This window comes from Schistocerca gregaria, chromosome 10, assembly GCF_023897955.1.
Source record: "Schistocerca gregaria isolate iqSchGreg1 chromosome 10, iqSchGreg1.2, whole genome shotgun sequence".
Classification (NCBI taxonomy): domain Eukaryota; kingdom Metazoa; phylum Arthropoda; class Insecta; order Orthoptera; family Acrididae; genus Schistocerca; species Schistocerca gregaria.
In genome coordinates this window covers 9,341,658-9,413,746 of record NC_064929.1, presented here as the reverse complement: position 1 = coordinate 9,413,746, position 72,089 = coordinate 9,341,658, and positions in this window count along the sequence as shown.

Here is a 72,089-nt window from a genome sequence, read left to right as displayed (position 1 = left end):
CCATGGAGTAAAGTGCGCATGGTGACTGTTGTATTCAATCCCAATGCAATTTCTGTGTTTCATCAACACTTTGAAGTTCCACAGATTACAGAATGCCTCAAGATGTGCATCGGAAACTACTACTGGTCTTGCAGGGAACGATCAAAGAATAGACTGTTTGAGACATTACACCCATGGGGGAAAGTGTGCATGGTGACTGTTGTATTCAATCCCGATGCATTTTCTGTGTTTCATCAACACTCCGATAGTCCACACATTACAGAATGCCACAGATGTGCATCGGAAACTACTACTGGTCATCCAGGGATCGATCAAAGCGTAAACTGTTTGAGACATTACTCCCATGGAGGAAAGTGCGCATGGTGACTGTTGTATCCAATCCCGATGCTATTTCTGTGTTTCATCAACACTCTGATAGTCCACACATTACAGAATGAGTCCAGATGTGCATCGGAAACTACTACTGTTCTTCCAGGGAACGATCAAAGCGTAGAATGTTTTAAACATTACTCCCACGGAGGAAAGTGCACATGGTGACTGTTGTATTCAATCCCGATGCAATTTCGGTGTTTCATCAACACTTTGAAGGTCCACAGACTACAGAATGCCTCCAGATGTGCATCGGAAACTACTACTGGTCTTCCAGGGTACGATCAAAGCGTAGACTGTTTCAGACATTACTCCCATGGAGGAAAATGAACATGATGACTGCTGTATTCAATCTCGAGGCAATTTCTGTGTTTCATCAACACTCTGATGGTCCACAGATTAAAGAATGACACCAGATGTGCATCGGAAGCTACTACTTGTCTTCCAGGGAACGATCAAAGCGTAGACAGTTTGAGACATTACTCCCATTTAGGAAAGTGCGCATGATGACTGTTGTATTCAATCCCGAGGCAATTTCTGTGTTTCCTCAACACTTTGAGGGTCCACAGATTACAGAATGCCTCCACATGTGCATCGGAAACTAATACTGGTCTTCCAGGGAACGATCAAAGCGTAAACTGTTTGAGACATTACTCCCATGGAGGAAAGTGTGCATGTTGACTGTTGTATTCAATCCAGATGCAATTACTTAGTTTCATCAACACTCTGATAGTCCACACATTACAGAATACAACCAGATGTGCATCGGAAACTACTACAGGCCTTCCAGGGAACGATCAAAGCGTAGACTGTTTGAGACATTACTCCCATGGAGTTAAATTCGCATGGTGACTGTTGTATTCAATCCCAATGCAATTTCTTTGTTTCATCAACACTTTGAAGGTCCACAGGTTACAGAATGCCTCCAGATGTGCATCGGAAACTACTACTGGGCTTGCAGGGAACGATCAAAGCGTAGACTGTTTGAGACATTACACCCATGGGGGAAAGTGCGCATGGTCACTGTTGTTCTCAATCCCGATGCATTTTCTGTGTTTCATCAACACTCTGATAGTCCACACATTACAGAATTCCACAGATGTGCATCGGAAACTACTACTGGTCATCCAGGGATCGCTCAAAGCGTAAACTGTTTGAGACATTACTTCCATGGAGGAAAGTGCGCATGGTGACTGTTGTATCCAATCCTGATGCAATTTCTGTGTTTCATCAACACTCAGATAGTCCACACATTACAGAATGCCCCCAGATGTGCATCGGAAACCACTACTGGTCTTCCAGGGAACGATCAGAGCGTATACTGTTTGAGGTATTACTCCCATGGAGGAAAGTGCGCATGGTGACTGTTGTATCCAATCCCGATGCTATTTCTGTGTTTCATCAACACTCTGATAGTCCACAGAATACAGAATGCCACCAGATGTGCATTGGAAACTACTACTGTTCTTCCATAGAACGATCAAAGCGTAGACTGTTTTAAACATTACTCCCATGGAGGAAAGTGCGCATGGTGACTGTTGTATTCAATCCCGATGCAATTTCTGTGTTTCATCACCACTTTGAATGTCCACAGACTACAGAATGCCTCCAGATGTGCATCGGAAACTACTACTGGTCTTCCAGGGTACGATCAAAGCGTAGACTGTTTGAGACATTACTCCCATGGAGTAAAGTGCGCATGGTGACTGTTGTATTCAATCCCGATGCAATTTCTGTGTTTCATCAACACTTTGAAGGTCCACAGATTACAGAATGCCTCCAGATGTGCATCGGAAACTACTACTGGTCTTGCAGGGAACGATCAAATCGAAGACTCTTTGAGACATTACTACCATGGAGGAAAGTGCGCATGGTGACGGTTATATTCAATCCCGATGCAATTTCTGTGTTTCATCAACACTCTGATAGTCCACACATTACAGAATGCAACCAGATGTGCATCGGAAACTACTACAGGCCTTCCAGGGAACGATCAAAGCGTAGACTGTTTGAGACATTACTCCCATGGAGTAAAGTGCGCATGGTGACTGTTGTATTCAATCCCAATGCAATTTCTGTGTTTCATCAACACTTTGAAGGTCCACAGACTACAGAATGCCTCCAGATGTGCATCGCAAACTACTATTCCTGGTCTTGCAGGGAGCGATCAAAGCGTAGACTGTTTGAGACATTACACCTATGAGGGAAAGTGCGCATGGTGACTGTTGTATTCAATCCCGATCCATTTTCTGTGTTTCATCAACACTCTGCTAGTCCACACATTACAGAATGCCACAGATGTGCATCGGAAACTACTACTGGTCATCCAGGGATCGATCAAACCGTAAACTGTTTGAGACATTACTCCCATGGAGGAAAGTGCGCATGGTGACTGTTGTATCCAATCCCGATGCTATTTCTGTGTTTCATCAACACTCTGATGGTCCACACATTACAGAATGAGTCCAGATGTGCATCGGAAACTACTACTGTTCTTCCAGGGAGCGATCAAAGCGTAGACTGTTTCGAACATTACTCCCACGGAGGAAAGTGCGCATGGTGACTGTTGTATTCAATCCCGATGCAATTTCGGTGTTACATCAACACTTTGAAGGTCCACAGACTACAGAATGCCTCCAGATGTGCATCGGAAACTACTACTGGTCTTCGAGGGTACGATCAAACCGTAGACTGTTTCAGACATTACTCCCATGGAGGAAAATGATCATGATGACTGCTGTATTCAATCCCGAGGCAATTTCTGTGTTTCATCAACACTTTGAAGGTCCACAAATTACAGAATGCCTCCACATGCGCATCGGAAACTACTACTGGTCTTCCAGGGAACGATCAAAGCGTAAACTGTTTGAGACATTACTCCCGTGGAGGAAAGTGCGCATGTTGACTGTTGTATTCAATCCTGATGCAATTACTTTGTTTCATCAACACTCTGATAGTCCACATATTACAGAATGCCTACAGAAGTGCATCGGAAACTACTACTGGTCTTCCAGGGAACGATCAAAGCGTAAACTGTATGAGACATTACTCCCATGGAGGAAAGTGCACATGGTGACGGTAGTATTCAATCCCGATGCAATTTCTGTATTTCATCAACACTCTGATAGTCCACACATTACAGAATGCAACCAGATGTGCATCGGAAACTACTACAGGCCTTCCAGGGAACGATTAAAGCGTAGACTGTTTGAGACATTACTCCCATGGAGGAAAGTGCGCATGGTGACTGTTGTATTCGATCCCAATGCATTTTCTATGTTTCATCAACACTCTAATAGTCCACACATTACAGAATGCCACAGATGTGCATCGGAAACTACTAATGGTCATCCAGGGATCGATCAAAGCGTAAACTGTTTGAGACATTACTCGCATGGAGGAAAGTGCGCATGGTGACTATTGTATTCAATCCTGATGCAATTTCTGTGTTTCATCAACACTCAGATAGTCCACACATTACAGAATGCCCCCAGATGTGCATCGGAAACTACTACTGGTCTTCCAGGGAACGATCAAAGCGTAAACTGTTTGAGGTATTACTCCCATTGAGGAAAGAGCGCATGGTGACTGTTGTATTCAATCCCGATGCAGTTTGTGTGTTTCATCAACACTTTGATGGTCCACAGACCACAGAATGCCTCCAGATGTGCATCGGAAGCTACTACTGGTCTTCCAGGGTACGATCAAAACGTAGACTGTTTCAGACATTACACCCATGGAGGAAAGTGCGCATGATGACTGTTGTATTCAATCCCGAGGTAATTTCTGTGTTTCATCAACACTTTGAAGGTCCACAGATTGCAGAATGCCTCCAGATGTGCATCGGAAACTATTACTGGTCTTGCAGGGAACGATCAAATCGAAGACTCTTTGAGACATTACTACCATGGAGGAAAGTGTGCATGGTGACTGTTGTATTCAATCCCGATGCAATTTCTGTGTTTCATCAACACTCTGATAGTCCACACATTACAGAATGCAACCAGATGTGCATCGGAAACTAATACTGGTCTTGCAGGGATCGATCAAAGCGTAGACTGTTTGAGACGTTCCTCCCATGGAGGAAAGTGCGCATGGTGACTGTTGTATTCAATCCTGATGCAATTTCTGTGTTTCATCAACACTCCGATAGTCCACAGATTAATGAATGACACCAGATGTGCATCGGAAGCTACTACTTTTCTTCCAGGGAACGATCAAAGCGTAGACAGTTTGAGACATTACTCCCATGGAGTAAAGTGCGCATGGTGACTGTTGTATTCAACCCCAATGCAATTTCTGTGTTTCATCAACACTTTGAAGGTCCACAGATTACAGAATGCCTCAAGATGTGCATCGGAAACTACTACTGGTCTTGCAGGGAACGATCAAAGCGTAGACTGTTTCAGACATTATACCCATGGGGGAAAGTGCGCATGGTGACTGTTGTATTCAATCCCGATGCATTTTCTGTGTTTCATCAACACTCTGATAGTCCACACATTACAGAATGCCACAGATGTGCATCGGAAACTACTACTGGTCATCCAGGGATCGATCAAAGCGTAAACTGTTTGAGACATTACTCCCATGGAGGAAAGTGCGCATGGTGACTGTTGTATCCAATCCCGATGCTATTTCTGTGTTTCATCAACACTCTGATATTCCACACATTACAGAATGAGTCCAGATGTGCATCGGAAACTACTACTGTTCTTCCAGGGAACGATCAAAGCGTAGACTGTTTTAAACATTACTCCCACGGAGGAAAGTGCGCATGGTGACTGTTGTATTCAATCCTGATGCAATTTCTGTGTTTCATCAACACTCAGATAGTCCACAGATTAAAGAATGACACCAGATGTGCATCGGAAGCTTCTACTTGTCTTCCAGGGAACGATCAAAGCGTAGACAGTTTGAGACATTACTCCCATGGAGGAAAGTGCGCATGCTGACTGTTGTATTCAATCCCGATGCATTTTCTGTGTTTCATCAACACTCTGATAGTCCACACATTACAGAACGCCACAGATGTGCATCGGAAGCTACTACTGGTCAACCAGGGATCGATCAAAGCGTAAACTGCTTGAGACATTACTCCCATGGAGGAAAGTGCGCATGGTGACTGTTGTATTCAATCCCGATGCAATTTCTGTGTTTCATCAACACTTTGAATGTCCACAGACTACAGAATGCCTCCAGATGTGCATCGGAAACTACTACTGGTCTTCCAGGGTACGATCAAAGCGTAGACTGTTTCAGACATTGCTCCCATGGAGGAAAATGGGCATGATGACTGTTGTATTTAATCCCGAGGCAATTTCTGTGTTTCATCAACACTTTGAAGGTCCACAGATTACAGAATGCCTCCAGATGTGCATCGCAAACTACTACTGGTCTTGCAGGGAGGGATCAAAGCGTAGACTGTTTAAGACATTACACCCATGGGGGAAAGTGCGCATGGTGACTGTTGTATTCAATCCCGATCCATTTTCTGTGTTTCATCAACACTCTGATAGTCCACACAATACAGAATGCCACAGATGTGCATCGGAAACTACTACTGGTCATCCAGGGATCGATCAAAGCGTAAACTGTTTGAGACATTACTCCCATGGAGGAAAATGCGCATGGTGACTGTTGTATCCAATCCCGATGCTATTTCTGTATTTCATCAACACTCTTATGGTCCACACATTACAGAATGAGTCCAGATGTGCATCGGAAACTACTACTGTTCTTCCAGGGAACGATCAAGGCGTAGACTGTTTCAAACATTACTCCCACAGAGGAAAATGCGCATGGTGACTGTTGTATTCAATCCCGATGCAATTTCGGTGTTTCATCAACACTTTGAAGGTCCACAGACTACAGAATGCCTCCAGATGTGCATCGGAAACTACTACTGGTCTTCGAGGGTACGATCAAACCGTAGACTGTTTCAGACATTACTCCCATTGGGGAAAATGATCATGATGACTGCTGTATTCAATCCCGAGGCAATTTCTGTGTTTCATCAACACTTTGAAGGTCTACAAATTACAGAATGCCTCCACATGCGCATCGGAAACGACTACTGGTCTTCCAGGGAACGATCAAAGCGTAAACTGTTTGAGACATTACTCCCGTGGAGGAAAGTGCGCATGTTGACTGTTGTATTCAATCCTGATGCAATTACTTTGTTTCATCAACACTCTGATAGTCCACACATTACAGAATGCCTACAGAAGTGCATCGGAAACTACTACTGGTCTTCCAGGGAACGATCAAAGCGTAAACTGTATGAGACATTACTCCCATGGAGGAAAGTGCACATGGTGACGGTAGTATTCAATCCCGATGCAATTTCTGTGTTTCATCAACACTCTGATAGTCCACACATTACAGAATGCAACCAGATGTGCATCGGAAACTACTACAGGCCTTCCAGGGAACGATTAAAGCGTAGACTGTTTGAGACATTACTCCCATGGAGGAAAGTGCGCATGGTGACTGTTGTATTCAATCCCAATGCATTTTCTATGTTTCATCAACACTCTAATAGTCCACACATTACAGAATGCCACAGATGTGCATCGGAAACTACTACTGGTCATCCAGGGATCGATCAAAGCGTAAACTGTTTGAGACATTACTCGCATGGAGGAAAGTGCGCATGGTGACTATTGTATTCAATCCTGATGCAATTTCTGTGTTTCATCAACACTCAGATAGTCCACACATTACAGAATGCCCCCAGATGTGCTTCGGAAACTACTACTGGTCTTCCAGGGAACGAACAAAGCGTAAACTGTTTGAGGTATTACTCCCATGGAGGAAAGAGCGCATGGTGACTGTTGTATTCAATCCCGATGCAATTTGTGTGTTTCATCAACACTTTGATGGTCCACAGACCACAGAATGCCTCCAGATGTGCATCGGAAGCTACTACTGGTCTTCCAGGGTACGATCAAAGCGTAGAATGTTTCAGACATTACTCCCATGGAGGAAAATGCGCATGATGACTGTTGTATTCAATCCCGAGGTAATTTCTGTGTTTCATCAACACTTTGAAGGTCCACAGATTGCAGAATGCCTCCAGATGTGCATCGGAAACTATTACTGGTCTTGCAGGGAACGATCAAATCGAAGACTCTTTGAGACATTACTACCATGGAGGAAAGTGCGCATGGTGACTGTTGTAATCAATCCCGATGCAATTTCTGTGTTTCATCAACACTCTGATAGTCCACACATTACAGAATGCAACCAGATGTGCATCGGAAACTACTACAGGCCTTCCAGGGAATGATCAAAGCGTAGACTGTTTGAGACATTACTCCCATGGAGTAAAGTGCGCATGGTGACTGTTGTATTCAATCCCAATGCAATTTCTGTGTTTCATCAACACTTTGAAGGTCCACAGATTACAGAATGCCTTGAGATGTGCATCGGAAACTACTACTGGTCTTGCAGGGAACGATCAAAGCGTAGACTGTTTGAGACATTACACCCATGGGGGAAAGTGCGCATGGTGACTGTTGTATTCAATCCCGATCCATTTTCTGTGTTTCATCAACACTCTGATAGTCCACACATTACAGAATGCCACAGATGTGCATCGGAAACTACTACTGGTCATCCAGGGATCGATCAAAGCGTAAACTGTTTGAGACATTACTCCCATGGAGGAAAGTGCGCATGGTGACTGTTGTATCCAATCCCGATGCTATTTCTGTGTTTCATCAACACTCTGATGGTCCACACATTACAGAATGAGTCCAGATGTGCATCGGAAACTACTACTGCTCTTCCAGGGAACGATCAAAGCGTAGACTGTTTTAAACATTACTCCCACGGAGGAAAGTGCACATGGTGACTGTTGTATTCAATCCCGATGCAATTTCAGTGTTTCATCAACACTTTGAAGGTCCACAGACTACAGAATGCCTCCAGATGTGCATCGGAAACTACTACTGGTCTTCCAGGGTACGACCAAAGCGTAGACTGTTTCAGACATTACTCCCATGGAGGAAAATGAACATGATGACTGCTGTATTCAATCTCGAGGCAATTTCTGTGTTTCATCAACACTCTGATATTCCACAGATTAAAGAATGACACCAGATGTGCATCGGAAGCTACTACTTGTCTTCCAGGGAACGATCAAAGCGTAGACAGTTTGAGACATTACTCCCATTTAGGAAAGTGCGCATGATGACTGTTGTATTCAATCCCGAGGCAATTTCTGTGTTTCCTCAACACTTTGAGGGTCCACAGATTACAGAATGCCTCCACATGTGCATCGGAAACTAATACTGGTCTTCCAGGGAACGATCAAAGCGTAAACTGTTTGAGACATTACTCCCATGGAGGAAAGTGTGCATGTTGACTGTTGTATTCAATCCAGATGCAATTACTTAGTTTCATCAACACTCTGATAGTCCACACATTACAGAATGCAACCAGATGTGCATCGGAAACTACTACAGGCCTTCCAGGGAACGATCAAGGCGTAGACTGTTTGAGACATTACTCCCATGGAGTTAAATTCGCATGGTGACTGTTGTATTCAATCCCAATGCAATTTCTTTGTTTCATCAACACTTTGAAGGTCCACAGATTACAGAATGCCTCCAGATGTGCATCGGAAACTACTACTGGTCTTGCAGGGAACGATCAAAGCGTAGACTGTTTGAGACATTACACCCATGGGGGAAAGTGCGCATGGTCACTGTTGTTCTCAATCCCGATGCATTTTCTGTGTTTCATCAACACTCTGATAGTCCACACATTACAGAATTCCACAGATGTGCATCGGAAACTACTACTGGTCATCCAGGGATCGCTCAAAGCGTAAACTGTTTGAGACATTACTTCCATGGAGGAAAGTGCGCATGGTGACTGTTGTATCCAATCCTGATGCAATTTCTGTGTTTCATCAACACTCAGATAGTCCACACATTACAGAATGCCCCCAGATGTGCATCGGAAACCACTACTGGTCTTCCAGGGAACGATCAGAGCGTATACTGTTTGAGGTATTACTCCCATGGAGGAAAGTGCGCATGGTGACTGTTGTATCCAATCTTGATGCTATTTCTGTGTTTCATCAACACTCTGATAGTCCACAGAATACAGAATGCCACCAGATGTGCATTGGAAACTACTACAGTTCTTCCATAGAACGATCAAATCGTAGACTGTTTTAAACATTACTCCCATGGAAGAAAGTGCGCATGGTGACTGTTGTATTCAATCCCGATGCAATTTCTGTGTTTCATCAACACTTTGAATGTCCACAGACTACAGAATGCCTCCAGATGTGCATCGGAAACTACTACTGGTCTTCCAGGGTACGATCAAAGCGTAGACTGTTTGAGACATTACTCCCATGGAGTAAAGTGCGCAAGGTGACTGTTGTATTCAATCCCAATGCAATTTCTGTGTTTCATCAACACTTTGAAGGTCCACAGATTACAGAATGCCTCCAGATGTGCATCGGAAACTACTACTGGTCTTGCAGGGAACGATCAAATCGAAGACTCTTTGAGACATTACTACCATGGAGGAAAGTGCGCATGGTGACGGTCATATTCAATCCCGATGCAATTTCTGTGTTTCATCAACACTCTGATAGTCCACACATTACAGAATGCAACCAGATGTGCATCGGAAACTACTACAGGCCTTCCAGGTAACGATCAAAGCGTAGACTGTTTGAGACATTACTTCCATGGAGTAAAGTGCGCATGGTGACTGTTGTATTCAATCCCAATGCAATTTCTGTGTTTCATCAACACTTTGAAGGTCCACAGATTACAGAATGCCTCCAGATGTGCATCGCAAACTACTACTGGTCTTGCAGGGAGGCATCAAAGCGTAGACTGTTTGAGACATTACACCTATGAGGGAAAGTGCGCATGGTGACTGTTGTATTCAATCCCGATCCATTTTCTGTGTTTCATCAACACTCTGCTAGTCCACACATTATAGAATGCCACAGATGTGCATCGGAAACTACTACTGGTCATCCAGGGATCGATCAAACCGTAAACTGTTTGAGACATTACTCCCATGGAGGAAAGTGCGCATGGTGACTGTTGTATCCAATCCCGATGCTATTTCTGTGTTTCATCAACACTCTGATGGTCCACACATTACAGAATGAGTCCAGATGTGCATCGGAAACTACTACTGTTCTTCCAGGGAACGATCAAAGCGTAGACTGTTTCGAACATTACTCCCACGGAGGAAAGTGCGCATGGTGACTGTTGTATTCAATCCCAATGCATTTTCTATGTTTCATCAACGCTCTAATAGTCCACACATTACAGAATGCCATAGATGTGCATCGGAAACTACTACTGGTCATCCAGGGATCGATCAAAGCGTAAACTGTTTGAGACATTACTCGCATGGAGGAAAGTGCGCATGGTGACTATTGTATTCAATCCTGATGCAATTTCTGTGTTTCATCAACACTCAGATAGTCCACACATTACAGAATGCCCCCAGATGTGCATCGGAAACTACTACTGGTCTTCCAGGGAACGATCAAAGCGTAAACTGTTTGAGGTATTACTCCCATGGAGGAAAGAGCGCATGGTGACTGTTGTATTCAATCCCGATGCAATTTGTGTGTTTCATCAACACTTTGATGGTCCACAGACCACAGAATGCCTCCAGATGTGCATCGGAAGCTACTACTGGTCTTCCAGGGTACGATCAAAGCGTAGACTGTTTCAGACAATACTCCCAGGGAGGAAAGTGCGCATGATGACTGTTGTATTCAATCCCGAGGTAATTTCTGTGTTTCATCAACACTTTGAAGGTCCACAGATTGCAGAATGCCTCCAGATGTGCATCGGAAACTATTACTGGTCTTGCAGGGAACGATCAAATCGAAGACTCTTTGAGACATTACTACCATGGAGGAAAGTGCGCATGGTGACTGTTGTATTCAATCCCGATGCAATTTCTGTGTTTCATCAACACTCTGATAGTCCACACATTACAGAATGAAACCAGATGTGCATCGGAAACTAATACTGGTCTTGCAGGGATCGATCAAAGCGTAGACTGTTTGAGACGTTCCTCCCATGGAGGAAAGTGCGCATGGTGTCTGTTGTATTCAATCCTGATGCAATTTCTGTGTTTCATCAACACTCTGATAGTCCACAGATTAATGAATGACACCAGATGTGCATCGGAAGCTACTACTTTTCTTCCAGGGAACGATCAAAGCGTAGACAGTTTGAGACATTACTATCATGGAGGAAAGTGCGCATGATGACTGTTGTATTCAATCCCGAGGCAATTTCTGTGTTTCCTCAATACTTTGAGGGTCCACAGATTACAGAATGCCTCCAGATGTGCATCGGAAACTACTACTGGTCTTGCAGGGAACGATCAAATCGAAGACTCTTTGAGACATTACTACCATGGAGGAAAGTGCGCATGGTGACGGTTATATTCAATCCCGATGCAATTTCTTTGTTTCATCAACACTCTGATAGTCCACACATTACAGAATGCAACCAGACGTGCATCGGAAACTACTACAGGCCTTCCAGGGAACGATCAAAGCGTAGACTGTTTGAGACATTACTCCCATGGAGTAAAGTGCGCATGGTGACTGTTGTATTCAACCCCAATGCACTTTCTGTGTTTCATCAACACTTTGAAGGTCCACAGATTACAGAATGCCTCAAAATGTGCATCGGAAACTGCTACTGGTCTTGCAGGGAACGATCAAAGCGTAGACTGTTTCAGACATTACACCAATGGGGGAAAGTGCGCATGGTGACTGTTGTATTCAATCCCGATGCATTTTCTGTGTTTCATCAACACTCTGATAGTCCACACATTACAGAATGCCACAGATGTGCATCGGAAACTACTACTGGTCATCCAGGGATCGGTCAAAGCGTAGACTGTTTGAGACATTACTCCCATGGAGGAAAGTGCGCATGGTGACTGTTGTATCCAATCCCGATGCTATTTCTGTGTTTCATCAACACTCTGATATTCCACACATTACAGAATGAGTCCAGATGTGCATCGGAAACTACTACTGTTCTTCCAGGGAACGATCAAAGCGTAGACTGTTTTAAACATTACTCCCACGGAGGAAAGTGCGCATGGTGACTGTAGTATTCAATCCTGATGCAATTTCTGTGTTTCATCAACACTCTGATAGTCCACAGATTAAAGAATAACACCAGATGTGCATCGGAAGCTTCTACTTGTCTTCCAGGGAACGATCAAAGCGTAGACAGTTTGAGACATTACTCCCATGGAGGAAAGTGCGCATGCTGACTGTTGTATTCAATCCCGATGCATTTTCTGTGTTTCATCAACACTCTGATAGTCCACACATTACAGAACGCCACAGATGTGCATCGGAAGCTACTACTGGTCATCCAGGGATCGATCAAAGCGTAAACTGCTTGAGACATTACTCCCATGGAGGAAAGTGCGCATGGTGACTGTTGTATTCAATCCCGATGCAATTTCTGTGTTTCATCAACACTTTGAATGTCCACAGACTACAGAATGCCTCCAGATGTGCATCGGAAACTACTACTGGTCTTCCAGGGTACGATCAAAGCGTAGACTGTTTCAGACATTGCTCCCACGGAGGAAAATGGGCATGATGACTGTTGTATTTAATCCCGAGGCAATTTCTGTGTTTCATCAACACTTTGAAGGTCCACAGATTACAGAATGCCTCCAGATGTGCATCGCAAACTACTACTGGTCTTGCAGGGAGCGATCAAAGCGTAGACTGTTTAAGACATTACACCCATGGGGGAAAGTGCGCATGGTGACTGTTGTATTCAATCCCGATCCATTTTCTGTGTTTCATGAACACTCTGATAGTCCACACATTACAGAATGCCACAGATGTGCATCGGAAACTACTACTGGTCATCCAGGGGTCGATCAAAGCGTAAACTGTTTGAGACATTACTCCCATGGAGGAAAGTGCGCATGGTGACTGTTGTATCCAATCCCGATGCTATTTCTGTGTTTCATCAACACTCTGATGGTCCACACATTACAGAATGAGTCCAGATGTGCATCGGAAACTACTACTGTTCTTCCAGGGAACGATCAAAGCGTAGACTGTTTCAAACATTACTCCCACAGAGGAAAGTGCGCATGGTGACTGTTGTATTCAATCCCGATGCAATTTCGGTGTTTCATCAACACTTTGAAGGTCCACAGACTACAGAATGCCTCCAGATGTGCATCGGAAACTACTACTGGTCTTCGAGGGTACGATCAAACCGTAGACTGTTTCAGACATTACTCCCATTGGGGAAAATGATCATGATGACTGCTGTATTCAATCCCGAGGCAATTTCTGTGTTTCATCAACACTTTGAAGGTCCACAAATTACAGAATGCCTCCACATGCGCATCGGAAACGACTACTGGTCTTCCAGGGAACGATCAAAGCGTAAACTGTTTGAGACATTACTCCCGTGGAGGAAAGTGCGCATGTTGACTGTTGTATTCAATCCTGATGCAATTACTTTGTTTCATCAAAACTCTGATAGTCCACACATTACAGAATGCCTACAGAAGTGCATCGGAAACTACTACTGGTCTTCCAGGGAACGATCAAAGCGTAAACTGTATGAGACATTACTCCCATGGAGGAAAGTGCACATGGTGACGGTAGTATTCAATCCCGATGCAATTTCTGTGTTTCATCAACACTCTGATAGTCCACACATTACAGAATGCAACCAGATGTGCATCGGAAACTACGACAGGCCTTCCAGGGAACGATTAAAGCGTAGACTGTTTGAGACATTACTCCCATGGAGGAAAGTGCGCATGGTGACTGTTGTATTCAATCCCAATGCATTTTCTATGTTTCATCAACACTCTAATAGTCCACACATTACAGAATGCCACAGATGTGTATCGGAAACTACTACTGGTCATCCAGGGATCGATCAAAGCGTAAACTGTTTGAGACATTACTCCCATGGAGGAAAGTGCGCATGGTGACTGTTGTATCCAATCCCGATGCTATTTCTGTGTTTCATCAACACTCTGATGGTCCACACATTACAGAATGAGTCCAGATGTGCATCGGAAACTACTACTGTTCTTCCAGGGAACGATCAAAGCGTAGACTGTTTCAAACATTACTCCCACGGAGGAAAGTGCGCATGGTGACTGTTGTATTAAATTCCGATGCAATTTCGGTGTTTCATCAACACTTTGAAGGTCCACAGACTACAGAATGCCTCCAGATGTGCATCGGAAACTACTACTGGTCTTCCAGGGTACGATCAAACCGTAGACTGTTTCAGACATTACTCCCATGGAGGGAAATGATCATGATGACTGCTGTATTCAATCCCGAGGCAATTTCTGTGTTTCATCAACACTTTGAAGGTCCACAGATTACAGAATGCCTCAAGATGTGCATCGGAAATACTACTGGTCTTGCAGGGAACGATCAAAGAGTAGACTGTTTGAGACATTACACCCATGGGGGAAAGTGCGCATGGTGACTTTTGTATTCAATCCCAATGCAATTTCTGTGTTTCATCAACACTTTGAAGGTCCACAGATTACAGAATGCCTCAAGATGTGCATCGGAAACTACTACTGGTCTTGCAGGGAACGATCAAAGAGTAGACTGTTTGAGACATTACACCCATGGGGGAAAGTGCGCATGGAGACTGTTGTATTCAATCCCGATGCATTTTCTGTGTTTCATCAACACTCTGATAGTCCACACATTACAGAATGCCACAGATGTGCATCGGAAACTACTACTGGTCATCCAGGGATCGATCAAAGCGTAAACTGTTTGAGACATTACTCCCATGGAGGAAAGTGCGCATGGTGACTGTTGTATCCAATCCCGATGCAATTTCTGTGTTTCATCAACACTCTGATAGTCCACACATTACAGAATGAGTCCAGATGTGCATCGGAAACTACTACTGTTCTTCCAGGGAACGATCAAAGCGTAGACTGTTTTAAACATTACTCCCACGGAGGAAAGTGCGCATGGTGACTGTTGTATTCAATCCTGATGCAATTTCTGTGTTTCATCAACACTCTGATAGTCCACAGATTAAAGAATGACACCAGATGTGCATCGGAAGCTTCTACTTGTCTTCCAGGGAACGATCAAAGCGTAGACAGTTTGAGACATTACTCCCATGGAGGAAAGTGCGCATGCTGACTGTTGTATTCAATCCCGATGCATTTTCTGTGTTTCATCAACACTCTGATAGTCCACACATTACAGAACGCAACAGATGTGCATCGGAAGCTACTACTGGTCATCCAGGGATCGATCAAAGCGTAAACTGATTGAGACATTACTCCCATGGAGGAAAGTGCGCATGGCGACTGTTGTATTCAATCCTGATGCAATTTCTGAGTTTCATCATCACTCAGATAGTCCACACATTACAGAATGCCCCCAGATGTGCATCGGAAACCACTACTGGTCTTCCAGGGAACGATCAAAGCGTATACTGTTTGAGGTATTACTCCCATAAGGGAAATTGCGCATGGTGACTGTTGTATCCAATCCCTATGCTATTTCTGTGTTTCATCAACACTCTGATAGTCCACAGAATGCAGAAGGCCTCCAGATGTGCATTGGAAACCACTACTGTTCTTCCAGAGAACGATCAAAGCGTAGACTGTTTTAAACATTACTCCCATGGAGGAAAGTGCGCATGGTGACTGTTGTATTCAATCCCGATGCAATTTCTGTGTTTCATCAACACTTTGAAGGTCCACAGATTACAGAATGCCCCCCAGATGTGCATCGGAAACTACTACTTGTCTTCCTGGGAACGATCAAAGCGTAAACTGTTTGAGGTATTACTCCCATGGAGGAAAGTGCGCATGGTGACTGTTGTATCTAATCCCGATGCTATTTCTGTGTTTCATCAACACTCTGATAGTCCACAGGTTACAGAATGCCTCCAGATGTGCATCGGAAACTACTACTGGTATTCCAGGGAACGATCAAAGCGTAGACTCTTTAAGACATTACTCCCATAGAGGAAACTGCGTATGGTGACTGTTGTATTCAATCCCGATGCAATTTCTGTCTTTCATCAACGCTCTGATAGTCCACACATTACAGAATGCCCACAGATGTGCATCGGAAACTACTACTGGTCTTGCTGGGAACGATCAAAGCGTAGAGTGTTTGAGACATTACTCCCATGGACGAAATTGCGCATGGTGACTGTTGTATTCAATCCCGAGGCAATTTCTGTGTTTCCTCAACACTTTGAGGGTCCACAGACTACAGAATGCCTCCAGATGTGCATCGGAAACTACTACTGGTCTTCCAGGGTACGATCAAAGCGTAGACTGTTTCAGACATTACTCCCATGGAGGAAAATGCGCATGATGACTGTTGTATTCAATCCCGAGGCAATATCTGTGTTTCAACAACACTTTGAAGGTCCACAGATTACAGAATGCCTCCAGATGTGCATCGGAAACTACTACTGGTCTTGCAGGGATCGATCAAAGCGTAGACTGTTTGAGATGATCCTCCCATGGAGGAAAGTGCGCATGGTGACTGTTGTATTCAATCTTGATGCAATTTCTGTGTTTCATCAACACTCTGATAGTCCACAGATTAATGAATGACACCAGATGTGTATCGGATGCTACTACTTCTCTTCCAGTTAACGATCAAAGCGTAGACAGTTTGAGACATTACTATCATGGAGGAAAGTGCGCATGATGACTGTTGTATTCAATCCCGAGGCAATTTCGGTGTTTCCTCAAAACTTTGAGGGTCCACAGATAACAGAATTCCTCCAGATGTGCATCGGAAACTACTACTGGTCTTGCAGGGAACGATCAAATCGAAGACTCTTTGAGACATTACTACCATGAAGGAAAGTGCGCATGGTGACTGTTGTATTCAATCCCGATGCAATTTCTGTGTTTCATCAACACTCTGATAGTCCACACATTACAGAATGCAACCAGATGTGCATCGGAAACTACTACAGGCCTTCCAGGGAACGATCAAAGTGTAAACTGTTTGAGGTATTACTCCCATGGAGGTAAGAGAGCATGGTGACTGTTGTATTCAATCCCGATGCAATTTGTGTGTTTCATCAACACTTTGATGGTCCACAGACTACAGAATGCCTCCAGATGTGCATCGGAAACTACTACTGGTCTTCCAGGGTACGATCAAAGCGTAGACTGTTTCAGACATTACTCCCATGGAGGAAAATGCGCATGATGACTGTTGTATTCAATCCCGAGGTACTTTCTGTGTTTCATCAACACTTTGAAGGTCCACAGATTACAGAATGCCTCCAGATGTGCATCGGAAACTACTACTGGTCTTGCAGGGTTCGATCAAAGCGTAGACTGTTTGAGACGTTCCTCCCATGGAGGAAAGTGCGCATGGTTACTGTTGTATTCAATCCTCATGCAATTTCTGTGTTTCATCAACACTCTGATAGTCCACAGATTAATGAATGACACCAGATGTACATAGGAAGCTACTACTTTTCTTCCAGGGAACGATCAAAGCGTAGACAGTTTGAGACATTACTATCATGGAGGAAAGTGCGCATGATGACTGTTGTTTTCAATCCCGAGGCAATTTCTGTGTTTCATCAACACTTTGAAGGTCCACAAATTACAGAATGCCTCCACATGCGCATCGGAAACTACTACTGGTCTTCCAGTTAACGATCAAAGCGTAAACTGTTTGAGACATTACTCCCGTGGAGGAAAGTGCGCATGTTGACTGTTGTATTCAATCCTGATGCAATTACTTTGTTTCATCAACACTCTGATAGTCCACACATTACAGAATGCAACCAGATGTGCATCGGAAACTACTACAGGCCTTCCAGGGAACGATCATAGCGTAGACTGTTTGAGACATTACTCCCATGGAGGAAAGTGCGCATGGAGACTGTTGTATTCAATCCCAATGCATTTTCTATGTTTCATCAACACTCTAATAGTCCACACATTACAGAATGCCACAGATGTGCATCGGAAACTACTACTGGTCATCCAGGGATCGATCAAAGCGTAAACTGTTTGAGACATTACTCCCATGGAGGAAAGTGCGCATGGAGACTATTGTATTCAATCCTGATGCAATTTCTGTGTTTCATCAACACTCAGATAGTCCACACATTACAGAATGCCCCCAGATGTGCATCGGAAACTACTACTGGTCTTCCAGGGAACGATCAAAGCGTAAACTGTTTGAGGTATTACTCCCTTGGAGGTAAGAGCGCATGGTGACTGTTGTATTCAATCCCGATACAATTTGTGTGTATCATCAACACTTTGATGGTCCACAGACTACAGAATGCCTCCAGATGTGCATCGGAAACTACTACTGGTCTTCCAGGGTACGATCAAAGCGTAGACTGTTTCAGACATTACTCCCATGGAGGAAAATGCGCATGATGACTGTTGTATTCAATCCCGAGGTACTTTATGTGTTTCATCAACACTTTGAAGGTCCACAGATTACAGAATGCCTCCAGATGTGCATCGGAAACTACTACTGGTCTTGCAGGGATCGATCAAAGCGTAGACTGTTTGAGACGTTCCTCCCATGGAGGAAAGTGCGCATGGTGACTGTTGTATTCAATCCTGATGCAATTTCTGTGTTTCATCAACACTCTGATAGTCCACAGATTAATGAATGACACCAGATGTACATCGGAAGCTACTACTTTTCTTCCAGGGAACGATCAAAGCGTAGACAGTTTGAGACATTACTATCATGGAGGAAAGTGCGCATATTGACTGTTGTTTTCAATCCCGAGGCAATTTCTGTGTTTCCTCAACACTTTGAGGGTCCACAGATTACGGAATGCCTCCAGATGTGCATCGGAAACTACTACTGGTCTTGCAGGGAACGATCAAATCGAAGACTCTTCGAGACATTACTACCATGGAGGAAAGTGGGCATGGTGACTGTTGTATTCAATCCCGATGCAATTTCTGTGTTTCATCAACACTCTGATAGTCCACACATTACAAAATGCAACCAGATGTGCATCGGAAACTACTACAGGCCTTCCAGGGAGCGATCAAAGCGTAGACTGTTTGAGACATTACTCCCATGGAGTAAACTGCGCATGGTGACTGTTGTATTCAATCCCAATGCAATTTCTGTGTTTCATCAACACTTTGAAGGTCCACAGATTACAGAATGCCTCAAGATGTGCATCGGAAACTACTACTGGTCTTGCAGGGAACGATCAAAGCGTAGACTGTTTGAGACATTACACCCATGGGGGAAAGTGCGCATGGTGACTGTTGTATTCAATCCCGATGCATTTTCTGTGTTTCATCAACACTCTGATAGTCCACACATTACAGAATGCCACAAATGTGCATCGGAAACTACTACTGTTCTTCCAGGGAACGATCAAAGCGTAGACTGTTTTAAACATTACTCCCACGGAGGAAAGTGCGCATGGTGACTGTTGTATTCAATCCCGATGCAATTTCGGTGTTTGATCAACACTTTGAAGGTCCACAGACTACAGAATGCCTCCAGATGTGCATCGGAAACTACTATTGGTCTTGCAGGGAACGATCAAAGCGTAGACTGTTTGAGACGTTCCTCCCATGGAGGAAAGTGCGCATGGTGACTGTTGTATTCAATTCCGATGCAATTTCTATGTTACATCAACACTCTGATAGTCCACAGATTAAGGAATGACACCAGATGTGCATCGGAAGCTACTACTTGTCTTCCAGGGAACGATCAAAGCGTAGACAGTTTGAGACATTACTCCCATGGAGGAAAGTGCGCATGGTGACTGTTGTATCCAATCCTGATGCAATTTCTGTGTTTCATCAACACTCAGATAGTCCACACATTACAGAATGCCCCCAGATGTGCATCGGAAACCACTACTGGTCTTCCAGGGAACGATCAAAGCGTATACTGTTTGAGGTGTTACTCCCATGGAGCAAAGTGCGCATGGTGACTGTTGTATCCAATCCCGATGCTATTTCTGTGTTTCATCAACACTCTGATAGTCCACAGAATACAGAATGCCTCCAGATGTGCGTTGGAAACTACTACTGTTCTTCCAGAGAACGATCAAAGCGTAGACTGTTTTAAACATTACTCCCATGGAGGAAAGTGCGCATGGTGACTGTTGTATTCAATCCCGATGCAATTTCTGTGTTTCATCAACACTTTGAATGTCCACAGACTACAGAATGACTCCAGATGTGCATCGGAAACTACTACAGGCCTTCCAGGGAACGATCAAAGCGTAGACTGTTTGAGACATTACTCCCATGGAGTAAAGTGCGCATGGTGACTGTTGTATTCAATCCTGATGCAATTTCTGTGTTTCATCAACACTCTGATAGTCCACACATTACAGAATGCAACCAGATGTGCATCGGAAACTACTACAGGCCTTCCAGGGAATGATCAAAGCGTAGACTGTTTGAGACATTACTCCCATGGAGTAAAGTGCGCATGGTGACTGTTGTATTTAATCCCAATGCAATTTCTGTGTTTCATCAACACTTTGAAGGTCCACAGATTACAGAATGCCTTAAGATGTGCATCGGAAACTACTACTGGTCTTGCAGGGATCGATCAAAGCGTAGACTGTTTCAGACGTTCCTCCCATGGAGTAAAGTGCGCATGGTGACTGTTGTATTCAATCCTGATGCAATTTCTGTGTTTCATCAACACTCTGATAGCCCACAGATTAATGAATGACACCAGATGTGCATCGGAAGCTACTACTTTTCTTCCAGAGAACGATCAAAGCGTAGACAGTTTGAGACATTACTATCATGGAGGAAAGTGCGCATGATGACTGTTGTATTCAATCCCGAGGCAATTTCTGTGTTTCCTCAACACTTTGAGGGTCCACAGATTACAGAATGCCTCCAGATGTGCATCGGAAACTACTACTGGTCTTGCAGGGAACGATCAAATCGAAGACTCTTTGAGACATTACTACCATGGAGGAAAGTGCCCATGGTGACTGTTGTATTCAATCCAGATGCAATTTCTGTGTTTCATCAACACTCTGATAGTCCACACATTACAGAATGCAACCAGATGTGCATCGGAAACTACTACAGGAATTCCAGGGAACGATCAAAGCGTAGACTGTTTGAGACATTACTCCCATGGAGTAAAGTGCGCATGGTGACTGTTGTATTCAATCCCAATGCAATTTCTTTGTTTCATCAACACTTTGAAGGTCCACAGATAACAGAATGCCTCCAGATGTGCATCGGAAACTACTACTGGTCTTGCAGGGAACGATCAAAGCGTAGACTGTTTGAGACATTACACCCATGGGGGAAAGTGCGCATGGTCACTGTTCTTCTCAATCCCGATGCATTTTCTGTGTTTCATCAAGACTCTGATAGTCCACACATTACAGAATTCCACAGATGTGCATCGGAAACTACTACTGGTCATCCAGGGATCGCTCAAAGCGTAAACTGTTTGAGACATTACTCCCATGGAGGAAAGTGCGCATGGTGACTGTTGTATCCAATCCTGATGCAATTTCTGTGTTTCATCAACACTCAGATAGTCCACACATTACAGAATGCCCCCAGATGTGCATCGGAAACCACTACTGGTCTTCCAGGGAACGATCAAAGCGTATACTGTTTGAGGTATTACTCCCATGGAGGAAAGTGCGCATGGTGACTGTTGTATCCAATCCCGATGCTATTTCTGTGTTTCATCAACACTCTGATAGTCCACAGAATACAGAATGCCTCCAGATGTGCATTGGAAACTACTACTGTTCTTCCAGAGAACGATCAAAGCGTAGACTGTTTTAAACATTACTCCCATGGAGGAAAGTGCGCATGGTGACTGTTGTATTCAATCCCGATGCAATTTCTGTGTTTCATCAACACTTTGAATGTCCACAGACTACAGAATGCCTCCAGATGTGCATCGGAAACTACTACTGGTCTTCCAGGGTACGATCAAAGCGTATACTGTTTCAGACATTACTCCCATGGAGGAAAATGCGCATGATGACTGCTGTATTCAATCCCGATCCATTTTCTGTGTTTCATCAACACTCTGATAGTCCACACATTACAGAATGCCACAGATGTGCATCGGAAACTACTACTGGTCATCCAGGGATCGATCAAAGCGTAAACTGTTTGAGACATTACTCCCATGGAGGAAAGTGCGCATGGTGACTGTTGTATCCAATCCCGATGCTATTTCTGTGTTTCATCAACACTCTGATGGTCCACACATTACAGAATGAGTCCAGATGTGCATCGGAAACTACTACTGTTCTTCCAGGGAACGATCAAAGCGTAGACTGTTTCAAACATTACTCCCACGGAGGAAAGTGCGCATGGTGACTGTTGTATTAAATTCCGATGCAATTTCGGTGTTTCATCAACACTTTGAAGGTCCACAGACTACAGAATGCCTCCCGATGTGCATCGGAAACTACTACTGGTCTTCCAGGGTACGATCAAACCGTAGACTGTTTCAGACATTACTCCCATGGAGGGAAATGATCATGATGACTGCTGTATTCAATCCCGAGGCAATTTCTGTGTTTCATCAACACTTTGAACGTCCACAGATTACAGAATGCCTCAAGATGTGCATCGGAAATACTACTGGTCTTGCAGGGAACGATCAAAGAGTAGACTGTTTGAGACATTACACCCATGGGGGAAAGTGCGCATGGTGACTGTTGTATTCAATCCCAATGCAATTTCTGTGTTTCATCAACACTTTGAAGGTCCACAGATTACAGAATGCCTCAAGATGTGCATCGGAAACTACTACTGGTCTTGCAGGGAACGATCAAAGAGTAGACTGTTTGAGACATTACACCCATGGGGGAAAGTGCGCATGGAGACTGTTGTATTCAATCCCGATGCATTTTCTGTGTTTCATCAACACTCTGATAGTCCACACATTACAGAATGCCACAGATGTGCATCGGAAACTACTACTGGTCATCCAGGGATCGATCAAAGCGTAAACTGTTTGAGACATTACTCCCATGGAGGAAAGTGCGCATGGTGACTGTTGTATCCAATCCCGATGCAATTTCTGTGTTTCATCAACACTCTGATAGTCCACACATTACAGAATGAGTCCAGATGTGCATCGGAAACTACTACTGTTCTTCCAGGGAACGATCAAAGCGTAGACTGTTTTAAACATTACTCCCACGGAGGAAAGTGCGCATGGTGACTGTTGTATTCAATCCTGATGCAATTTCTGTGTTCATCAACACTCTGATAGTCCACAGATTAAAGAATGACACCAGATGTGCATCGGAAGCTTCTACTTGTCTTCCAGGGAACGATCAAAGCGTAGACAGTTTGAGACATTACTCCCATGGAGGAAAGTGCGCATGCTGACTGTTGTATTCAATCCCGATGCATTTTCTGTGTTTCATCAACACTCTGATAGTCCACACATTACAGAACGCAACAGATGTGTATCGGAAGCTACTACTGGTCATCCAGGGATCGATCAAAGCGTAAACTGATTGAGACATTACTCCCATGGAGGAAAGTGCGCATGGCGACTATTGTATTCAATCCTGATGCAATTTCTGAGTTTCATCATCACTCAGATAGTCCACACATTACAGAATGCCCCCAGATGTGCATCGGAAACCACTACTGGTCTTCCAGGGAACGATCAAAGCGTATACTGTTTGAGGTATTACTCCCATGGAGGAAAGTGCGCATGGTGACTGTTGTATCCAATCCCTATGCTATTTCTGTGTTTCATCAACACTCTGATAGTCCACAGAATGCAGAAGGCCTCCAGATGTGCATTGGAAACCACTACTGTTCTTCCAGAGAACGATCAAAGCGTAGACTGTTTTAAACATTACTCCCATGGAGGAAAGTGCGCATGGTGACTGTTGTATTCAATCCCGATGCAATTTCTGTGTTTCATCAACACTTTGAAGGTCCACAGATTACAGAATGCCCCCCAGATGTGCATCGGAAACTACTACTTGTCTTCCTGGGAACGATCAAAGCGTAAACTGTTTAAGGTATTACTCCCATGGAGGAAAGTGCGCATGGTGACTGTTGTATCTAATCCCGATGCTATTTCTGTGTTTCATCAACACTCTGATAGTCCACAGGTTACAGAATGCCTCCAGATGTGCATCGGAAACTACTACTGGTATTCCAGGGAACGATCAAAGCGTAGACTCTTTAAGACATTACTCCCATAGAGGAAACTGCGTATGGTGACTGTTGTATTCAATCCCGATGCAATTTCTGTCTTTCATCAACGCTCTGATAGTCCACACATTACAGAATGCCCACAGATGTGCATCGGAAACTACTACTGGTCTTGCTGGGAACGATCAAAGCGTAGAGTGTTTGAGACATTACTCCCATGGACGAAATTGCGCATGGTGACTGTTGTATTCAATCCCGAGGCAATTTCTGTGTTTCCTCAACACTTTGAGGGTCCACAGACTACAGAATGCCTCCAGATGTGCATCGGAAACTACTACTGGTCTTCCAGGGTACGATCAAAGCGTAGACTGTTTCAGACATTACTCCCATGGAGGAAAATGCGCATGATGACTGTTGTATTCAATCCCGAGGCAATATCTGTGTTTCAACAACACTTTGAAGGTCCACAGATTACAGAATGCCTCCAGATGTGCATCGGAAACTACTACTGGTCTTGCAGGGATCGATCAAAGCGTAGACTGTTTGAGATGATCCTCCCATGGAGGAAAGTGCGCATGGTGACTGTTGTATTCAATCTTGATGCAATTTCTGTGTTTCATCAACACTCTGATAGTCCACAGATTAATGAATGACACCAGATGTGTATCGGATGCTACTACTTCTCTTCCAGTTAACGATCAAAGCGTAGACTGTTTGAGACATTACTCCCATGGAGGAAATTGCGCATGGAGACTATTGTATTCAATCCCGATGCAATTTCTGTGTTTCATCAACACTCAGATAGTCCACACATTACAGAATGCCCCCAGATGTGCATCGGAAACTACTACTGGTCTTCCAGGGAACGATCAAAGCGTAAACTGTTTGAGGTATTACTCCCTTGGAGGTAAGAGCGCATGGTGATTGTTGTATTCAATCCCGATACAATTTGTGTGTATCATCAACACTTTGATGGTCCACAGACTACAGAATGCCTCCAGATGTGCATCGGAAACTACTACTGGTCTTCCAGGGTACGATCAAAGCGTAGACTGTTTCAGACATTACTCCCATGGAGGAAAATGCGCATGATGACTGTTGTATTCAATCCCGAGGTACTTTATGTGTTTCATCAACACTTTGAAGGTCCACAGATTACAGAATGCCTCCAGATGTGCATCGGAAACTACTACTGGTCTTGCAGGGATCGATCAAAACGTAGACTGTTTGAGACGTTCCTCCCATGGAGGAAAGTGCGCATGGTGACTGTTGTATTCAATCCTGATGCAATTTCTGTGTTTCATCAACACTCTGATAGTCCACAGATTAATGAATGACACCAGATGTACATCGGAAGCTACTACTTTTCTTCCAGGGAACGATCAAAGCGTAGACAGTTTGAGACATTACTATCATGGAGGAAAGTGCGCATATTGACTGTTGTTTTCAATCCCGAGGCAATTTCTGTGTTTCCTCAACACTTTGAGGGTCCACAGATTACGGAATGCCTCCAGATGTGCATCGGAAACTACTACTGGTCTTGCAGGGAACGATCAAATCGAAGACTCTTCGAGACATTACTACCATGGAGGAAAGTGCGCATGGTGACTGTTGTATTCAATCCCGATGCAATTTCTGTGTTTCATCAACACTCTGATAGTCCACACATTACAAAATGCAACCAGATGTGCATCGGAAACTACTACAGGCCTTCCAGGGAACGATCAAATCGTAGACTGTTTGAGACATTACTCCCATGGAGTAAAGTGCGCATGGTGACTGTTGTATTCAATCCCAATGCAATTTCTGTGTTTCATCAACACTTTGAAGGTCCACAGATTACAGAATGCCTCAAGATGTGCATCGGAAACTACTACTGGTCTTGCAGGGAACGATCAAAGCGTAGACTGTTTGAGACATTACACCCATGGGGGAAAGTGCGCATGGTGACTGTTGTATTCAATCCCGATGCATTTTCTGTGTTTCATCAACACTCTGATAGTCCACACATTACAGAATGCCACAAATGTGCATCGGAAACTACTACTGTTCTTCCAGGGAACGATCAAAGCGTAGACTGTTTTAAACATTACTCCCACGGAGGAAAGTGCGCATGGTGACTGTTGTATTCAATCCCGATGCAATTTCGGTGTTTGATCAACACTTTGAAGGTCCACAGACTACAGAATGCCTCCAGATGTGCATCGGACACTACTACTGGTCTTCCAGGGTACGATCAAAGCGTAGACTGTTTCAGACATTACTCCCATGGAGCAAAATGATCATGATGACTGCTGTATTCAATCCCGAGGCAATTTCTGCGTTTCATCAACACTCTGAAGGTCCACAGATTACAGAATGCCTCCAGATGTGCATCGGAAACTACTATTGGTCTTGCAGGGAACGATCAAAGCGTAGACTGTTTGAGACGTTCCTCCCATGGAGGAAAGTGCGCATGGTGACTGTTGTATTCAATTCCGATGCAATTTCTATGTTACATCAACACTCTGATAGTCCACAGATTAAGGAATGACACCAGATGTGCATCGGAAGCTACTACTTGTCTTCCAGGGAACGATCAAAGCGTAGACAGTTTGAGACATTACTCCCATGGAGGAAAGTGCGCATGGTGACTGTTGTATCCAATCCTGATGCAATTTCTGTGTTTCATCAACACTCAGATAGTCCACACATTACAGAATGCCCCCAGATGTGCATCGGAAACCACTACTGGTCTTCCAGGGAACGATCAAAGCGTATACTGTTTGAGGTGTTACTCCCATGGAGCAAAGTGCGCATGGTGACTGTTGTATCCAATCCCGATGCTATTTCTGTGTTTCATCAACACTCTGATAGTCCACAGAATACAGAATGCCTCCAGATGTGCGTTGGAAACTACTACTGTTCTTCCAGAGAACGATCAAAGCGTAGACTGTTTTAAACATTATTCCCATGGAGGAAAGTGCGCATGGTGACTGTTGTATTCAATCCCGATGCAATTTCTGTGTTTCATCAACACTTTGAATGTCCACAGACTACAGAATGACTCCAGATGTGCATCGGAAACTACTACAGGCCTTCCAGGGAACGATCAAAGCGTAGACTGTTTGAGACATTACTCCCATGGAGTAAAGTGCGCATGGTGACTGTTGTATTCAATCCTGATGCAATTTCTGTGTTTCATCAACACTCTGATAGTCCACACATTACAGAATGCAACCAGATGTGCATCGGAAACTACTACAGGCCTTCCAGGGAATGATCAAAGCGTAGACTGTTTGAGACATTACTCCCATGGAGTAAAGTGCGCATGGTGACTGTTGTATTTAATCCCAATGCAATTTCTGTGTTTCATCAACACTTTGAAGGTCCACAGATTACAGAATGCCTTAAGATGTGCATCGGAAACTACTACTGGTCTTGCAGGGAACGATCAAAGCGTAGACTGTTTGAGACATTACACCCATGGGGGAAAGTGCGCATGGTGACTGTTATATTCAATCCCGATCCATTTTCTGTGTTTCATCAACACTCTGATAGTCCACACATTACAGAATGCCACAGATGTGCATCGGAAACTACTACTGGTCATCCAGGGATCGATCAAAGCGTAAACTGTTTGAGACATTACTCCCATGGAGGAAAGTGCGCATGGTGACTGTTGTATCCAATCCCGATGCTATTTCTGTGTTTCATCAACACTCTGATGGTCCACACATTACAGAATGAGTCCAGATGTGCATCGGAAACTACTACTGTTCTTCCAGGGAACGATCAAAGCGTAGACTGTTTCAAACATTACTCCCACGGAGGAAAGTGCGCATGGTGACTGTTGTATTCAATCCCGATGCAATTTCGGTGTTTCTCAACACTTTGAAGGTCCACAGACTACAGAATGTCTCCAGATGTGCATCGGAAACTACTACTGGTCTTCCAGGGTACGATCAAACCGTAGACTGTTTCAGACATTACTCCCATGGAGGAAAATGATCATGATGACTGCTGTATTCAATCCCGAGGCAATTTCTGTGTTTCATCAACACTTTGAAGGTCCACAGATTACAGAATGCCTCCAGATGTGCATCGGAAACTACTACTGGTCTTGCAGGGATCGATCAAAGCGTAGACTGTTTCAGACGTTCCTCCCATGGAGTAAAGTGCGCATGGTGACTGTTGTATTCAATGCTGATGCAATTTCTGTGTTTCATCAACACTCTGATAGCCCACAGATTAATGAATGACACCAGATGTGCATCGGAAGCTACTACTTTTCTTCCAGAGAACGATCAAAGCGTAGACAGTTTGAGACATTACTATCATGGAGGAAAGTGCGCATGATGACTGTTGTATTCAATCCCGAGGCAATCTCTGTGTTTCCTCAACACTTTGAGGGTCCACAGATTACAGAATGCCTCCAGATATGCATCGGAAACTACTACTGGTCTTGCAGGGAACGATCAAATCGAAGACTCTTTGAGACATTACTACCATGGAGGAAAGTGCCCATGGTGACTGTTGTATTCAATCCCGATGCAATTTCTGTGTTTCATCAACACTCTGATAGTCCACACATTACAGAATGCAACCAGATGTGCATCGGAAACTACTACAGGAATTCCAGGGAACGATCAAAGCGTAGACTGTTTGAGACATTACTCCCATGGAGTAAAGTGCGCATGGTGACTGTTGTATTCAATCCCAATGCAATTTCTTTGTTTCATCAACACTTTGAAGGTCCACAGATAACAGAATGCCTCCAGATGTGCATCGGAAACTACTACTGGTCTTGCAGGGAACGATCAAAGCGTAGACTGTTTGAGACATTACACCCATGGGGGAAAGTGCGCATGGTCACTGTTCTTCTCAATCCCGATGCATTTTCTGTGTTTCATCAACACTCTGATAGTCCACACATTACAGAATTCCACAGATGTGCATCGGAAACTACTACTGGTCATCCAGGGATCGCTCAAAGCGTAAACTGTTTGAGACATTACTCCCATGGAGGAAAGTGCGCATGGTGACTGTTGTATCCAATCCTGATGCAATTTCTGTGTTTCATCAACACTCAGATAGTCCACACATTACAGAATGCCCCCAGATGTGCATCGGAAACCACTACTGGTCTTCCAGGGAACGATCAAAGCGTATACTGTTTGAGGTATTACTCCCATGGAGGAAAGTGCGCATGGTGACTGTTGTATCCAATCCCGATGCTATTTCTGTGTTTCATCAACACTCTGATAGTCCACAGAATACAGAATGCCTCCAGATGTGCATTGAAAACTACTACTGTTCTTCCAGAGAACGATCAAAGCGTAGACTGTTTTAAACATTACTCCCATGGAGGAAAGTGCGCATGGTGACTGTTGTATTCAATCCCGATGCAATTTCTGTGTTTCATCAACACTTTGAATGTCCACAGACTACAGAATGCCTCCAGATGTGCATCGGAAACTACTACTGGTCTTCCAGGGTACGATCAAAGCGTATACTGTTTCAGACATTACTCCCATGGAGGAAAATGCGCATGATGACTGCTGTATTCAATCCCGATCCATTTTCTGTGTTTCATCAACACTCTGATAGTCCACACATTACAGAATGCCACAGATGTGCATCGGAAACTACTACTGGTCATCCAGGGATCGATCAAAGCGTAAACTGTTTGAGACATTACTCCCATGGAGGAAAGTGCGCATGGTGACTGTTGTATCCAATCCCGATGCTATTTCTGTGTTTCATCAACACTCTGATGGTCCACACATTACAGAATGAGTCCAGATGTGCTTCGGAAACTACTACTGTTCTTCCAGGGATCGATCAAAGCGTAGACTGTTTCAAACATTACTCCCACGGAGGAAAGTGCGCATGGTGACTGTTGTATTAAATTCCGATGCAATTTCGGTGTTTCATCAACACTTTGAAGGTCCACAGACTACAGAATGCCTCCAGATGTGCATCGGAAACTACTACTGGTCTTCCAGGGTATGATCAAACCGTAGACTGTTTCAGACATTACTCCCATGGAGGGAAATGATCATGATGACTGCTGTATTCAATCCCGAGGCAATTTCTGTGTTTCATCAACACTTTGAAGGTCCACAGATTACAGATGCCTCAAGATGTGCATCGGAAATACTACTGGTCTTGCAGGGAACGATCAAAGAGTAGACTGTTTGAGACATTACACCCATGGGGGAAAGTGCGCATGGTGACTGTTGTATTCAATCCCAATGCAATTTCTGTGTTTCATCAACACTTTGAAGGTCCACAGATTACAGAATGCCTCAAGATGTGCATCGGAAACTACTACTGGTCTTGCAGGGAACGATCAAAGAGTAGACTGTTTGAGACATTACTCCCATGGAGGAAAGTGCGCATGCTGACTGTTGTATTCAATCCCGATGCATTTTCTGTGTTTCATCAACACTCTGATAGTCCACAGATTAAAGAATGACACCAGATGTGCATCGGAAGCTTCTACTTGTCTTCCAGGGAACGATCAAAGCGTAGACAGTTTGAGACATTACTCCCATGGAGGAAAGTGCGCATGCTGACTGTTGTATTCAATCCCGATGCATTTTCTGTGTTTCATCAACACTCTGATAGTCCACACATTACAGAACGCAACAGATGTGCATCGGAAGCTACTACTGGTCATCCAGGGATCGATCAAAGCGTAAACTGATTGAGACATTACTCCCATGGAGGAAAGTGCGCATGGCGACTGTTGTATTCAATCCTGATGCAATTTCTGAGTTTCATCATCACTCAGATAGTCCACACATTACAGAATGCCCCCAGATGTGCATCGGAAACCACTACTGGTCTTCCAGGGAACGATCAAAGCGTATACTGTTTGAGGTATTACTCCCATGGAGGAAAGTGCGCATGGTGACTGTTGTATCCAATCCCTATGCTATTTCTGTGTTTCATCAACACTCTGATAGTCCACAGAATGCAGAAGGCCTCCAGATGTGCATTGGAAACCACTACTGTTCTTCCAGAGAACGATCAAAGCGTAGACTGTTTTAAACATTACTCCCATGGAGGAAAGTGCGCATGGTGACTGTTGTATTCAATCCCGATGCAATTTCTGTGTTTCATCAACACTTTGAAGGTCCACAGATTACAGAATGCCCCCCAGATGTGCATCGGAAACTACTACTTGTCTTCCTGGGAACGATCAAAGCGTAAACTGTTTGAGGTATTACTCCCATGGAGGAAAGTGCGCATGGTGACTGTTGTATCTAATCCCGATGCTATTTCTGTGTTTCATCAACACTCTGATAGTCCACAGGTTACAGAATGCCTCCAGATGTGCATCGGAAACTACTACTGGTATTCCAGGGAACGATCAAAGCGTAGACTCTTTAAGACATTACTCCCATAGAGGAAACTGCGTATGGTGACTGTTGTATTCAATCCCGATGCAATTTCTGTCTTTCATCAACGCTCTGATAGTCCACACATTACAGAATGCCCACAGATGTGCATCGGAAACTACTACTGGTCTTGCTGGGAACGATCAAAGCGTAGAGTGTTTGAGACATTACTCCCATGGACGAAATTGCGCATGGTGACTGTTGTATTCAATCCCGAGGCAATTTCTGTGTTTCCTCAACACTTTGAGGGTCCACAGACTACAGAATGCCTCCAGATGTGCATCGGAAACTACTACTGGTCTTCCAGGGTACGATCAAAGCGTAGACTGTTTCAGACATTACTCCCATGGAGGAAAATGCGCATGATGACTGTTGTATTCAATCTTGATGCAATTTCTGTGTTTCATCAACACTCTGATAGTCCACAGATTAATGAATGACACCAGATGTGTATCGGATGCTACTACTTCTCTTCCAGTTAACGATCAAAGCGTAGACAGTTTGAGACATTACTATCATGGAGGAAAGTGCGCATGACGACTGTTGTATTCAATCCCGAGGCAATTTCGGTGTTTCCTCAACACTTTGAGGGTCCACAGATAACAGAATTCCTCCAGATGTGCATCGGAAACTACTACTGGTCTTGCAGGGAACGATCAAATCGAAGACTCTTTGAGACATTACTACCATGAAGGAAAGTGCGCATGGTGACTGTTGTATTCAATCCCGATGCAATTTCTGTGTTTCATCAACACTCTGATAGTCCACACATTACAGAATGCAACCAGATGTGCATCGGAAACTACTACAGGCCTTCCAGGGATCGATCAAAGTGTAAACTGTTTGAGGTATTACTCCCATGGAGGTAAGAGAGCATGGTGACTGTTGTATTCAATCCCGATGCAATTTGTGTGTTTCATCAACACTTTGATGGTCCACAGACTACAGAATGCCTCCAGATGTGCATCGGAAACTACTACTGGTCTTCCAGGGTACGATCAAAGCGTAGACTGTTTCAGACATTACTCCCATGGAGGAAAATGCGCATGATGACTGTTGTATTCAATCCCGAGGTACTTTCTGTGTTTCATCAACACTTTGAAGGTCCACAGATTACAGAATGCCTCCAGATGTGCATCGGAAACTACTACTGGTCTTGCAGGGTTCGATCAAAGCGTAGACTGTTTGAGACGTTCCTCCCATGGAGGAAAGTGCGCATGGTTACTGTTGTATTCAATCCTCATGCAATTTCTGTGTTTCATCAACACTCTGATAGTCCACAGATTAATGAATGACACCAGATGTACATAGGAAGCTACTACTTTTCTTCCAGGGAACGATCAAAGCGTAGACAGTTTGAGACATTACTATCATGGAGGAAAGTGCGCATGATGACTGTTGTTTTCAATCCCGAGGCAATTTCTGTGTTTCATCAACACTTTGAAGGTCCACAAATTACAGAATGCCTCCACATGCGCATCGGAAACTACTACTGGTCTTCCAGTTAACGATCAAAGCGTAAACTGTTTGAGACATTACTCCCGTGGAGGAAAGTGCGCATGTTGACTGTTGTATTCAATCCTGATGCAATTACTTTGTTTCATCAACACTCTGATAGTCCACACATTACAGAATGCAACCAGATGTGCATCGGAAACTACTACAGGCCTTCCAGGGAACGATCATAGCGTAGACTGTTTGAGACATTACTCCCATGGAGGAAAGTGCGCATGGTGACTGTTGTATTCAATCCCAATGCATTTTCTATGTTTCATCAACACTCTAATAGTCCACACATTACAGAATGCCACAGATGTGCATCGGAAACTACTACTGGTCATCCAGGGATCGATCAAAGCGTAAACTGTTTGAGACATTACTCCCATGGAGGAAAGTGCGCATGGAGACTATTGTATTCAATCCTGATGCAATTTCTGTGTTTCATCAACACTCAGATAGTCCACACATTACAGAATGCCCCCAGATGTGCATCGGAAACTACTACTGGTCTTCCAGGGAACGATCAAAGCGTAAACTGTTTGAGGTATTACTCCCTTGGAGGTAAGAGCGCATGGTGACTGTTGTATTCAATCCCGATACAATTTGTGTGTATCATCAACACTTTGATGGTCCACAGACTACAGAATGCCTCCAGATGTGCATCGAAAACTACTACTGGTCTTCCAGGGTACGATCAAAGCGTAGACTGTTTCAGACATTACTCCCATGGAGGAAAATGCGCATGATGACTGTTGTATTCAATCCCGAGGTACTTTATGTGTTTCATCAACACTTTGAAGGTCCACAGATTACAGAATGCCTCCAGATGTGCATCGGAAACTACTACTGGTCTTGCAGGGATCGATCAAAGCGTAGACTGTTTGAGACGTTCCTCCCATGGAGGAAAGTGCGCATGGTGACTGTTGTATTCAATCCTGATGCAATTTCTGTGTTTCATCAACACTCTGATAGTCCACAGATTAATGAATGACACCAGATGTACATCGGAAGCTACTACTTTTCTTCCAGGGAACGATCAAAGCGTAGACAGTTTGAGACATTACTATCATGGAGGAAAGTGCGCATATTGACTGTTGTTTTCAATCCCGAGGCAATTTCTGTGTTTCCTCAACACTTTGAGGGTCCACAGATTACGGAATGCCTCCAGATGTGCATCGGAAACTACTACTGGTCTTGCAGGGAACGATCAAATCGAAGACTCTTCGAGACATTACTACCATGGAGGAAAGTGCGCATGGTGACTGTTGTATTCAATCGCGATGCAATTTCTGTGTTTCATCAACACTCTGATAGTCCACACATTACAAAATGCAACCAGATGTGCATCGGAAACTACTACAGGCCTTCCAGGGAACGATCAAAGCGTAGACTGTTTGAGACATTACTCCCATGGAGTAAAGTGCGCATGGTGACTGTTGTATTCAATCCCAATGCAATTTCTGTGTTTCATCAACACTTTGAAGGTCCACAGATTACAGAATGCCTCAAGATGTGCATCGGAAACTACTACTGGTCTTCCAGGGAACGATCAAAGCGTAGACTGTTTTAAACATTACTCCCACGGAGGAAAGTGCGCATGGTGACTGTTGTATTCAATCCCGATGCAATTTCGGTGTTTGATCAACACTTTGAAGGTCCACAGACTACAGAATGCCTCCAGATGTGCATCGGACACTACTACTGGTCTTCCAGGGTACGATCAAAACGTAGACTGTTTCAGACATTACTCCCATGGAGCAAAATGATCATGATGACTGCTGTATTCAATCCCGAGGCAATTTCTGCGTTTCATCAACACTCTGAAGGTCCACAGATTACAGAATGCCTCCAGATGTGCATCGGAAACTACTATTGGTTTTGCAGGGAACGATCAAAGCGTAGACTGTTTGAGACGTTCCTCCCATGGAGGAAAGTGCGCATGGTGACTGTTGTATTCAATTCCGATGCAATTTCTATGTTACATCAACACTCTGAAAGTCCACAGATTAAGGAATGACACCAGATGTGCATCGGAAGCTACTACTTGTCTTCCAGGGAACGATCAAAGCGTAGACAGTTTGAGACATTACTCCCATGGAGGAAAGTGCGCATGGTGACTGTTGTATCCAATCCTGATGCAATTTCTGTGTTTCATCAACACTCAGATAGTCCACACATTACAGAATGCCCCCAGATGTGCATCGGAAACCACTACTGGTCTTCCAGGGAACGATAAAAGCGTATACTGTTTGAGGTGTTACTCCCATGGAGCAAAGTGCGCATGGTGACTGTTGTATCCAATCCCGATGCTATTTCTGTGTTTCATCAACACTTTGAATGTCCACAGACTACAGAATGACTCCAGATGTGCATCGGAAACTACTACAGGCCTTCCAGGGAACGATCAAAGCGTAGACTGTTTGAGACATTACTCCCATGGAGTAAAGTGCGCATGGTGACTGTTGTATTCAATCCTGATGCAATTTCTGTGTTTCATCAACACTCTGATAGTCCACACATTACAGAATGCAACCAGATGTGCATCGGAAACTACTACAGGCCTTCCAGGGAACGATCAAAGCGTAGACTGTTTGAGACATTACTCCCATGGAGTAATGTGCGCATGGTGACTGTTGTATTCAATCCCAATGCAATTTCTGTGTTTCATCAACACTTTGAAGGTCCACAGATTACAGAATGCCTCAAGATGTGCATCGGAAACTACTGCTGGTCTTGCAGGGAACGATCAAAGCGTAGACTGTTTGAGACATTACACCCATGGGGGAAAGTGCGCATGGTGACTGTTGTATTCAATCCCGATGCATTTTCTGTGATTCATCAACACTCTGATAGTCCACACATTACAGAATGCCACAGATGTGCATCGGAAACTACTACTGGTCATCCAGGGATCGATCAAAGCGTAAACAGTTTGAGACATTACTCCCATGGAGGAAAGTGCGCATGGTGACTGTTGTATCCAATCCCGATGCTATTTCTGTGTTTCATCAACACTCTGATAGTCCACACATTACAGAATGAGTCCAGATGTGCATCGGAAACTACTACTGTTCTTCCAGGGAACGATCAAAGCGTAGACTGTTTTAAACATTACACCCACGGAGGAAAGTGCGCATGGTGACTGTTGTATTCAATCCCGATGCAATTTCGGTGTTTCATCAACACTTTGAAGGGCCACAGACTACAGAATGCCTCCAGATGTGCATCGGAAACTACTACTGGTCTTCCATGGTACGATCAAAGCGTAGACTGTTTCAGACATTACTCCAATGGAGGAAAATAATCATGATGACTGATGTATTCATTCCCGAGGCAATTTCTGTGTTTCATCAACACTTTGAAGGTCCACAGATTACAGAATGCCTCCAGATGTGCATCGGAAACTACTACTGGTCTTGCAGGGAACGATCAAAGCGTAGACTGTTTGAGACGTTCCTCCCATGGAGGAAAGTGCGCATGGTGACTGTTGTATTCAATTCCGATGCAATTTCTATGTTACATCAACACTCTGATAGTCCACAGATTAAAGAATGACACCAGATGAGCATCGGAAGCTACTACTTGTCTTCCAGGGAACGATCAAAGCGTAGACAGTTTGAGACATTACTCCCATGGAGGAAAGTGCGCATGATGACTGTTGTATTCAATCCCGAGGCAATTTCTGTGTTTCCCCAACACTTTGAGGGTCCACAGATTACAGAATGCCTCCACATGTGCATCGGAAACTACTACTGGTCTTCCAGGGAACGATCAATGCGTAAACTGTTTGAGACATTACTCCCATGGAGGGAAGTGTGCATGTTGACTGTTGTATTCAATCCAGATGCAATTACTTAGTTTCATCAACACTCTTATAGTCCACACATTACAGAATGCAACCAGATGTGCATCGGAAACTACTACAGGCCTTCCAGGGAACGATCAAAGCGTAGTCTGTTTGAGACATTACTCCCATGGAGTTAAATTCGCATGGTGACTGTTGCATTCAATCAGAATGCAATTTCTTTGTTTCATCAAATCTTTGAAGGTCCACAGATTACAGAATGCCTCCAGATGTGCATTGGAAACTACTACTGGTCTTCCAGGGTACGATCAAAGCGTAGACTGTTTCAGACATTACTCCCATGGAGGAAAATGCGCATGATGACTGTTGTATTCAATCCCGAGGCAATTTCTGTGTTTCATCAACACTTTGAAGGTCCACAGATTACAGAATGCCTCCAGATGTGCATCGGAAACTACTACTGGTCTTGCAGGGATCGATCAAAGCGTAAACTGATTGAGACGTTCCTCCCATGGAGGAAAGTGCGCATGGTGACTGTTGTATTCAATCCTGATGCAATTTCTGTGTTTCATCAACACTCAGATGGTCCACGCATTACAGAATGCCCCCAGATGTGCATCGGAAACTACTACTGGTCTTCCTGGGAACGATCAAAGCGTAAACTGTTTGAGGTATTACTCCCATGGAGGAAAGTGCGCATGGTGACTGTTGTATCCAATTCCGATGCTATTTCTGTGTTTCATCAACACTCTGATAGTCCACAAGTAACAGAATGCCTCCAGATGTGCATCGGAAACTACTACTGGTATTCCAGGGAACGATCAAAGCGTAGACTCTTTAAGACATTACTCCCATAGAGGAAACTGCGTATGGCGACTGTTGTATTCAATCCAAATGCAATTTCTGTCTTTCATCAACGCTCTGATAGTCCACACATTACAGAATGCCCACAGATGTGCATCGGAAACTACTACTGGCTTGCAGGGAACGATCAAAGCGTAGACTGTTTGAGACATTACTCCCACGGACGAAAGTGCGCATGGTGACTGTTGTATTCAATCCCGATGCATTTGCTGTGTTTCATCAACACTCTGATAGTCCACACATTACAGAATGCCACAGATGTGCATCGGAAACTACTACTGGTCATCCAGGGATCGATCTAAGCGTAAACTGTTTGAGACATTACTCCCATGGAGGAAAGTGCGCATGGTGATTGTTGTATTCAATCCTGATGCAATTTCTGTGTTTCATCAACACTCAGATAGTCCACACATTACAGAATGCCCCCAGATGTGCATCGGAAACTACTACTGGTCATCCAGGGATCGATCAAAGCGTAAACTGTTTGAGACATTACTCCCATGGAGGAAAGTGCGCATGGTGACTGTTGTATTCAATCCTGATGCTATTTCTGTGTTTCATCAACACTCTGGTAGTCCACAGATTACAGAATGCCTCCAGATGTGCATCGGAAACTACTACTGTTCTTTCAGGGAACGATCAAAGCGTAGACTGTTTTAAACATTATTCCCACGGAGGAAAGTGCGCATGGTGACTTTTGTATTCAATCCCGATGCAATTTCGGTGTTTCATCAACACTTTGAAGGTCCACAGACTACAGAATGCCTCCAGATGTGCACCGGAAACTACTACTGGTCTTCCAGGGTACGATCAAAGCGTAGACTGTTTCAGACATTACTCCCATGGAGGAAAGTGCGCATGGTGACTGTTGTATCCAATCCCGATGCTATTTCTGTGTTTCATCAACACTCTGATAGTCCACAGGTTACAGAATGCCTCCAGTTGTGCATCGAAAACTACTACTGGTCTTCCAGGGAACGATCAAAGCGTAAACTGTTTGAGACAATCCTCCCATGGAGGAAAGTGTGCATGTTGACTGTTGTATTCAATCCAGATGCAATTACTTTGTTTCATCAACACTCTGATAGTAAACACATTACAGAATGCCCACAGAAGTGCATCGGAAACTACTACTGGTCTTCCAGGGAACGATCAAAGCGTAAACTGTATGAGACATTACTCCCATGGAGGAAAGTGCTCATGGTGACGGTTGTATTAAATCCCGATGCAATTTCTGTGATTCATCAACACTCTGATAGTCCACACATTACAGAATGCCCACAGATGTGCATCGGAAACTACTGCTGGTCTTGCAGGGGACGATCAAAGCGTAGACTGTTTGAGACATTACTCCCATGGACGAAAGTGCGCATGGTGACTGTTGTATTCAATCCCGATGCATTTTCTGTGTTTCATCAACACTCTGATAGTCCACACATTGCAGAATGCCCACAGATGTGCATCGGAAACTACTACTGGTCTTGCAGGGAACGATCAAAGCGTAGACTGTTTGAGACATTACTCCCATGGACGAAAGTGCGCATGGTGACTGTTGTATTCAATCCCGATGCAGTTTCTGTGTTTCATCAACACTCTGATAGTCCATACATTACAGAATGCCACATATGTGCATCGGAAACTACTACTGGTCATCCAGGGATCGATCAAAGCGTAAACTGTTTGAGACATTACTCCCATGGAGGAAAGTGCGCATGGTGACTGTTGTATTCAATCCTGATGCAATTTCTGTGTTTCATCAACACTCAGATTGTCCACACATTACAGAATGCCCCCAGATGTGCATCGGAAACTACTACTGGTCTTCCAGGGAACGATCAATGCGTAAACTGTTTGAGGTATTACTCCCATGGAGGAAAGTGCGCATGGTGACTGTTGTATCCAATCCCGATGCTATTTCTGTGTTTCATCAACACTCTGGTAGTCCACAGATTACAGAATGCCTCCAGATGTGCATCGGAAACTACTACTGGTCTTGCAGGGTACGATCAAAGCGTAGACTGTTTCAGACATTACTCCCATGGAGGAAAATTCGCATGATGACTGCTGTATTCAATCCCGAGGCAATTTCTGTGTTTCATCAACACTTTGAAGGTCCACAGATTACAGAATGCCTCCACATGTGCTTCGGAAACTACTACTGGTCTTCCAGGGAACGATCAAAGCGTAAACTGTTTGAGACATTACTCCCATGGAGGAAAGTGTGCATGTTGACTGTTGTATTCAATCCAGATGCAATTACTTTGTTTCATTAACACTCTGATAGTCACACATTACAGAATGCAACCAGAAGTGCATCGGAAACTACTACTGGTTCCAGGGAACGATCAAAGCGTAAACTGTATGAGACATTACTCCCATGGAGGAAAGTGCACATGGTAACGGTTGTATTGAATCCATATGCAATTTCTGTGTTTCATCAACACTCTGACAGTTCACACATTACAGAATGCAACCAGATGTGCATCGGAAACTACTACAGGCCTTCCAGGGAACGATCAAAGCGTAGACTGTTTGAGACAATACTCCCATGGAGTTAAGTTCGAATGGTGACTGTTGTATTCAATCCCAATGCAATTTCTTTGTTTCATCAACACTTTGAAGGTCCACAGATTACAGAATGCCTCCAGATGTGCATCGGAAACTACTACTGGTCTTGCAGGGAACGATCAAAGCGTAGACTGTTTGAGACATTACACACAAGGGGGAAAGTGCGCATGGTGACTGTTGTACTCAATCCCGATCCATTTTCTGTGTTTCATCAACACTCTCAGAGTTCACACATTACAGAATTCCACAGATGTGCATCGGAAACTACTACTGGTCATCAAGGGATCGCTCAAAGCGTAAGCTGTTTGAGACATTACTCCCATGGAGGAAAGTGCGCATGGTGACTGTTGTATTCAATCCTGATGCAATTTCTGTGTTTCATCAACACTCTGATAGTCCACAGATTAAAGAATGACACCAGATGTGCATCGGAAGCTACTACTTGTCTTCCAGGGAACGATCAAAGCGTAGACAGTTTGAGACATTACTCTTATGGAGGAAAGTGCGCATGGTGACTGTTGTATTCAATCCCGTAGCATTTTCTGTGTTTCATCAACACTCTGATAGTCCACACATTACAGAATGCCACAGATGTGCATCGGAAACTACTACTGGTCATCCAGGGATCGATCAAAGCGTAAACTGTTTGAGACATTACTCCCATGGAGGAAAGTGCGCATGGTGACTGTTGTATTCAATCCCGATGCAATATCTGTGTTTCATCAACACTCAGATAGTCCACACATTACAGAATGCCCCCAGATGTGCATCGGAAACTACTACTGGTCTTCCTGGGAACGATCAAAGCGTAGAGTATTAGAGACATTACTCCCATGGAAGAAAGTGCGCATGGTGACTGTTGTATTCAATCCCGATGCAATATATGTGTTTGAACAACAATCTGATAGTTTACAGATTACAGAATGCCTCCAGATGTGCATCGGAAACTACTACTGGTCTTCCAGGGAACGATCAAAGCGTAGATTGTTTGAGACATTACTCCCATGGAGGTAACTGCGCATGATGACTGTTGTATTTAATCCCGAGGCAATTTCTGTGTTTCATCAACACTTTGAAGGTCCACAGATTACAGAATGCCTCCAGATGTGCATCGGAAACTACTACTGGTCTTCCAGGGAACGATCAAAGCGTAGATTGTTTGAGACATTACTCCCATGGAGGAAAGTGCGCATGGTGACTGTTGTATTCAATCCTGATGCAATTTCTGTGTTTCATCAACACTCTGATAGTCCACAGATTAAAGAATGACACCAGATGTGCATCGGAAGCTACTACTTGTCTTCCAGGGAACGATCAAAGCGTAGACAGTTTGAGACATTACTCCCATGGAGGAAAGTGCGCATGATGACTGTTGTATTTAATCCCGAGGCAATTTCTGTGTTTCCTCAACACTTTGAGGGTCCACAGATTACAGAATGCCTCCATATGTGCATCGGATACTACTACTGGTCTTCCAGGGTACTATCAAATCGTAGACTGTTTCAGACACTACTCCTATTGAGGAAAGTGCGCATGTTGACTGTTGTATTCATCCCGATGCAATTACTTTGTTTCATCAACACTCTGATAGTCCACACATTACAGAATGCCCACAGAAGTGCATCGGAAACTGCTACTGGTCTTGCAGGGAACGATCAAAGCGTAGACTGTTAGAGACATTACAACCATGTGGGAAAGTGCGCATGGTGAATGTTGTATCCAATCCCGATGCATTTTCTGTGTTTCATCTTCACTCTGATAGTCCACACATTACAGAATGCCACAGATGTGCATCGGAAACTACTACTGGTCATCCAGGGATCGATCAAAGCGTAAACTGTTTGAGATACTACTCCCATAGAGGAAAGTGCGCATGGTGACTGTTGTATTCAATCCCGATGCAATTTCGGTGTTTCATCAACACTTTGATTGTCCACAGACTACAGAATGCCTCCAGATGTGCATCGAAACTACTACTGGTCTTCCAGGGTACGATCAAAGCGTAGACTGTTTCAGACATTACTCCCATGGAGGAAAATTCGCATGATGACTGCTGTATTCCATCCCGAGGCAATTTTTGTGTTTCATCAACACTTTGAAGGTCCACAGATTACAGAATGCATCCAGATGTGCATCGGAAACTACTACTGGTCTTGCAGGGAACGATCAAAGCGTAGACTGTTTGAGACGTTCCTCCCATGGAGGAAAGTGCGCATGGTGACTGTTGTATTCAATCCTGATGCAATTTCTGTGTTTCATCAACACTCTGATAGTCCACAGATTAAAGAATGACACCAGATGTGCATCGGAAGCTACTACTTGTCTTCCAGGGAACGATCAAAGCGTAGACAGTTTGAGACATTACACCCATGGAGGAAAGTGCGCATGGTGACTGTTGTATTCAATCCCGTAGCATTTTCTGTGTTTCATCAACAATCTGATAGTCCACACATTACAGAATGCCACAGATGTGCATCGGAAACTACTACTGGTCATCCAGGGATCGATCAAAGCGTAAACTGCTTGAGACATTACTCCCATGGACGAAAGTGCGCATGGTGGCTGTTGTATTCAATCCTGATGCAATATCTGTGTTTCATCAACACTCAGATAATCCACACATTACAGAATGCCCCCAGATGTGCATCGGAAACTACTACTGGTCTTCCTGGGAACGATCAAAGCGTAGAGTGTTTGAGACATTACTCCCATGGAAGAAAGTGCGCATGGTGACTGTTGTATTCTATCCCGATGCAATATCTGTGTTTGAACAACAATCTGATAGTTTACAGATTACAGAATGCCTCCAGATGTGCTTCGGAAACTACTACTGGTCTTCCAGTGAACGATCAAAGCGTAAACTGTTTGAGACTTTACTCCCATGGAGGAAAGTGTGCATGTTGACTGTTGTATTCAATCCAGATGCAATTACTTTGTTTCATCAACACTCTGATAGTCACACATTACAGAATGCAACCAGAAGTGCATCGGAAACTACTACTGGTCTTCCAGGGAACGATCAAAGCGTAAACTGTATGAGACATTACTCCCATGGAGGAAAGTGCACATGGTGACGGTTGTATTGAATCCCGATGCAATTTCTGTGTTTCATCAACACTCTGATAGTTCACACATTACAGAATGCAACCAGATGTGCATCAGAAACTACTACAGGCCTTCCAGGGAAAGATCAAAGCGTAGACTGTTTGAGACAATACTCCCATGGAGTTAAGTTCGCATGGTGACTGTTGTATTCAATCCCAATGCAATTTCTTTGTTTCATCAACACTTTGAAGGTCCACAGATTACAGAACGCCCCAGATGTGCATCGGAAACTACTACTGGTCTTGCAGGGAACGAACAAAGCGTAGACTGTTTGAGACATTACACCCAAGGGGGAAAGTGCGCATGGTGACTGTTGTACTCAATCCCGATCCATTTTCTGTGTTTCATCAACACTCTCATAGTCCACACATTACAGAATTCCACAGATGTGCATCGGAAACTACTACTGGTCATCAAGGGATCGCTCAAAGCGTGAACTGTTTGAGACATTACTCCCATGGAGGAAAGTGCGCATGGTGGCTGTTGTATTCAATCCTGATGCAATATCTGTGTTTCATCAACACTCAGATAGTCCACACATTACAGAATGCCCCCAGATGTGCATCGGAAACTACTACTGGTCTTCCTGGGAACGATCAAAGCGTAGAGTGTTAGAGACATTACTCCCATGGAAGAAAGTGCGCATGGTGACTGTTGTATTCAATCCCGATGCAATATCTGTGTTTGAACAACAATCTGATAGTTTACAGATTACAGAATGCCTCCAGATGTGCATCGGAAACTACTACTCGTCTTCCAGGGAACGATCAAAGCATTGATTGTTTGAGACATTACTCCCATGGAGGAAACTGCGCATTATGACTGTTGTATTCAATCCCGAGGCAATTTCTGTGTTTCATCAACACTTTGAAGGTCCACAGATTACAGAATGCCTCCAGATGTGCATCGGAAACTACTACTGGTCTTGCAGGGATCGATCAAAGCGTAAACAGTTTGAGACGTTATTCCCATGGAGGAAAGTGCGCATGGTGACTGTTGTATTCAATCCTGATGCAATTTCTGTGTTTCATCAACAATCTGATAGTCCACAGATTAAAGAATGACACCAGATGTGCATCGGAAGCTACTACTTGTCTTCCAGGTAACGATCAAAGCGTAGACAGTTTGAGACATTACTATCATGGAGGAAAGTGCGCATGATGACTGTTGTATTCAATCCCAAGGCAATTTCTGTGTTTCATCAACATTTTGAAGGTCCACAGATTACACAATGCCTCCAGATGTGCATCGGAAACTACTACTGGTCTTGCAGGGGTCGATCAAAGCGTAAACTGTTTGAGACGTTCCTCCCATGGAGGAAAGTGCGCATGGTGACTGTTGTATTCAATCCTGATGCAATTTCTGTGTTTCATCAACACTCTGATAGTCCACAGATTAACGAATGACACCAGATGTGCATCGGAAGCTACTACTTGTCTTCCAGGGAACGATCAAAGCGTAGACAGTTTGAGACATTACTCACATGGAGGAAAGTGCGCATGATGACTGTTGTATTCAATCCCGAGGCAATTTCTGTGTTTCCTCAACACTTTGAGGGTCCACAGATTACAGAATGCCTATATATGTGTATCGGATACTACTACTGGTCTTCCAGGGTACTATCAAATCGTAGACTGTTTCAGACACTACTCCTATTGAGAAAAGTGCGCATGTTGACTGTTGTATTCAATCCCGATGCAATTACTTTGTTTCATCAACACTCTGATTGTCCACACATTACAGAATGCCCACAGAAGTGCATCGGAAACTACTACTGGTCTTCCAGGGAACGATCAAAGCGTAAACTGTATGAGACATTACTCCCATGTAGGAAAGTGCACGTGGTGACTGTTGTATTCAATCCCGATGCAATTTCTGTGTTTCATCAACACTTTGAAGGTCCACAAATTACAGAATGCCTCCACATGTGCATCGGAAACTACTACTGGTCTTCCAGGGAACGATCAAAGCGTAAACTGTTTGAGACATTACTCCCATTGAGGAAAGTGCGCATGTTGACTGTTGTATTCCATCCCGATGCAATTACTTTGTTTCATCAACACTCTGATAGTCCACACATTACAGAATGCCCACAGAAGTGCACCGGAAACTGCTACTGGTCTTGCAGGGAACGATCAAAGCGTAGACTGTTAGAGACATTACACCCATGTGGGAAAGTGCGCATGGTGAATGTTGTATCCAATCCCGATGCATTTTCTGTGTTTCATCAACACTCTGATAGTCCACACATTACAGAATGCCACAGATGTGCATCGGAAACTACTACTGGTCATCCAGGGATCGATCAAAGCGTAAACTGTTTGAGATATTACTCCCATAGAGGAAAGTGCGCATGGTGACTGTTGTATTCAATCGTGATGCAATTTCTGTGTTTCATCAACACTCTAATAGTCCACACATTACTGAATGCCCCCAGATGTGCATCGGACACTACTACTGGTCTTGCAGGGAACGATCAAAGCGTAGACTGTTTGAGACATTACTCCCATGGAGCAATATGCGCATGATGACTGGTGTATTCAATCCCGAGGCAATTTCTGTGATTCATCAACACTTTGAGGGTCCACAGATTACAGAATGCCTCCAGATGTGCATCGGAAACTACTACTGGTCTTGCAGGGAACGATCAAAGCGTAGACTGTTTGAGACGTTCCTCCCATGGAGGAAAGCGCGCATGGTGGCTGTTGTATTCAATCCCGATGCAATTTCTATGTTACATCAACACTCTGATAGTCCACAGATTAAAGAATGCCTCCAGATGTTTATCGGAAACTACTACTGGTCTTGCAGGGAACGATCAAAGCGTAGACTGTTTGAGACGTTCCTCCCATGGAGGAAAGTGCGCATGGTGGCTGTTGTATTCAATCCCAATGCAATTTCTATGTTTCATCAACACTCTGATAGTCCACACATTACAGAATGCCCACAGATGTGCATCGGAAACTACTGCTGGTCTTGCAGGGAACGATCAAAGCGTAGACTATTTGAGACATTACTCCAATGGACGAAAGTGCGCATGGTGATTGTTGTATCCAATCCCGATGCTATTTCTGTGTTTCATCAACACTCTAATAGTCCACACATTACAGAATGCCACAGATGTGCATCGGAAACTACTACTGGTCATCCAGGGATCGATCAAAGCGTAAACAATTTGAGACATTACTCGCATGGAGGAAAGTGCGCATGGTGACTCTTGTATTCAATCCCGATGCAATTTGTATGTTTCATTAACACTTTGAAGGTCCACAGACTACAGAATGCCTCCAGATGTGCATCGGAAATTATTACTGGTCTTCCAGGGTACGATCAAAGCGTAGACTGTTTCAGACATTACTCCCATGGAGGAAAATATGCATGATGACTGTTGTATTCAATCCCGAGGCAATTTCTGTGTTTCATCAACACTTTGAAGGTCCACAGATTTCAGAATGCCTCAAGATGTGCATCGGAAACTACTACTGGTCTTGCAGGGATCGATTAAATCGTAGACTGTTTGAGACGTTCCTCCCATGGAGGAAAGTGCGCATGGTGACTGTTGTACTCAATCCTGATGCAATTTCTGTGTTTCATCAACACTCTGATAGTCCACAGATTAAAGAATGACACCAGATGTAGATCGGAAGCTACTACTTGTCTTCCAGGGAACGATCAAAGCGTAGACAGTTTGAGACATTACTATCATGGAGGAAAGTGCGCATGATGACTGTTGTATTCGATCCCGAGGCAATTTCTGTGTTTCCTCAACACTTTGAGTGTCCACAGATTACAGAATGCCTCCAGAAGTGCATCGGAAACTACTACTGGTCTTGCAGGGAACGATCAAATCGAAGACTGTTTGAGACATTACTACTATGTAGGAAAGTGCGCATGGTGACTGTTGTATTCAATCCCGATGCAATTTCTGTGTTTCATCAACACTCTAATAGTCCACACATTACAGAATGCTCCAGATGTGCATCGGAAACTACTACAGGCCTTCCAGGGAACGATCAAAGCGTAAACCGTTTGAGACATTACTCCCATGGAGGAAAGTGCGCATGGTGACTGTTGAATTCAATCCTGATGCAATTTCTGTCTTTCATCAACGCTCTGAATGTCCACACATTACAGAATGCCCACAGATGTGCATCGGAAACTACTACTGGTCTTGCAGGGACGATCAAAGCGTAGACTGCATGAGACATTACTCCCATGGACGAAAGTGCGCACTGTGACTGTTGTATTCAATCCCGATGCATTTTCTGTGTTTCATCAACACTCTGATAGTCCACACATTACAGAATGCCACAGATGTGCATCGGAAACTACTACTGCTCATCCAGGGATCGATCTAAGCGTAAACTGTTTGAGACATTACTCCCATGGTGGAAAGTGCGCATGGTGACTGTTGTATTCAATCCTGATGCTATTTCTGTGTCTCATCAACACTCTGATAGTCCACAGATTACAGAATGAGTCCAGATGTGCATCGGAAACTACTACTGTTCTTTCAGGGAACGATCAAAGCGTAGACTGTTTTAAACATTACTCCCATGGAGGAAAGTGCGCATGGTGACTGTTGTATTCAATCCTGATGCTATTTCTGTGTCTCATCAACACTCTGATAGTCCACAGATTACAGAATGCCTCCAGATGTGCATCGGAAACTACTACTGGTCTTGCAGGGAACGATCAAAGCGTAGACTGTTTGAGACGTTCCTCCCATGGAGGAAAGTGCGCATGGTGAATGTTGTATTCATTCCCGATGCAATTTCTATGTTACATCAATACTCTGATAGTCCACAGATTAAAGAATGACACCAGATGTGCATCGGAAGCTACTACTTGTCGTCCAGGGAACGATCAACGCGTAGACAGTTTGAGACATTACTCCCATGGAGGAAAGTGCGCATGATGACTGTTGAATTCAATCCCGAGGCAATTTCTGTGTTTCCTCAACACTTTGAGGGTCCACAGATTACAGAATGCCTCCACATGTGCATCGGAAACTACTACTGGTCTTCCAGGGAACGATCAAAGCGTAAACTGTTTGAGACAATCCTCCATGGAGGAAAGTGTGCATGATGACTGTTGTATGCAATCCAGATGCAATTACTTTGTTTCATCAACACTCTGATAGTCCACACATTACAGAATGCCACAGAAGTGCATCGGAAACTACTACTGGTCTTCCAGGGAACGATCAAAGCGTAAACTGTTTGAGACATTAGTCCCATGGAGGAAAGTGCGCATGGTGACGGTTGTATCCAATCCTGATGCAATTTCTGTGTTTCATCAACACTCAGATAGTCCACACATTACAGAATGCCCCCAGATGTGCATCGGAAACTACTACTGGTCTTCCAGGGAACGATCAATGCGTAAACTGTTCGAGGTATTACTCCCATGGAGGAAAGTGCGCATGGTGACTGTTGTATCCAATCCCGATGCTATCTCTGTGTTTCATCAACACACTGATAGTCCACAGATTACAGAATGAGTCCAGATGTGCATCGGAAACTACTACTGTTCTTCCAGGAAACGATCAAAGCGTAGACTGTTTTAAACATTACTCCCACGGAGGAAAGTGCGCATGGTGACTGTTGTATTCAATCCCGATGCAATTTCGGTGTTTCATCAACACTTTGAAGGTCCACAGACTACAGAATGCCTCCAGATGTGCATCGGAAACTACTACTGGTCTTCCAGGGTACGATCAAAGCGTAGACTGTTTCAGACATTACTCCTATGGAGGAAAATTCGCATGATGACTGCTGTATTCAATCCCGAGGCAATTTCTGTGTTTCGTCAACACTTTGAAGGTCCACAGATTACAGAATGCCTCCAGATGTGCATCGGAAACTACTACTGGTCTTGCAGGGAACGATCAAATCGTAGACTGTTTGAGACGTTCCTCCCATGGAGGAAAGTGCGCATGGTGACTGTTGTATTCAATCCCGATTCAGTTTCTGTGTTTCATCAACACTCTCATAGTCCACACATTACAGAATTCCACAGATGTGCATCGGAAACTACTACTGGTCATCCAGGGATCGTTCAAAGCGTAAACTGTTTGAGACATTAGTCCCATGGAGGAAAGTGCGCATGGTGACTGTTGTATCCAATCCTGATGCAATTTCTGTGTTTCATCAACACTCAGATAGTCCACACATTACAGAATGCCCACAGATGTGCATCGGAAACTACTACTGGTCTTGCAGGGAACGATCAAAGCGTAGACTGTTTGAGACATTACTCCCATGGACGAAAGTGCGCATGGTGACTGTTGTATTCAATCCCGATGCATTTTCTGTGTTTCATCAACACTCTGATAGTCCACACATTACAGAATGCCACAGATGTGCATCGGAAACTACTACTGGTCATCCAGGGATCGTTCAAAGCGTAAACTGTTTGAGACATTAGTCCCATGGAGGAAAGTGCGCATGGTGACTGTTGTATCCAATCCTGATGCAATTTCTGTGTTTCATCAACACTCAGATAGTCCACACATTACAGAATGCCCACAGATGTGCATCGGAAACTACTACCGGTCATCCAGGGATCGATCAAAGCGTAAACTGTTTGAGACATTACTCCCATGGAAAGTGCGCATGGTGACTGTTGTATTCAATCCCGATGCAATTTCGGTGTTTCATCAACACTTTGAAGGTCCACAGACTACAGAATGCCTCCAGATGTGCATCGGAAACTACTACTGGTCTTCCATGGTACGATCAAAGCGTAGACTGTTTCAGACATTACTCCCATGGAGGAAAATTCGCATGATGACTGCTGTATTCAATCCCGAGGCAATTTCTGTGTTTCATCAACACTTTAAAGGTCCACAGATTACAGAATGCCTCCAGATGTGCATCGGAAACTACTACTGGTCTTGCAGGGAACGATCAAAGCGTAGACTGTTTGAGACGTTCCTCCCATGGAGGAAAGTGCGCATGGTGACTGTTGTATTCAATCCCGATGCAATTTCTATGTTACATCAATACTCTGATAGTCCCCAGATTAAAGAATGACACCAGATGTGCATCGGAAGCTACTACTTGTCTTCCAGGGAACGATCAAAGCGTAGACAGTTTGAGACATTACTCCCATGGAGGAAAGTGCGCATGATGACTGTTGTATTCAATCCCGAGGCAATTTCTGTGTTTCCTCAACACTTTGAGGGTCCACAGATTACAGAATGCCTCCACATGTGCTTCGGAAACTACTACTGGTCTTCCAGGGAACGATCAAAGCGTAAACTGTTTCAGACATTACTCCCATGGAGGAAAGTGTGCATGTTGACTGTTGTATACAATCCAGATGCAATTACTTTGTTTCATCAACACTCTGATAGTCCACACATTACAGAATGCAACCAGAAGTGCATCGGAAACTACTACTGGTCTTCCAGGGAACGATCAAAGCGTAAACTGTATGAGACATTACTCCCATGGAGGAAAGTGCACATGGTGACGGTTGTATTGAATTCCGATGCAATTTCTGTGTTTCATCAACACTCTGAGAGTTCACACATTACAGAATGCAACCAGATGTGCATCGGAAACTACTACAGGCCTTCCAGGGAACGATCAAAGCGTAGACTGTTTGAGACATTACTCCCATGGAGTTAAGTTCGCATGGTGACTGTTGTATTCAATCCCAATGCTATCTCTGTGTTTCATCAACACTCTGATAGTCCACAGATTACAGAATGCCTCCAGATGTGCATCGGAAACTACTACTGGTCTTCCAGGGAACGATCAACGCGTAGACTGTTTGAGACATTACTCCCATGGAAAGTGCGCATGGTGACTGTTGTATTCAATCCCGATGCAATTTCGGTGTTTCATCAACACTTTGAAGGTCCACAGACTACAGAATGCCTCCAGATGTGCATCGGAAACTACTACTGGTCTTCCATGGTACGATCAAAGCGTAGACTGTTTCAGACATTACTCCCATGGAGGAAAATTCGCATGATGACTGCTGTATTCAATCCCGAGGCAATTTCTGTGTTTCATCAACACTTTGAAGGTCCACAGATTACAGAATGCCTCCAGATGTGCATCGGAAACTACTACTGGTCTTGCAGGGAACGATCAAAGCGTAGACTGTTTGAGACATTAAACCCAAGGGGGAAAGTGCGCGTGGTGACTGTTGTACTCAATCCCGATCCATTTTCTGTGTTTCATCAACACTCTCATAGTCCACACATTACAGAATTCCACAGATGTGCATCGGAAACTACTACTGGTCATCCAGGGATCGCTCAAAGCGTAACTGTTTGAGACATTACTCCCATGGAGGAAAGTGCGCATGGTGACTGTTGTATCCAATCCTGATGCAATTTCTGTGTTTCATCAACACTCAGATAGTCCACACATTACAGAATGCCTCCAGATGTGCATTGGAAACTACTACTGTTCTTCAAGAGAACGATCAAAGCGTAGACTGTTTTAAACATTACTCCCATGGAGGAAAGTGCGCATGGTGACTGTTGTATTCAATCCCGATGGAATTTCTGTGTTTCATCAACACTCTGATAGTCCACAGATTACAGAATGCCTCCAGATGTGCATTGGAAACTACTACTGTTCTTCCAGAGAACGAACAAAGCGTAGACTGTTTTAAACATTACTCCCATGGAGGGAAGTGCGCATGGTGACTGTTGTATTCAATCCCGATGGAATTTCTGTGTTTCATCAACACTTTGAAGGTCCACAGACTACAGAATGCCTCCAGATGTGCATCGGAAACTACTACTGGTATTCCAGGGTACGATCAAAGCGTAGACTGTTTCAGACATTACTCCCATGGAGGACAATGCGCATGACGACTGTTGTATTCAATCCCGAGGCAATTTCTGTGTTTCATCAACACTTTGAAGGTCCTCAGATTACAGAATGCCTCCAGATGTGCATCGGAAACTACTACTGGTCTTGCAGGGTTCGATCAAAGCGTAAACTGTTTGAGACGTTCCTCCCATGGAGGAAAGTGCGCATGGTGACTGTTGTATTCAATCCTGATGCAATTTCTGTGTTTCATCAACTCTCTGATAGTCCACAGATTAAAGAATGACACCAGATGTGCATCGGAAGTTACTACTTGTCTTCCAGGGAACGATCAAAGCGTAGACAGTTTGAGACATTACTCCCATGGTGGAAAGTGCGCATGGTGACTGTTGTATTCAATCCCGTAGCATTTTCTGTGTTTCATCAACACTCTGATAGTCCACACATTACAGAATGCCACAGATGTGCATCGGAAACTACTACTGGTCATCCAGGGATCAATCAAAGCGTAAACTGTTTGAGACATTACTCCCATGGAGGAATGTGCGCATGGTGGCTGTTGTATTCAATCCTGATGCAATATCTGTGTTTCATCAACACTCAGATAGTCCACACATTACAGAATGCCCCCAGATGTGCATCGGAAACTACTACTGGTCTTCCTGGGAACGATCAAAGCGTAAACTGTTTGAGGTTTTACTCCCGTGGAGGAAAGTGCGCATGGTGACTGTTGTATTCAATCCCGAGGCAATTTCTGTGTTTCCTCAACACTTTGAGGGTCCACAGATTACAGAATGCCTCCAGATGTGCATCGGATACTACTACTGGTCTTCCAGGGTACGATCAAATCGTAGACTGTTTCAGACACTACTCCCATGGAGGGAAGTGCACATGGTGACTGTTGTATTCAATCCCGATGCAATTTCCGTGTTTCATCAACACTTTGAAGGTCCACCAATTACAGAATGCCTCCACATGTGCATCGGAAACTACTACTGGTCTTCCAGGGAACGATCAAAGCGTAAACTGTTTGAGACATTACTCCCATTGAGGAAAGTGCGCATGTTGACTGTTGTATTCAATCCCGATGCAATTACTTTGTTTCATCAACACTCTGATAGTCCACACATTACAGAATGCCCACAGAAGTGCATCGGAAACTGCTACTGGTCTTGCTGGGAACGATCAAAGCGTAGACTGTTAGAGACATTACACCCATGTGGGAAAGTGTGCATGGTGAATGTTGTATTCAATCCCGATGCATTTTCTGTGTTTCATCAACACTTTGATGGTCCACAGATTACAGAATGCCTCCAGATGTGCATCGGAAACTACTACTGGTCTTGCAGGGAACGATCAAAGCGTAGACTGTTTGAGACGTTCCTCCCATGGAGGAAAGTGCGCATGGTGGCTGTTGTATTCAATCCCGATGCAATTTCTATGTTACATCAACACTCTGATAGTCCACAGATTAAAGAATGACACCAGATGTGCATCGGGAGCTACTACTTGTCTTCCAGGGAACGATCAAAGCGTAGACAGTTTGAGACATTACTCCCATGGAGGAAAGTGCGCATGATAACTGTTGTATTCAATCCCGAGGCAATTTCTGTTTCCTCAACACTTTGAGGGTCCACAGATTACAGAATGCCTCCACATGTGCATCGGAAACTACTACTGATCTTCCAGGGAACGAACAAAGCGTAAACTGTTTGAGACATTACTCCCATGGAGGAAAGTATGCATGTTAACTGTTGTATTCAATCCAGATGCAATTACTTTGTTTCATCAACACTCTGATAGTCCACACATTACAGAATGCCCACAGAAGTGCATCGGAAACTACTACTGGTCTTCCAGAGAAAGATCTAAGCGTAAACTGTATGAGACATTACTCCCATGGAGGAAAGTGCACATGGTGACGGTTGTATTGAATCCCGATGCAATTTCTGTGTTTCATCAACACTCTGATAGTCCACACATTACAGAATTCCACAGACGTGCATCGGAAACTACTACTGGTCATCCAGGGATCGCTCAAAGCGTAAACTGTTTGAGACATTACTCCCATGGAGGAAAGTACGCATGGTGACTGTTGTATCCAATCCTGATGCAATTTCTGTGTTTCATCAACACTTTGAAGGTCCACAGATTACAGAATGCCTCCAGATGTGCATCGGAAACTTCTACTGGTCTTCCAGGGAACGATCAAAGCGTAGACTGTTTCGGACATTACTCCCATGGAGGAAAATGCGCATGATGACTGTTGTATTTAATCCCGAGGCAATTTCTGTGTTTCATCAACACTTTGAAGGTCCACAAATTACAGAATGCTACCAGATGTGCATCGGAAACTACTACTGGTCTTGCAGGGAAAGATCAAAAAGTAGACTGTTTGACACGTTCCTCCCATGGAGGAAAGTGCGCATGGTGACTGTTGTATTCAATCCTGATGCAATTTCTGTGTATCATCACACTCTGATAGTCCACAGATTAAAGAATGACACCAGATGTGCATCGGAAGCTACTACTTGTCTTCCGGTGAACGATCAAAGCGTAGACTGTTAGAGACATTACTCCCATGGAGGAAAGTGCGCAAGGTGACTGTTGTATTGAATCCCGATGCAATTTCTGTGTTTCATCAACACTTTGAAGGTCCAATGCTTACAGAATGCCTCCAGATGTGCATAGGAAACTACTACTGGTCTTCCAGGGAACGATCAAAGCGTAGACTGTTTGAGACAATTCTCCCATGGAAGAAAGTGCGCATGGTGACTGTTGTATTCAATCCCGATGCATTTTCTGTGCTTCATCAACACTCTGATAGTCCACACATTACATAATGCCACAGATGTGCATCGGAAACTACTACTGGTCACCAAGGGATCGATCAAAGCGTAAACTGTTTGAGACATTACTCCCATGGTGGAAAGTGCGCATGTTGACTGTTGTATTCAATCCTGATGCAATTTCTGTGTTTCATCAACACTCTGATAGTCCACACATTACAGAATGACCCAGATATGCATCAGAAACTACTACTGGTCTTCCAGGGAACGATCAAAGCGTAAACTGTTTGAGGTATTACTCCCATGGAGGAAAGTGCGAATGGTGACTGTTGTAACCAATCCCGATGCTCATTCTGTGTTTCATCAACACTCTGATAGTCCACAGATTACAGAATGCCTCCAGATGTGCATCGGAAACTACTACTGTTCTTCCAGGGAACGATCAAAGCGTAGACTGTTTTAAACATTACTCCCATGGAGGAAAGTGTGCATGGTGACTGTTGTATTCAATCCCAATGCAATTTCTGTGTTTCATCAACACTATGAAGGTTCACAGATTACAGAATGCCTCCAGATGTGCATCGGAAACTACTACAGGCCTTCCAGGGAACGATCAAAGCGTAGACTGTTTGAGACATTACTCCCATGGAGTTAAGTTCGCATGGTGACTGTTGTATTCAATCCCAATGCAATACACTAGATCGCGTGTTACTCTGATAGTCCACAGATTACAGACTGCCTCCAGATGTGCATCGGGAACTACTACTGGTCTTCCAGGGAACGATCAAAGAATAGCCTGTTTGAGACATTACTCCCATGGAGAAAAGTGCGCATGGTGCCTGTTGTATTCAATCCCGATGCAATTTCTGTGTTTCATTAATACTCTGATAGTCCACAGATTACAGAATTCCACAGATGTGCATCGGAAACTACTACTGGTCATCCAGGGATCGCACAAAGCGTAAACTGTTTGAGACATTACTCCCATGGAGGAAAGTGCGCATGGTGACTGTTGTATCCAATCCTGATGCAATTTCTGTGTTTCATCAACACTCAGATAGTCCACACATTACAGAATGCCCCCAGTTGTGCATCGGAAACCACTACTGGTCTTCCAGTGAACGATCAAAGCGTATACTGTTTGAGGTACTACTCCCATGGAGGAAAGTGCGCATGGTGACTGTTGTATCCAATCCCGATGCTATTTCTGTGTTTCATCAACACTCTGATAGTCCACAGATTACAGAATGCCTCCAGATGTGCATTGGAAACTACTACTGTTCTTCCAGAGAACGATCAAAGCGTAGACTGTTTTAAACATTACTTCCATGGAGGAAAGTGCGCATGGTGACTGTTGTATTCAATCCCGATGGAATTTCTGTGTTTCATCAACACTTTGAAGGTCCACAGACTACAGAATGCCTCCAGATGTGCATCGGAAACTACTACTGGTCTTCCAGGGTACGATCAAAGCGTAGACTGTCTCAGACATTACTCCCATGGAGGACAATGCGCATGATGACTGTTGTATTCAATCCCGAGGCAATTTCTGTGTTTCATCAACACTTTGAAGGTCCACAGATTACAGAATGCCTCCAGATGTGCATCGGAAACTTCTACTGGTCTTCCAGGGTACGGTCAAAGCGTAGACTGTTTGAGACATTACTCCCATGGAGGAAAATGCGCATGATGACTGTTGTATTTAATCCCGAGGCAATTTCTGTGTTTCATCAACACTTTGAAGGTCCACAAATTACAGAATGCTACCAGATGTGCATCGGAAACTACTACTGGTCTTGCAGGGAAAGATCAAAGCGTAGACTGTTTGAGACGTTCCTCCCATGGAGGAAAGTGCGCATGGTGACTGTTGTATTCAATCCTGATGCAATTTCTGTGTATCATCACACTCTGATAGTCCACAGATTAAAGAATGACACCAGATGTGCATCGGAAGCTACTACTTGTCTTCCAGTGAACGACCAAAGCGTAGACTGTTAGAGACATTACTCCCATGGAGGAAAGTGCGCAAGGTGACTGTTGTATTAAATCCTGATGCAATTTCTGTGTTTCATCAACACTTTGAAGGTCCAATGATTACAGAAATCCTCCAGATGTGCATAGGAAACTACTACTGGTCTTCCAGGGAACGATCAAAGCGTAGACTGTTTTAAACATTACTCCCATGGAGGAAAGTGCGCATGGTGACTGTTGTATTCAATCCATATGCAATTTCTGTGTTTTATCAACACTATGAAGGTTCACAGATTACAGAATGCCTCCAGATGTGCATCGGAAACTACTACTGGTCTTACAGGCTACGGTCAAGGAGTAGACTGTTTCAGACTTTACTCCCATGGAGGAAAATGCGCATGATGACTTTTGTATTCAATCCCGAGGCAATTTCTGTGTTTCATCAACACTATGAAGGTCCACAAATTACAGAATGCCTCCAGATGTGCATCGGAAACTACTACTGGTCTTCCAGGGAACGATCAAAGCGTAGACTGTTTGAGACATTTCTCCCATGGAAGAAAGTGCGCATAGTGACTGTTGTATTCAATCCCGATGCATTTTCTGTGCTTCATCAACCCTCTGATAGTCCAAACATTACAGAATGCCACAGATGTGCATCGGAAACTACTACTGGTCATCAAGGGATCGATCAAAGCGTAAACTGTTTGAGACATTACTCCCATGGAGGAAAGTGCGCATGTTGACTGTTGTATTCAATCCTGATGCAATTTCTGTGTTTCATCAACACTCTGATAGTCCACACATTACAGAATGCCCCCAGATATGCATCGGAAACTACTACTGGTCTTCCAGGGAACGATCAAAGCGTAAACTGTTTGAGGTATTACTCCCATGGAGGAAAGTGCGAATGGTGACTGTTGTATCCAATCCCGATGCTATTTCTGTGTTTCATCAACACTCTGATAGTCCACAGATTACAGAATGCCTCCAGATGTGCATCGGAAACTACTACTGGTCTTACGGGGTACGATCAAGGAGTAGACTGTTTCAGACATTACTCCCATGGAGGAAAATGCGCATGATGACTGTTGTATTCAATCCCGAGGCAATTTCTGTGTTTCATCAACACTTTGAAGGTCCACAGATTACAGAATGCCTCCAGATATGCATCGGAAACTACTACTGGTCTTGCAGGGAACGATCAAAGCATAGACTGTTTAAGACGTTCCTCCCATGGAGGAAATTGCGCATGGTGACTGTTGTATTCAATCCTGATGCAATTTCTGTGTTTCGTCAACACTCTGATAGTCCACAAATTAAAGAATGACACCAGATGTCCATCGGAAGCTACTACTTGTCTTCTAGGGAACGATCAAAAAGTAGACTGTTAGAGACATTACTCCCATGTAGGAAAGTGCGCATGGTGACTGTTGTATTCAATCCCGGTGAAAATCCTGTGTTTCATCAACACTTTGAAGGTCCAACAGTGTACAGAATGCCTCCAGACGTGCATCGGCAACTACTACTGGTCTTGCAGGGAACGATCAAAACGTACACTGTTTGAGACGTTACTCCCATGGAGGAAAGTGCGCATGGTGACTGTTGTATTGAATCCCGATGCAATTTCTGTGTTTCATCAACACTTTGAAGGTCCAATGATTACAGAATGCCTCCAGATGTGCATAGGAAACTACTACTGGTCTTCCAGGGAACGATCAAAGCGTAGACTGTTTGAGACATTTCCCCCATGGAAGAAAGTGCGCATGGTGACTGTTGTATTCAATCCCGATGCATTTTCTGTGCTTCATCAACACTCTGATAGTCCACACATTACCGAATGCCACAGATGTGCATCAGAAACTAGTACTGGTCATCAAGGCATCGATCAAAGCGTAAACTGTTTGAGACATTACTCCCATGGAGGAAAGTGCGCATGTTGACTGTTGTATTCAATCCTGATGCAATTTCTGTGTTTCATCAACACTCTGATAGTCCACACATTACAGAATGCCCCCAGATATACATCGGAAACTACTAATGGTCTTCCAGGGAACGATCAAAGCCTAAACTGTTTGAGGTATTACTCCCATGGAGGAAAGTGCGAATGGTGACTGTTGTATCCAATCCCGATGCTATTTCTGTGTTTCATCAACACTCTGATAGTCCACAGATTACAGAATGCCTCCAGATGTGCATCGGAAACTACTACTGTTCTTCCAGGGAACGATCAAAGCGTAGACTGTTTTAAATTTTACTCCCATGGAGGAAAGTGCGCATGGTGACTGTTGTATTCAATCCCAATGCAATTTCTGTGTTTCATCAACACTATGAAGGTCCACAGATTAGAGAATGCCTCCAGATGTGCATCGGAAACTACTACTGGTCTTACAGGGTACGATCAAGAAGTAGACTGTTTCAGACATTACTCCCATGGAGGAAAATGCGCATGATGACTGTTGTATTCAATCCCGATGCAATTTCTGTGTTTCATCAACACTTTGAAGGTCCACAGATTACAGAATGCCTCCAGATATGCATCGGAAACTACTACTGGTCTTGCAGGGAACGATCAAAGCGTAGACTGTTTGAGACGTTCCTCCCATGGAGGAAAGTGCGCATGGTGACTGTTGTATTCAATCCTGATGCAATTTCTGTGTTTCATCAACACTCTGATAGTCCACAGATTAAAGAATGACACCAGATGTCCATCGGAAGCTACTACTTGTCTTCCAGGGAACGATCAAAGCGTAGACTGTTAGAGACATTACTCCCATGTAGGAAAGTGCGCATGGTGACTGTTGTATTCAATCCCGGTGAAAATCCTGTGTTTCATCAACACTTTGAAGGTCCACAGTTTACAGAATGCCTCCAGACGTGCATCGGCAACTACTACTGGTCTTGCAGGGAACGATCAAAACGTACACTGTTAGAGACATTACTCCCATGGAGGAAAGTGCGCATGGTGACTGTTGTATTGAAAACCGATGCAATTGCTCTGTTTCATCAACACTTTGAAGGTCCAAAGATTACAAAATGTTCCAGATGTGCATCGAGAACTACTACTGGTCTTCCAGGGAACGATCAAAGCGTAGACTGGTCGAGACATTACTCCCATGGAGGAAAGTGCGCATGGTGACTGTTGTATTCAATCCCGGTGAAAATCCTGTGTTTCATCAACACTTTGAAGGTCCACAGATTACAGAATGCCTCCAGATGTGCATCGGAAACTACTACTGGTCTTGCAGGGAACGATCAAAGCGAAGACTCTTTAAGACATTACTACCATGGAGGAAAGTGCGCATGGGGACTGTTGTATTCAATCCCGATGCAATTTCTGTGTTTCAACAATACTCTGATAGTCCACACATTACAGAATGCAACCAGATGTGCATCGGAAACTACTACAGGCTTTCCAGGGAACGATCAAAGCGTAGACTGTTTGAGACATTACTCCCATGGAGTAAAGTGCGCATGGTGACCGTTGTATTCAATCCCAATGCAATTTCTTTGTTTCATCAACACTTTGAAGGTCCACAGATAACAGAATGCCTCCAGATGTGCATCGGAAACTACTACTGGTCTTGCAGGGAACGATCAAAGCGTAGACTTTTTGAGACATTACTACCATGGAGGAAAGTGCGCATGGGGACTGTTGTATTCAATCCCGATGCAATTTCTGTGTTTCATCAATACTCTGATAGTCCACACATTACAGAATGCAACCAGATGTGCATCGGAAACTACTACAGGCTTTCCAGGGAACGATCAAAAACGTAGACTGTTTGAGACATTACTCCCATGGAGTAAAGTGCGCATGGTGACTGTTGTATTCAATCCCAATGCAATTTCTTTGTTTCATCAACACTTTGAAGGTCCACAGATTACAGAATGCCACATATGTGCATCGGACACTACTACTGGGCATCCAGGGATCGATCAAAGCGTAAACTGTTTGAGACATTACTCCCATGGAGGAAAGTACGCAAGGTGACTGTTTTATTCAATCGTGATGCAATTTCTGTGTTTCATCAACACTCTGATACTCCACACATTACAGAATGCCCCCAGATGTGCATCGGAAACTACTACTGGTCTTGCAGGGAACGATCAAATCGTAGACTGTTTGAGACATTACTCCCATGGAGGAAAGTGCGAATGGTGACTGTCGTATTCAATCCCGATGCATTCTCTGTGTTTCATCAACACTCTGATGGTCCACACATTACAGAATGCCACAGATGTGCATCGGAAACTGCTACTGGTCATCCAGGAATCGATCAAAGCGTAAACTGTTTGATACATTACTCCCATGGAGGAAAGTGCGCATGGTGACTGTTGTATTCAATCCCGAGGCAATTTCTGTGTTTCCTCAACACTTTGAGGGTCCACAGATTACAGAATGCCTCCAGATGTGCATCGGAAACTACTACTGGTCTTGCAGGGAACGATCAAAGCGAAGACTCTTTGAGACATTACTACCATGGAGGAAAGTGCGCATGGTGACAGTTGTATTGAATACCGATGCAATTTCTGTGTTTCATCAACACTTTGAATGTATAAAGATTCAAAATGTTTCCAGACGTGCATCGGAAACTACTACTGGTCTTGCAGGGAACGATCAAAGCGTAGACGGCTTCAGACGTTACTCCCATGGAGGAAAATGCGCAAGATGACTGTTGTATTCAATCCCGAGGCAATTTCTGTGTTTCATCAACACTTTGAACGTCCACAGATTACAGAATGCCTCCAGATGTGCATCGGAAACTACTACTGGTCTTGCAGGGATCGATCAAAGCGTAGACTGTTTGAGACGTTCCTCCCATGGAGGAAAGTGCGCATGGTGACTGTTGTATTCAATCCTGATGCAATTTCTGTGTTTCATCAACACTCTGATAGTCCACAGATTAAAGAATGACACCAGATGTGCATCGGAAGCTACTTCTTGTCTTCCAGGGAACGATCAAGCGTAGACAGTTTGAGTCATTTCTCCCATTGAGGAAAGTGCGCATGATGACTGTTGTATTCAAACCCGAGGCAATTTCTGTGTTTCATCAACACTTTGAAGCTTCACAGACTACAGAATGCCACCAGATGTGCATCGGAAGCTACTACTGGTCTTCCAGGGTACGATCAAAGCGTAGACTGTTTCAGAAATTACTCCCATGGAGGAAAATGCGCATGATGACTGTTGTATTAAATCCCGAGGCAATTTCTGTGTTTCATCAACACTTTCAAGGTCCACAGATTACATAATGCGTCCAGATGTGCATCGGAAACTACTACTGGTCTTGCAGGGATCGATCAAAGCGTAGACTGTTTGAGACGTTCCTCCCATGGAGGAAAGTGGGCATGGTGACTGTTGTATTCAATCCTGATGCAATTTCTGTGTTTCATCAACACTCTGATAGTTAACAGATTAAAGAATGACACCAGATGTGCATCGGAAGCTACTACTTGTCTTCCAGGGAACGATCAAAGCGTAGACAGGTTGAGACATTACTCCCATGGAGGAAAGTGCGCATGATGACTGTTGTATTCAATCCCGAGGCAATTTCTGTGTTTCCTCAACACTTTGAGGTTCCACAGATTACTGAATGCCTCCAGATGTGCATCGGAAACTACTACTGGTCTTGCAGGGAACGATCAAAGCGAAGACTCTTTGAGACATTACTACCATGGAATAAAGTGCGCATGGTGACTGTTGTATTGAATACCGATGCAATTTCTGTGTTTCATCAACACTTTGAAGGTCCAAAGATTACAAAATGTTTCCAGATGTGCATCGGAAACTACTACTGGTCTTGCAGGGAACGATCAAAGCGTAGACTGTTTGAGACGTTCCTCCCGTGGAGGAAAGTGCGCATGGTGACTGTTGTATTCAATCCTGATGCAATTTCTGTGTTTCATCAACACTCTGATAGTCCACAGATTAAAGAATGACACCAGATGTCCATGGGAAGCTACTACTTGTCTTCCAGGGAACGATCAAAGCGTAGACTGTTAGAGATATTACTCCCATGTAGGAAAGTGCGCATGGTGACTGTTGTATTCAATCCCGGTGAAAATCCTGTGTTTCATCAACACTTTGAAGGTCCACAGTTTACAGAATGCCTCCAGACGTGCATCGGCAACTACTACTGGTCTTGCAGGGAACGATCAAAACGTACACTGTTAGAGACATTACTCCCATGGAGGAAAGTGCGCATGGTGACTGTTGTATTGAAAACCGATGCAATTGCTCTGTTTGATCAACACTTTGAAGGTCCAAAGATTACAAAATGTTCCAGATGTGCATCGGGAACTACTACTGGTCTTCCAGGGAACGATCAAAGCGTGAACTGGTCGAGACATTACTCCCATGGAGGAAAGTGCGCATGGGGACTGTTGTATTCAATCCCGATGCAATTTCTGTGTTTGATCAACACTCTGATAGTCCACAGATTAAAGAATGACACCAGATGTCCATCGGAAGCTACTACTTGTCTTCCAGGGAACGATCAAAGTGTAGACTGTTAGAGACATTACTCCCATGTAGGAAAGTGCGCATGGTGACTGTTGTATTCAATCCCGGTGAAAATCCTGTGTTTCATCAACACTTTGAAGGTCCACAGATTACAGAATGCCTCCAGATGTGCGTCGGAAACTACTACTGGACTTGCAGGGAACGATCAAAGCGAAGACTCTTTAAGACATTACTACCATGGAGGAAAGTGCGCATGGGGACTGTTGTATTCAATCCCGATGCAATTTCTGTGTTTCATCAACACTCTGATTGTCCACACATTACAGAATGCAACCAGATGTGCATCGGAAGCTACTACAGGCTTTCCAGGGAACGATCAAAGCGTAGACTGTTTGAGACATTACTCCCATGGAGTAAAGTGCGCATGGTGACTGTTGTATTCAATCCCAATGCAATTTCTTTGTTTCATCAACACTTTGAAGGTCCACAGATAACAGAATGCCTCCAGATGTGCATCGGAAACTACTACTGGTCTTGCAGGGAACGATCAAAGCGTAGACTCTTTGAGACATTACACCCATGGGGGAAAGTGCGCATGGTGACTGTTGTATTCAATCCCGATGCATGTTCTGTGTTTCATCAACACTCCGACAGTCAGCACATTACAGAATGCCACATATGTGCATCGGAAACTACTACTGGTCATCCAGGGATCGATCAAAGCGTAAACTGTTTGAGACATTACTCCCATGGAGGAAAGTACGCATGGTGACTGTTGTATTCAATCGTGATGCAATTTCTGTGTTTCGTCAACACTCTGGTAGTCCACACATTACAGAATGCCCCCAGATGTGCATCGGAAACTACTACTGGTCTTGCAGGGAACGATCAAAGCGTAGACTGTTTGAGACATTACTCCCATGGAGGAAAGTGCGAATGGTGACTGTTGTATTCAATCCCGATGTATTTTCTGTGTTTCATCAACACTCTGATGGTCCACACATTACAGAATGCCACAGATGTGCATCGGAAACTGCTACTGGTCATCCAGGAATCGACCAAAGCGTAAACTGTTTGATACATTACTCCCATGGAGGAATGTGCGCATGGTGACTGTTGTATTCAATCCCGAGGCAATTTCTGTGTTTCCTCAACACTTTGAGGGTCCACAGATTACAGAATGCCTCCAGATGTGCATCGGAAACTACTACTGGTCTTGCAGGGAACGATCAAAGCGAAGACTCTTTGAGACATTACTACCATGGAGGAAAGTGCGCATGGTGACAGTTGTATTGAATACCGATGCAATTTCTGTGTTTCATCAACACTTTGAACGTCCACAGATTACAGAATGCTTCCAGATGTGCATCGGAAACTACTACTGGTCTTGCAGGGATCGATCAAAGCGTAGACTGTTTGAGACGTTCCTCACATGGAGGAAAGTGCGCATGGTGACTGTTGTATTCAATCCTGATGCAATTTCTGTGTTTCATCAACACTCTGATAGTCCACAGATTAAAGAATGACACCAGATGTGCATCGGAAGCTACTTCTTGTCTTCCAGGGAACGATCAAAGCGTAGACAGTTTGTGTCATTTCTCCCATTGAGGAAAGTGCGCATGATGACTGTTGTATTCAAACCCGAGGCAATTTCTGTGTTTCATCAACACTTTGAAGGTTCACAGACTACAGAATGCCTCTAGATGTGCATCGGAAACTACTACTGGTCTTCCATGCTACGATCAAAGCGTAGACTGTTTCAGAAATTACTCCCATGGAGGAAAATGCGCATGATGACTGTTGTATTCAATCCCGAGGAAATTTCTGTGTTTCATCAACATTTTCAAGGTCCACAGATTACATAATGCGTCCAGATGTGCATCGGAAACTACTACTGGTCTTGCAGGGATCGAACAAAGCGTAGACTGTTTGAGACGTTCCTCCCATGGAGGAAAGTGCGCATGGTGCCTGTTGTATTCAATCCTGATGCAATTTCTGTGTTTCATCAACACTCTGATAGTTAACAGATTAAAGAATGACACCAGATGTGCATCGGAAGCTACTACTTGTCTTCCAGGGAACGATCAAAGCGTAGACAGGTTGAGACATTACTCCCATGGAGGAAAGTGCGCATGATGACTGTTGTATTCAATCCCGAGGCAATTTCTGTGTTTCCTCAACACTTTGAGGTTCCACAGATTACTGAATGCCTCCAGATGTGCATCGGACACTACTACTGGTCTTGCAGGGAACGATCAAAGCGAAGACTCTTTGAGACATTACTACCATGGAATAAAGTGCGCATGGTGACTGTTGTATTGAATACCGAAGCAAATTCTGTGTTTCATCAACACTTTGAAGGTCCAAAGATTACAAAATGTTTCCAGATGTGCATCGGAAACTACTACTGGTCTTGCAGCTAACGATGAAAACGTAGACTGTTAGAGACATTACTCCCATGGAGGAAAGTGCGTATGGTGACTGTTGTATTGAATCCCGATGCAATTTCTGTGTTTCCTCAACACTTTGAGGGTCCACAGATTACAGAATGCTCCAGATGTGCATCGGAAACTACTACTGGTCTTACAGGGTACGATCAAGTAGTAGACTGTTTCAGACATTACTCCCATGGAGGAAAGTGCGCATGGTGACTGTTGTATTCAATCCCGGTGAAAATCCTGTGTTTCATCAACACTTTGAAGGTCCACAGATTACAGAATGCCTCCAGTTGTGCATCGGAAACTACTACTGGTCCTCCAGGGAAAGATCAAAGCGTAAACTGTTTGAGACATTACTCCCATGGAGGAAAGTTCGCATGTTGACTGTTGTATTCAATCCCGATGCAATTACTTTGTTTCATCAACACTCTGATAGTCTACACATTACAGAATGCCCACAGAAGTGCATCGGAAACTACTACTGGTCTTCCAGGGAAAGATCAAAGCGTAAACTGTACGAGACATTACTCCCATGGAGGAAAGTGCACATGGTGACGGGTGTATTCAATCCCGATGCAATTTCTGTGTTTCATCAACACTCTGATAGTCCACACATTACAGAATGCCACCAGATGTGCATCGGAAACTACTACAGGCCTTCCAGGGAACGATCAAAGCGTAGACTGTTTGAGACATTACTCCCATGGAGTAAAGTGCGCATGGTGACTGTTGTATTCAATCCCAATAAAATTTCTTTGTTTCATCAACACTTTGAAGGTCCACAGATTACAGAATGCCTCCAGATGTGCAACGGAAACTACTACTGGTCTTGCAGGGATCGATCAAAGCGTAGACTGTTTGAGACATTACACCCATGGGGGAAAGTGCGCATGCTGACTGTTGTATTCAATCCCGATGCATTTTCTGTGTTTCATCAACACTCTGATAGTCCCCACATTACAGAATGCCACAGATGTGCATCGGAAACTACTACTGGTCATCCAGTGATCGATCAAAGCGTAAACTGTTTGAGACATTACTCCCGTGGAGGAAAGTACGCATGGTGACTGTTGTATTCAATCGTGATGCAATTTCTGTGTTTCATCAACACTCTGGTAGTCCACACATTACAGAATGCCCCCAGATGTGCATCGGAAACTACTACTGGTCTTGCAGGGAACGATCAAAGCGTAGACTGTTTGAGACATTACTCCCATGGAGGAAAGTGCGAATGGTGATTGTTGTATTCAATCCCGATGCATTTTCTGTGTTTCATCAACACTCTGATGGTCCACACATTACAGAATGCCACAGATGTGCATCGGAAACTACTACTGGTCATCCAGGGATCGATCAAAGCGTAAACTGTTTGAGACATTACTCCCATGGAGGAAAGTGCGCATGGTGACTGTTGTATTCAATCCTGAGGCAATTTCTGTGTTTCCTCAACACTTTGAGGGTCCACAGATTACAGAATGCCTCCAGATGTGCATCGGAAACTACTACTGGTCTTGCAGGGAACGATCAAACCGAAGACTCTTTGCGACATTACTACCATGGAGGAAAGTGCGCATGGTGACAGTTGTATTGAATAGCGATGCAATTTCTGTGTTTCATCAACACTTTGAAGGTCCAAAGATTACAAAATGTTTCCAGATGTGCATCGGAAACTACTACTGGTCTTGCAGGGAACGATCAAAGCGTAGACTGTTTCAGACATTACTCCCATGGAGGAAAATGCGCAAGATGACTGTTGTATTCAATCCCGAGGCAATTTCTGTGTTTCATCAACACTTTGAACGTCCACAGATTACAGAATGCCTCCAGATGTGCATCGGAAACTACTACTGGTCTTGTAGGGATCGATCAAAGCGTAGACTGTTTGAGACGTTCCTCCCATGGAGGAAAGTGCGCATGGTGACTGTTGTATTCAATCCTGATGCAATTTCTGTGTTTCATCAACACTGATAGTCCACAGATTAAAGAATGACACCAGATGTGCATCGGAAGCTACTACTTGCCTTCCAGGGAACGATCAAAGCGTAGACAGTTTGAGACATTTCTCCCATGGAGGAATGTGCGCATGTTGACTGTTGTATTCAAACCCGAGGCAATTTCTGTGTTTCATCAACACTTTGAAGGTTCACAGACTACAGAATACCTCCAGATGTGCATCGGAAACTACTACTGGTCTTCCAGAGTACGATCAAAGCGTAGACTGTTTCAGAAATTACTCCCATGGAGGAAAATGCGCATGATGACTGTTGTATTCAATCCCGAGGCAATTTCTGTGTTTCATCAACACTTTGAAGGTCCACAGATTACATAATGCCTCCAGATGTGCATCGGAAACTACTACTGGTCTTGCAGGGATCGATCAAAGCGTAGACTGTTTGAGACGTTCCTCCCATGGAGGAAAGTGCGCATGGTGACTGTTGTATTCAATCCCGGTGAAAATCGTGTGTTTCATCAACACTTTGAAGGTCCACAGATTACAGAATGCCTCCAAACGTGCATCGGTAACTACTACTGGTCTTGCAGGGAACGATCAAAACGTAGACTGTTAGAGACATTACTACCATGGAATAAAGTGCGCATGGTGACTGATGTATTCAATCCTGATGCAATTTCTGTGTTTCATCAACACTCTGATAGTTAACAGATTAAAGAATGACACCAGATGTGCATCGGAAGCTACTACTTGTCTTCCAGGGAACGATCAAAGCGTAGACAGTTTGAGACATTACTCCCATGGAGGAAAGTGTGCATGATGACTGTTGTATTCAATCCCGAGGTAATTTCTGTGTTTCCTCAACACTTTGAGGGTCCACAGATTACAGAATGCCTCCAGATGTGCATCGGAAGCTACTACTGGTCTTGCAGGGAACGATCAAAGATAAGACCCTTTGAGACATTACTACCATGGAATAAAGTGCGCATGGTGATTGTTGTATTGAATACCGATGCAATTTCTGTGTTTCATCAACACTTTGAAGGTCCAAAGATTACATAATGTTTCCAGATGTGCATCGGAAACTACTACTGGTCTTGCAGGGAACGATGAAAACGTAGACTGTTAGAGACATTACTCCCATGGAGGAAAGTGCGCATGGTGACTGTTGTATTGAATCCCGATGCAATTTCTGTGTTTCATCAACACTTTGAAGGTCCAATGATTACAGAATGGCTCCAGATGTGCATAGGAAACTACTACTGGTCCTCCAGGGAACGATCAAATCTTAGACTGTTTCAGACATTACTCCCATGGAGGAAAGTGCGCATGGTGACTGTTGTATTCAATTCCAATGTAATTTCTGTGTTTCATCAACACTCTGATAGTCCACAGATTACAGAATGCCCACAGATGTGCATCGGAAACTACTACTTGTCTTCCAGGGAACGATCAAAGCGTAGACTGTTTTAAACATTACTCCCATGGAGGAAATTGCGCATGGTGACTGTTGTATTCAATCCTGATGCAATTTCTGTGTTTCATCAACACTCTGATAGTCCACAGATTAAAGAATGACACCAGACGTGCATGGGAAGCTACTACTTGTCTTCCAGGTAACGATCAAAGCGTAGACAGTTTGAGACATTACTCCCATGGAGGAAAGTGCGCATGGTGACTGTTGTATTCAATCCCGATGCATTTCCTGTGTTTCATCAACACTCTGATAGTCCACACATTACAGAATGCCACAGATGTGCATCGGAAACTACTACTGGTCATCCAGGGATCGATCAAAGCGTAAACTGTTTGAGACATTACTACCACGGAGGAAAGGGCGCATGGTGACTGTTGTATTCAATCCCGATGCAATATCTGTGTTTCATCAACACTCTGATAGTCCACAGATTACAGGATGCATCCAGATGTGCATCGGAAACTACTACTGGTCTTCCCAGGGAACGATCAAAGAGTAGACTGTTTGAGATGTTACTCCCATGGAGGAAAGTGTGCATGGTGACTGTTGTATTCAGTCCTTATGCAATTTCTGTGTTTCATCAACACTCAGATAGTCCACACATTACAGAATGCCCCCAGATGTGCATCGGAAACTACTACTGGTCTTCCTGGGAACGATCAAAGCGTAAACTGTTTGAGGTATTACTCCCATGGAGGAAAGTGCGCATTGTGACTGTAGTATCCAATCCCGATGCTATTTCTGTGTTTCATCAACTCTCTGATAGTCCACAGATTACAGAATGCCTCCAGATGTGCTTCGGAAACTACTACTGTTCTTCCAGGGAACAATCAAAGCGTAGACTGTTTTAAACATTACTCCCATGGAGGAAAGTGCGCATGGTGACTGTTGTACTCAATCCCGATGCAATTTCTGTGTTTCATCAACACTTTGAAGGACCACAGACTACAGAATGCCTCCAGATCTGCATCGGAAACTACTACTGGTCTTCCAGGGTACGATCAAAGTGTAGACTGTTTCAGACATTACTCCCATGGAGGGAAATGCGCATGATGACTGTTGTATTCAATCCCGAGGCAATTAATGTGTTTCATCAACACTCTGATAGTCCACACATTACAGAATGCCAACAGATGTGCATCGGAAACTACTACTGGTCTTGCAGGGATCGATCAAAGCGTAGACTGTTTGAGACGTTCCTCCCATGGAGGAAAGTGCGCATGGTGACTGTTGTATTCAATCCTGATGCAATTTCTGTGTTTCATCAACACTCTGATAGTCCACACATTACAGAATGCCCCCAGATGTGCATCGGAAACTACTACAGGTCTTGCAGGGATCGATCAAAGCGTAGACTGTTTGAGACGTTCCTCCCATGGAGGAAAGTGCGCATGGTGACTTTTATTCAATCCTGATGCAATTTCTGTGTTTCATCAACACTCTGATAGTTAACAGATTAAAGAATGACACCAGATGTGCATCGGAAGCTACTACTTGTCTTCCAGGGAACGATCAAAGCGTAGACAGTTTGAGACATTACTCCCATGGAGGAAAGTGCGCATGATGACTGTTGTATTCAATCCCGAGGCAATTTCTGTGTTTCCTCAACACTTTGAGGGTCCACAGATTACAGAATGCCTCCAGATGTGCATCGGAAGCTACTACTGGTCATCCAGGGTACGATCAAATCGTAGACTGTTTCAGACACTACTCCCATGGACGAAAATACGCATTATGACTCTTGTATTCAATCCCGAGGCAATTTCTGTGTTTCATCAACACTTTGAAGGTCCACAGATTACAGAATGCCTCCAGATGTGCATCGGAAACTACTACTGGTCTTGCAGGGATCGATCAAAGCGTAAACTGTTTGAGACGTTCCTCCCATGGAGGAAAGTGCGCATAGTGACTGTTGTATTCAAACCTGATGCAATTTCTGTGTTTCATCAACACACTGATAGTCCACAGATTAAAGAATGACACCAGATGTGCATCGGAAGCTACTACTTGTCTTCCAGGGAACGATCAAAGCGTAGACAGTTTGAGACATTACTCCAATGGAGGAAAGTGCGCATGATGACTGTTGTATTCAATCCCGAGGCAATTTCTGTGTTTCCTCAACACTTTGAGGGTCCACAGGTTACAGAATGCCTCCAGATGTGCATCGGAAACTACTACTGGTCTTCCAGGGTACGATCAAATTGTAGACTGTTTCAGACACTACTCCCATGGAGGAAAATGCGCATGATGACTGTTGTATTCAATCCCGAGGCAATTTCTGTGTTTCATCAACACTTTGAAGGTCCACAGATTACAGAATGCCTCCAGATGTGCATCGGAAACTACTACTGGTCTTGCAGGGATCGATCAAAGCGTAAACTGAGACCTTCCTCCCATGGAGGAAAGTGCGC